General features: G+C 31.1%; 6 protein-coding genes across 7 annotated transcripts; 2 read left to right on the top strand and 4 right to left on the bottom strand.

Annotated features, from left to right (window-relative positions):
* Nucleotides 1-7,244: 7,244 nt before the first annotated feature.
* Nucleotides 7,245-9,070, bottom strand: LOC102669768 (3-ketoacyl-CoA synthase 19). The gene has a single exon (XM_041013486.1). It carries the CDS (start codon nucleotides 8,989-8,991, stop codon nucleotides 7,534-7,536), a length of 1,458 nt encoding a protein of 485 aa, XP_040869420.1. The 5' UTR covers nucleotides 8,992-9,070; the 3' UTR covers nucleotides 7,245-7,533.
* Nucleotides 9,071-22,515: 13,445 nt separating this feature from the next.
* LOC100802068 (probable pectate lyase 4) lies at nucleotides 22,516-25,073 on the top strand. The gene is made up of 5 exons (XM_003556496.5): nucleotides 22,516-22,674; nucleotides 22,877-23,228; nucleotides 23,624-23,834; nucleotides 23,943-24,011; nucleotides 24,564-25,073. The coding sequence occupies exons 1-5, from the start codon at nucleotides 22,539-22,541 to the stop codon at nucleotides 24,798-24,800; spliced, it is 1,005 nt and encodes a 334-aa protein (XP_003556544.1). The 5' UTR covers nucleotides 22,516-22,538; the 3' UTR covers nucleotides 24,801-25,073.
* A 2,029-nt stretch (nucleotides 25,074-27,102) lies between these two features.
* LOC100801539 (60S ribosomal protein L35) lies at nucleotides 27,103-29,286 on the bottom strand. Its single transcript, XM_003556495.4, has 4 exons — nucleotides 29,044-29,286; nucleotides 28,815-28,950; nucleotides 28,572-28,728; nucleotides 27,103-27,359 (listed from the first exon to the last, which is right to left on the bottom strand). The coding sequence occupies exons 1-4, from the start codon at nucleotides 29,045-29,047 to the stop codon at nucleotides 27,285-27,287; spliced, it is 372 nt and encodes a 123-aa protein (XP_003556543.1). The 5' UTR covers nucleotides 29,048-29,286; the 3' UTR covers nucleotides 27,103-27,284.
* Nucleotides 29,287-34,587: 5,301 nt separating this feature from the next.
* Nucleotides 34,588-39,531, top strand: LOC100800623 (caffeoylshikimate esterase). 2 transcript variants are annotated; one of them, XM_006606490.4, is made up of 9 exons: nucleotides 34,588-34,694; nucleotides 34,781-34,810; nucleotides 35,348-35,377; nucleotides 35,498-35,624; nucleotides 35,745-35,891; nucleotides 35,996-36,126; nucleotides 38,261-38,398; nucleotides 38,787-38,885; nucleotides 38,981-39,531. In XM_006606490.4, exons 1-9 carry the CDS (start codon nucleotides 34,692-34,694, stop codon nucleotides 39,257-39,259), a joined length of 984 nt encoding a protein of 327 aa, XP_006606553.1. In that variant the 5' UTR covers nucleotides 34,588-34,691; the 3' UTR covers nucleotides 39,260-39,531. The 2 variants fall into 2 exon arrangements, with proteins under 2 accessions (XP_006606553.1, XP_006606554.1); XM_006606491.4 differs by lacking the exons at nucleotides 34,588-34,694; nucleotides 34,781-34,810 and adding an exon at nucleotides 34,845-35,234.
* A 634-nt stretch (nucleotides 39,532-40,165) lies between these two features.
* On the bottom strand, nucleotides 40,166-45,873 carry LOC100800457 (spliceosome-associated protein 130 A). Its single transcript, XM_003556493.4, has 4 exons — nucleotides 42,486-45,873; nucleotides 41,632-42,123; nucleotides 41,230-41,385; nucleotides 40,166-40,662 (listed from the first exon to the last, which is right to left on the bottom strand). The coding sequence occupies exons 1-3, from the start codon at nucleotides 45,498-45,500 to the stop codon at nucleotides 41,248-41,250; spliced, it is 3,645 nt and encodes a 1,214-aa protein (XP_003556541.1). The 5' UTR covers nucleotides 45,501-45,873; the 3' UTR covers nucleotides 40,166-40,662; nucleotides 41,230-41,247.
* A 2,119-nt stretch (nucleotides 45,874-47,992) lies between these two features.
* Nucleotides 47,993-51,137, bottom strand: LOC100799929 (P-loop guanosine triphosphatase YjiA). Its single transcript, XM_003556492.5, has 10 exons — nucleotides 50,799-51,137; nucleotides 50,631-50,696; nucleotides 50,343-50,523; nucleotides 50,035-50,231; nucleotides 49,730-49,780; nucleotides 49,539-49,630; nucleotides 48,922-49,049; nucleotides 48,694-48,785; nucleotides 48,443-48,547; nucleotides 47,993-48,275 (listed from the first exon to the last, which is right to left on the bottom strand). The coding sequence occupies exons 1-10, from the start codon at nucleotides 51,084-51,086 to the stop codon at nucleotides 48,138-48,140; spliced, it is 1,338 nt and encodes a 445-aa protein (XP_003556540.1). The 5' UTR covers nucleotides 51,087-51,137; the 3' UTR covers nucleotides 47,993-48,137.
* Nucleotides 51,138-54,524: the final 3,387 nt, after the last annotated feature.

Raw genomic sequence — 54,524 nt, 5'->3', positions numbered from 1 at the left:
CCTACGCTGAATGTAAATCGAGTTTGCATTTCTCTTTTCCCTTATCTCATTTATGTTATTGCAATCAATTTTGTCTTACATGTTTAAAAAATATTATTAAATTGATTGCTACTTTTTTTTCTACATTCTGAGCCTATCATTTAGAAGGGGGTTAAAAGTTTCTTAGTGAGAATTGTAAGACTTAATTCACCCCCTTGTCTTAAGTTATTGAGGTCATTTGATCAACAAAATGATCATAGCAAAAAGTAATTTTTATCCTTTGGAATAGTTCTGGAACACATATTTATATTATAGAATGGATATTACATATGTTAAAAATTAACTTCCAAACCAACCATTCCAGAATAATTTTGGAGTACTTATTTCTATTTCAGAATAAGTATTCCAAAAGGTAAAAATTATCTTACATAATAGTTTTGTATCATCCTATTCTAGAAAATGATCATTCCAAAAAGTAATTTTTACTTGTCAGAATAGCTTTTCTAAAATAGCTTTGGAATAATTATTTCTATTCCAGAAGATAAAATTTACCTTCTAAAATGACCATTCTAAAATAGTTTTGAAACACTTATTTCTATTTTGAAAAGTAGAAATTACCTTTCAAAATAATTATTCTGAAATAATTTTGTATCATCCTATTCTACAATGGTTATTTGGGAAGGTAATTTTTACCTTCCCAAAAAGCTATCCAGAAAGATAAAAATTACATTTCAAAATGACCATTAAGGAATGGAAGTTCCTTGTTAAAGGATAATTTTTGTCCACACACATAAAATGGGACACCCAATATATAAGTTGGGAGGTGCAAGTAAGCCTTGAGTGAGTTGGGTACTTGAGTCTTTGAGTTATGTTAAAAAATGAGAAGTAATTTTTTCATCCTCATTTTTAATTTAAACTTAAATATATTTTTAATCTATATAAAATTGATTAACTTATAATTTTGATCTCTTAATTTTTTAAATTTATAATATTTATTTTCCTGATTTTTAATGGTAACATCTGATCCTCTTAATTTTACAAATTGACAATTTAGTTCATCTATTAGATTATTAACTAATGATTATGATTAGTAGAATTATTAAGTTAACTATAAATCAAAATTTTTAAAATAATTAATGTTTTAGTTTATTTATATAAGTAAATTTAGTAAAAAAAATTAGTTAAACATTTAATAGGCATGAGATTTTCAATGTGAAAAATAATCATTTTCATCCATATCAACATATACCCACCCTGCGCTTATATATAAAAATTTATACTTTAATTATGCTTTTTATAAGTGCATACGTAATTTTCTTTCTTATATAGCTCATGGTGTATACATGTTTTAGGAAAATTTATTGTTGGACTTGATCCAACATATTCATTGGCTTTGGTGGTCTGGTTTCTTGGTCGAATATGCCAGGAACACTTGAGAATCTGGAAGTGTCTGTACCATAACACATGTCTTGCACTAAGAATTGTCTCATCAAATAAGGATAAAGACAATAAGACAATGGCCAACATTTTCACATATGCACAAACATTGCATCCTAGATTCCCACGCTAGTCCTTTCATCATCGACTTAAGTACTGCAATGTCTTATTTAAATATTCGCACTCCTTATTTACTATTGGAAATTAAGTGTGTGATTAATTGTTTTCTACACATTCCTAGTCAGTTGAAGGAAAAAGTATAGAAGGTTTATTTGAATTTACAGCCCTAAGATTCAAAAGTATGTTTGAGAATAAAATTACTTTTGAGGTATGTTTGATTACTTCTAAAAAATATGTCCAAAGTAAATTTGCTTAAAAATTCAGTTTTAAAGAAATAAGATTTATAATACTTTTACCGTCCAAACATGCACATATGGTGAATTAACTTAAACATCCGTTTGAGTTGCATCAACATATCCAAACACGCTATATATATAGCTAACTCGCATCAAAGAATTTAATCATGACCAGTGAGCATGCACCATTGGCATTAGAGTCTAACCACAACGATTAGTTAATCTATTCAAAACGAATTAAAGTGGGCAACAATAGATCGGAGCCCCCACAAATTCTACACGAGATCGATCACTGTCCACCCCACATAGTCCTTGCGAACCAACTCAATGACCAAATTACCCATAGCTGTTTTTCTTTTAATTACGTACGCAAAGTAATACATGAAGCAGTGTAGCACCTTATCCATTGCAAGTCATGACACATGTGAAGTTCTGATCAGATTCAAACTTTATATGCTCAAATGGTCGTTCTAAGGAATCCATGTCAATATTACAATGATCTAGAGAAAGGTCCTTTAATCAAGAGGAAAGAGAAAGATGTACAGGGCAATAAATGTGCCAGAGGAGTCATGCAATCTTCTTGACTGGTTGTTTGGTTTGGTTTGTTTTACCCTGCTGAGCCACACAAAATATTAATTCAATACTTTCTTTCTAGCTAGTGGGTAATAATAATAAGGACGGCACGAATTAATGCTTCTACCATCTTCTGGTAAGGCAGTAAATGAGGGAGTTCGAATGCACTCTGCACTCTGCACTCTGCACATCGTGCTAGTATATAGAATGAGCCATTATTTGCATTTGCATGCAAAGTCTCCTTGTTTCGTGTTTCAAACAGTGCCAAAACTAAAATACAAAAGCTATCTGATGATTGATTGTTCTCAATTCAATAATTGGGTATGGAGCAGAATGAAATAAGTCAATAACAATTTAAAAATGTCTAAACAATAATGCATATATGGACTGCTGATTTTGTTTGCATTCTTAACAGTAGTATTACACGTACTTACTTAATTAATTGACGCTTCTTATCTCTTTTTTTCTTGTTATATTACAATACTAATTTTATACTACTATCCATCATTTATATTTGCACCGGTGGTGTGATCAATGAATCAATCTATATCTATATAAAATTATATAAAAGAATAGTCTAACAAAATTACATTTTTATCCTCTTTGATTGACTGACATGTGTCATTTTTTTGGTTTTTTTGTCTTTTCAGGTTATTAAAAAGAAGAAGAAAAGTGCGCAGTGCGCATAGGATGTGGAGAGAGTGAGGGTGTTGTGTGGAAATGTATCAGTGCATGTGTAAGGTCAGAATCACAGCTTTTGTTGCTGAATGCGCGTTTAACGTTTTCACGCACCAAACCTGTTCCTTCACTCACTGATCACTACCTTTCATTATGCCCACCATCTGTCCTCAATGTTTAACATTATATAGTGTTTTTTTTATAAAGTGAGAAAATTATTTTTATTGGTTTTTAGTCTTTTTTTTAAGTAATTATCAGTTATTAGTCATAAGAGTCAAATTTGTGTACGCTTGATTTAATTTATTTTACAAAATAGTAATTACTTTCTTTTAATAATTTCTTAAAAGAATTTTAAAAATAAACAATAGTTAATAAAAATTTCGTTGAATCTTTTTTGTTATATACGCGAATTTTTACTAAAGGCAAATTTTAATTTCGTTGAATCTTTTTTTAGTTAGTTCATATTAATTTATTTGAGTTTATAAAATTAGATTTACGTAATAGTACGTATGTAATTTTGCATAATTAAAAAAATTCTGATATCAACAATCAACAATCAACAACGATTATAATAAAATAGAGTATAAAAAATGTGCCCGCTAAAAATTAGCTATTATGGCAATGAATTCTAAATTCTATCATTCAGCAACTTTTGTAGATTGTAGGGTCATTAATTGATGGTTGCAGTGACAGAGTTGTTATTTTTTCATCATTTTCAGCATCAGAATCCCTTCTTACAAGCTCTGCAATGTGCAGCATACACACACCATGAGTGTTCCTGATCCAAGGATCAACTGATTCTGTCACTAACAATGCATGACCACAAGAGATTGATAGTATTTAAGAAGTTTCTTTCGAATCAAATTTCTCCTTTCATTCTTCCTTCCTGCTAGCTCTCACTAACTAACAGGAACGTTCCACGTACGTAATCACCACGCAATATATCCAACTTTATACTTAATTATTACTGTTACAAATGTTTTTATACACTAAATAATCATGTAAATAACAATTCCTTGGTATTATCCAAATCGTGTGATAAAGAAACTCGTGGACAAGACTGTATTGTCATACTCAATTATCTTCAAACTGCTGTACTATATATGGGGACAATTAGAGAATGGATGGTGCGATGATGTTGTAAGACAAGACTTTCGGAGCTTGAACTAATTTTTCTAATGTAATAAATCAGTTGTTATTGTTTCACATGTTAATTAAACTGTACGTATCATAAATTTTACACTGCACGTAGGAATTTCTTTTCGGCCGAAGAAGAAAATTTTCAAAAATATAAATAGATTGAGTTCATGAGTAGTGAGAAGGTGCACAACACAATTAATTAATTTATCAAAAGAAAAAAGGAACACTACACAACACAAGTTTGCGGCAAGTTTTGTTAAAGGGAAAAATCTTAGGTCCGGCTCTAATCGTGTTTAAAGATTTTTAAGATCCTATTATAGAAATAGAAATAGAAGAATTAATTACTGACATGTTTACCTTTTATGCTTTTTTTTATCTTTTCATCTTTTTTTATAATCAAGTGTTAGGCAAGTTTCGTTAAGGGGAAAAATCTTGGGTTGGGCTGTAATCTTGTTTAAAGATTTTTAAGATCCTATCATAGATATAGAAATAGAAGAATTAATTATTGACACATTTACCTTTTATGCTTTTTTTTTTATCTTTTCATCTTTTTTCATAATCAAGTGCTAGACAAGTTTTGTTAAGAGGAAAAATCTTGGGTCGAGCTGTAATCGTGCTTAAAGATTTTTAAGATCCTATCATAGAAATAGAAATAGAAATAGAAGAATTAATTATTGACACATTTACCTTTTATGCTTCTTTTTGTCTTTTCATCTTTTTTCATAATCAAGTGCCAGGTAAGTTTCATTAACGAGAAAAACCTTGGGTCGGGCAGTAATCGTGCTTAAAGATTTTTAAGATCCTATCATAGAAATAGAAATAGAAATAGAAGAATTAATTATTGACACGTTTACCTTTTATGCTTTTTTTGTCTTTTCATCTTTTTTCATAATCAAGTGCTAGGCAAGTTTCGTTAAGAGGAAAAACCTTGGGTCAGGCTGTAATCGTGCTTAAAGATTTTTAAGATCCTATCATAGAAATAGAAATAAAAGAATTAATTATTGACACATTTACCTTTTATGCTTTTTTTTTTTATCTTTTCATCTTTTTTCATAATCAAGTGCTAGGCAAGTTTCGTTAAGGGGAAAAACCTTGGGTCGGGTTATAATCGTGCTTAAAGATTTTTAAGATCTTATAATAGAAATAGAAATAGAAGAATTAATTATTGACATGTTTACCTTTTATGCTTTTTTTTTATATCTTTTCATCTTTTTTCATAATCAAGTGCTAGGCAAGTTTCGTTAAGGGGAAAAACCTTGGGTCGGGCTGTAATCGTGCTTAAAGATTTTTAAAGTCCTATCATAGAAATAGAAAAAGAAGAATTAATTACTGACGCATTTACCTTTTATCGTTTTTTTATCTTTTCATCTTCTTTCATAATCAACTGATACTGCTTCATTGACTTGTGCAGCGGAGTCCTCTGTCTATCGGCCTTGTTTTCTTCTTTCATTAAGCGTAGGGAAATATAATTTGTTTTTATTAGTAGCGCTTATATTTTCTTCTATCATTAATTCAAAAGTTTGATTTATGTAAAAAAAAATATCATTAATTAATCATTTTTTTCAATATAACTTATAAATTAATTATTATAAAAAATAAATTTATCATATATGATCATTTTATAATTAAATAACAATATAATTTGTGCACATATTATTCATTTATTAAATTATAGTTGAAAAGAGTAAAATTATCAAATTTTATAAGTCAATTATAATCATTTTAAAAGAGTATATAAATGTATAAAAAAGTATAATTTGTTAAAATGTTTTAATATCTCAGGATGACCTACTTATCCAAATCAGAAATCAAATATAATAATAACTACATCAGTCTTAGAAGTATTAAAATTTTTATACGAAAGATAATTCAAAATTTGATTTCTGTAAAATATTTGGTATCATTAATAAATTGTAAATTTTTTTCAAATATAACTTATAAAATAATTATAAAAATTAATAAATTTATCATATATGATAATTTTATGATTGAATAACAATATAATTTGTACACATGTTATTCATCTATTAAATTATAATTGTAAAGGGTAAAATTATCAAAATTTATAAATCATTTTTATTCATTTTTTGAATAAATGAATTATTCATCTAATTAAATGACTTTAATTATCCTATATTATTGACACGTTACTTAAACATGGCTAAAATGAAAATTTTGAAAACTTAGAAAAATAAAACTACAGGAGATATACATGGGACATGACATACCAACCGTAATAGCCATGTGTAATGTAAAGGAAGTAGAAATAAAATTTTTCCTTTATTTTAGTAATGAAAAGGATCAAATTCTTTTTATTCATTAAAAAGTAGTTTAGAAAAAATAACACAAATAATTTTGTATATTTTTTCTTACAATTTTTATACTTTTTTACATAATCTAAATCTTTAATCTAAGTATAATTTCAGTGCTAAAACAAAAACAAAAACAAAAAAAATTAGCACAGAGCGATCCATGCACAAATGACTGACTAGTTTTCTATAATGATGGGTAACATGTTAGGCGTTTAAAAAACTGTTCAAAAATCATTTTCCTTACTCTTTTTCGCTAAACGTGACAGAAAATTAGCTCATTAATTTCTTATTTAATCATTTTGTTTGTTTCCTTAAAGTAAGGGTAAAGATATACTCAAACCATGGTTTTAAGTTCCAAACAAGAAAATACACACCCTAACCCTAACCCTAAGAGTAGTACTACTTACTAACTCAGTTAATTCACGTTTCTTAAAAAAAAATTAGTCAACTATATTAAATTTATTAATTATTTATATTATTATTTTAAAATTATTTTTCATTAATATTTGAAGAAACAATAATTAAGTAAGAATGTATAAAAAATAATAATTAATATAACCATAAATTAAAAGATAATCTTATAAGAAAAAAATCTTCATTCTTATTATCATTATATCAGGGGCCGACGGAATAGTTAACAGCACCAACAAAAAAAATTAAACAAAGAAACTCATTGGAAAAATGCATTTTGAAGAAGCGACAGCCATGCAGAAATTTAGGTTCTACAAGCAAGTCAGCAACCCCAGTTGAGAACAAAATCAAACCCACATTAATGACATGAAACTTTATTTCACCAATAGCACAATAGTACATGATTTTGAAGAAGCTTTGTCAACAAATCAACTCTACACTTGTTTTTCCTCCTCTAACCAGATAAAAAGAACTGTGTTTAAACATGAACGTGAACAAATATTTAAAAAGCTGCAGGAAATTAGCATGATGACATCCACATCTTCCTAATTTAAATAACCTGTATAGTCTAGAGTTTATATTCTTTCCTTTTTTTTTTTTTTTTTAAGGAACCCCCCCCCCCCCCCCCCCCCCTCTCTGTACCCCTCCTAAAGGACCATCCTGCTAAAATCCAACCTCACAAAGCTAAGATATTCATCATTGATCCAATCATACTTTTCCTTGAAAGGGTTGTTTAGTGTGTCTGGAGGGTAAGTTTCTATGCAGTCCTTCCACACATTAGTATCAGACAAGTCCCTCATGACCTCCCAAACACAGTTGTTGCACTTGAACCCAGCTCCAAGACTAATCATGAGGATCCTATCCCCCTTCTTGAGCCTCTTCTTGGCCTCCATGTACCCTAAAACATACCAAAGTCCACCAGCAGAAGTGTTACCCCAACGGTGAAGTGCCATCCTTGCAGGCTCAAGGTCATATTCATTGAGCCTTAAACCCTTACCAACCCCATCAATAACTGCCCTCCCACCAGGGTGCACACAAAAGTGCTCTATCCCAGCTTTGAAATTCAAACCCCCTCCCAACACATTCAACTTTGTCTTCTTCTTATTACCCTTTCCAAGAACCATCCCAGTGACAAAGGGTAGCAGCTCCCTCTTCTTCATCCCACTATACCATATAGATGCAAAAAAGAACCTCACCATTTCCCACAGTGGCAGAATATTTGGCGCCATCGCTTGAAGATTCACCGTCAAGGCTTGAGCAGCACTCTTCACAAGACTCTTGGTGAGGAGAAAACCTGAATACCCTAACTCATCCTCCATCTGTATGCAGCAGTTGTAAGCCTCATCATCAGCACCATACTGAGTCCTCTCCATGTGCTTCAGTTTCAATATCGCACGGCTCTTGAGAGAAGCCTTGTTCGTAAACATCATGGAGCAGCCACCAGAGCGAAAGAGACAGTTAGAAAGCATCATTTTCTTGTCCCTTCCGCAGTACCAATGCGCACCGAGATCCTCAGTGCTCACAACAACCCCAACGGAGTTCTCGTAAGTCTTGAAAAGCTGTTGCACGACATCGATAGCAACAACGCTCGCACTGCACCCCATTCCGGCAAGGTTGAAGGCCTTGATGTTCTCCCTCATCTTGTACCTGTTTATGATGCGTGCTGTGAGAGAAGGTGCTGGGGAGAACAAGGACACGTTCACCACAAGGATGTCTACCTCCGAGGGACGAATTCCTGTCTTCTTGAAGAGGTTGTCCAGTGTATCGAACATGATCTCGTCTATCTCCTCGTACGTGTCCTTCAGAGTTGGACACTCTTCTCTCCCTTCCAGAACGGTTCTGGGGCAGTAAGTGTTCTCCCCAATACCAGAACTCACGATGGTTTTCAGGAGGAACCTTAACTCCTCCAACCTCAGCTTTCTATTTCGTAGCACGATTTTTGCTGCGGAGTTCGTGTCGAGTTTCGTGTCTTCTGGGGGCATAAAGCACTCGTAAGCCAACATGTAGCATGCTTGTCCTGATCTACGTTGAAGAATAATCAACTTGTAGAAGGTAAAGAAAGAGTACAATAAGAAGGGAAGGAGGCATAAGAACAAAAGATCCATCGATATAAGAAAGAAGGGTAATATGAGGAGAGAAGAATAGGGATATATGTTTGTAATTGTGGTTGCTTCAAGTGCAAATGCATCTATATATATATATATATATACACACACACCAAGGGCCACGTGTTTGTGTGTAATATGCTAGTTGTACGTCACTCACAATTTTACAAGTTGCGTGAGGAGGGTGTGGGTGTGCCCTACAGACAACTCTTAACCAGTCGATATTGACTGTGAATAGTGAGTGCTCTCTCTCTCATTCTTAAAAATGAAAGATTGGTTTATTACTTTGGGCAAATAAATATTAGTGTGAGTTGTTGTGGCGATCTCTGGTCTTTTCTATTTACTTTTCATTCATCAATTGACACTGAGAAGTTTCCAACCCTTTTTCGTCCAGTTATTATTTATGCTGCATAAACAGGATTCTCGTTGGAGTAGGTCAAAGTTATTAATTCCTTGTGGACCAACCAGCTTAGCCACTCAAGCTAGCCAGCTAAAACTCAATTTGCCAACTTCATCGATCATCTTTGCAGCCAGTTTAGTTTAGATTCAGAACTCAACTAACATCGGCCATTGGAGTTGAGAAACTTTAATGACTCGCAAGTTTCGGTTATGGTCTCTAGATTAACTAGCCTGCATATGCATAGCATAGGTTAATTAAGTTCCACTAGCTAGATATATATGGTGGTACCCTGGTACATTTGCATATATTCAATATTTTCAATCTAAAGCAGTCGCTTAATTAATTACATTCAATGTTTAATTTGCTAACTCTAATGCTTCGCCAATTGATCTCATCGTAAACTTTAATTTTAAGATCATATATGTATATATATGAATCACGGTCACGTTTCTGTAGTTATTTTATTTAAGTCAAGTGCTAAACACATGTATTGAATAAAAAATTTAAAGTATAAATATTTTTATTAAAAGACGAATAAATTATATTTTTTATAATTATTTTATGTTTTCTTATGATTTATATAATTTTTTTTTAATTTTTTAACCGATAATCTAAATGCGTTAACGAGACCCTTTATTTAAATATTTAATTTTAAAGGATTTGTGAATAATAAGTATATATCATATTCATTTGACATGTGCATAACATCTAAAATATCAAAAAGAATTGAAAACAAAAATATCATCTACCTAATACCTTTATGCCTTTTAACGCAGGCTAGCATCCGCTCCTCCTACACGACGCTCCTTATTAGTCCTTTCATCCTTTTTTTTCTTTTTCCCTTCTAAGTTCCATGCATTTAATAAATAGAAAGAAATTAAAGACGAATGTAAAAATAATTTTAGAGTTAAATTTTGATGCATTGTTACTCTAAGCTGTCTTATCGTATAATAGTATTGTTTTGACACATCGTTTAATAAATTTATTATTTAGAAGTAATGCTTTTTCCACATCTTGTGCCCAATTGGATTTCATGAATAATGATATCATTTTGCCTATAAAAAAAATGGAAGTAATTTTTTTTTCTTATTGAGTTATGTGAATTTTTTTTTTAGATTGTGACATTGAGCATCTAATTTTTTTTAATCCTTTTAAAAGCTATACTTGGTTTTAATGTTAATTAATTTCAAATTGAAATCTGGTTTAAATTATAGACTTGAATCTTGACACACTATATGATTTTTTAAAAAAATAAACTGAATTTTAAGATCATCGTAGTATAAATGTATTTTAATTTGAATTTTATTTTAAATTTAAATTTTGACACATCAAATTGACAAAAACCAATTTTCATTATTTCTTATCTAATAAAATAAAATATTTATTTTAACAATGAAAATAGTTACTACTTTTATATTTATTTTATTTATATTATTTATCTAAAGGTACTTGTAGCTTACTAATGTAAATTAAATTCATACTTTTAGCATCGTAAATATGTTTAATATATTGCGTACGTAATATTTTTCTTTAAAAACAGAAAACAACTTTAAGTAATTCAAAGATAAAACTTGAAAACATATATGCTTATAGGATGATAACCCAAACAACTAGCAAAGAGTACTATTGTTGTAACAGTAAAAATAATCAAAATGAAATAGATCACATATATACATATGCCAATTTGGATGGGTGCTCTCAAAGAAATTGCCTAATGTATTAACGCGAAAGAAGAAAAGGATACTCCGTATAAAACTGTCTACTTTTATCACTCAAAATTCCAATTCACAATCATGTCCCATTCTATCCTATTATGTCGGCGATCCTGTGACATTGTCAGCATAATTTTTTCACATCTTCACTGAATTATATATATATATATATATATATATATATATATATATATATATATATATATATATATATATTTATTGATTTTTAACATAAATATCCTTAGTTTTTTTTCATATAAATACATTAACAAACTACAACTTAAAATATAAAATGATATAACTTCCTATCGCATGCTAAAAAAAATAAATATACATTAACAAATGTTTATAAGATTTGCTGACATATACATTTTTTTAATTAAGGTGGTGTAGATTAACAAATCTCATATATATATATATATATATATATATATATATATATATATATATATATATATATATATATATATATATATAATTAAAAATATTCAATTAAAAGCAATACTTAGTTAGCATATATTATAAGAATATTCCGTATATTATAACAATACTTGCATTGATATTTATGTAATTAATTATCATTATCACCATTCATAAAAACAAATTTACTTCTCAAATATAATTCAACCTCTTTGTAATTAATCAACATGTGCTGAATTTCATTATGAACCAGTCAACAACTACTGATTGATATGATATTTGCTTAGGAAGAAAACATAACTAATTAGTTAAATAAAAGCAATTTTTTTGTTTCATGATGCAAATATTAATCCTTTCATTTGAGCCTTACATTAAATTCTCGGGGGAAAAAAAGACTCCATCGAGAGAAGTGGAGATGACCCTAAATCTGACAAAAAGTCCTTCTCAGTATTTGTATACAACTTTATAAACGAAGGTTGGATCTTATTTTTTTTATGTCAAATATAAGAAAAAAATCAATTAATTTTATTTTATTTTATATTATCAAGTCTGAAATATTTTCATTTAATTGAAGTTTTAGTTCTAATGATTTTATTTTATTTTTGATAAAAAAAATTCTAATTCTAATAAAAGGTAAGCTGAGAACAAAGATCAATTGAAATTGATACAATTAAATCAATTATTTTTTCTTATATTTTAGATCCAAGAGAGTATTGATTAATCAAAGAAAAACTAACTAAATCAACTTAATTGATTTGATTGAGATTTTTGGCTTGATCAAGAGTGTTTCAAGCCAATAAGACCCAACCTATTAATAAGCAGCCCTAATTCTATAAAAGAGTGTTTCAAGCCTTCCTAGCTAGTACCTAATAATCTCCTTTGAGTGCTCAATGTTTAACTGATAACCTCCGATGCTCTGCTTTGGAAGTTTTCTTAATCATTTTAGGTTTTGCCTTTTTTTCATTTATTTCCTAAACTTTTTTTTAAAAATCTTACTAAAATTAGAACAAATTTAATCAAACGAATTACTTCTTAATATCATCATCATACTACCGCCATGTTCTAAATTCTTTTTGTGTGTGTAAAGAATCATTGATTTAATTAATCTTAATTGAGCCTGACTCGGAAATTGTCCTCAAGGAGAGGTAAGAGCTGATATTAATATCTGTGTTTAAAAGTTTTCAACCATATTAATTACAATTAAAACTCGTTTACTCAGCCTACTCTTGTTTTAAATAGTTTTATTTATTCTTATTCTTAGTCTTCTTCTTCTTATTATTATTATTACATTTGAGTATTTATTTTTTAAATACGAATAAATCTCGTAATATAATTTTTTTTATAACAAGTTGTTTCATTATCATTTAAAATTTACTTTATGTTTACTAAAACTTAAATTATTAAATACTTAATTTTTCATGTTAATATATGTGTGTGTGTGTATATATATATATATATATATATATATATATATATATGTTATTTAAATCTCAACTTTCTAAAATTAATTACTTAAATTTTTTAATTAATTTATTTTTCATCTCAAATTTCAGTTATTTATAAACTCGAGTTATTTTAAAAAAAAATCTTAAATTATCCCCTTAATTTAAACTACTTATATTTTTTTACAATTTTTTTAAAATTATATGTATATATATTGTAATTTTAAATATTTATCTTTTTAAGGATATACTTAAATGAAAAAACATGTTTAATAGACAAAAACTTATTAATTAGGATGAAAATATCCTTATAAAAAATGAAAGAAGCATAATCTTTAATTCTTGAAAATATTTTGCATATTAGATAAATTTTAATATATTTAATATTACATCAAACAAAATGTAGACTCAAATATTAAATAAGACTAAGTGATACTTTATCTATTAAAAATATATTGCTTATAAAAAATTAAAATAATGTGTTATGAATAGTCTCCTTCGATAGGTTAGTCATCCTGTAAAGCTCGGCGATTTAAATTATCATCATCCATGACCATGACGTAAAACCGTACATCATCAAATCAAAGATGCGTGATGCAAGAATATATACAGGAAAAAAATATGTTTTCGTCTCTGTATCTCGTAAAATCAATTCTTGATTTTAGTCATTGTTCTTTCTCTATATAACCACTTTTTTTTTTGGTGTAGGCCTCTATATAACCTTTATAATACTAATTAAGATTTACTCTTATTATTTTCTCTTAATAAAGGTCATCTAACTTCTTTTTTTTTTTTTTTTAAGATGTCGTCTAACTTATTATTAGGAATGTCTGGATTTAGTTCCAAAAAAAAACATCTAAATCAATATAAAAATTATGTGGTTAAATTTGGTTTCATTAAAATTTATCATCAAATTTCAACCAAATCAAATTATTTTTTTTAAAAAATTTAGTTTGGATCAAATTTTGAAATTTTTACTAATATATTATTTCATTCAAAATTATATTTTTTTATCTTTTAAATAAAATTATATTAAAAAATTACTAATAATAATATACAAAATTTGTTAATGAGCTAAACATTTTGTAAAAGAATATGTTAAATTTTCGTTCATTTTAAATAAAAAATTATTGAAAATTTGTTTTTTTAAAAAAGTAATATATACATTATATAATTTTTATATACATAATATCATAAAATATATAAAACTTAAATAATATATATATATATATATATATATATATATTTGATTTGATTTTAAAAATGTAAATTCAATCAAATCAAATCGATTAATTTGAGTATAAAATTATCTAAACAAATAAAAAATTATTAGTTTGGTTTGGTTTTTGATCTTTTAAAACGGATTTTTATTTTTATTTTGAATAAATTTGGATTTGAGCACCAATATTTATTATAACCCGTATACGTAACCACTTAAATACAGCCAAACTTGGAATTAAGCATAATTAAGGTGTTTTTGTCATAAAAAAAAATATTTTATTATTTCCATAACTATAGTTGAATAAAAATAAAACCAAAACGTATCCTTTGCACTAAGATAAAAATATTATATTTTGTTTAAGAATAATTAAGTTTTTTTACTCTTAACTTCTTCTTTTTTACGAATTTTATTTTTTATTGTATTAAAAAAATATAAATTTTATCTTTTCTAATATGACACGTTGACATAAAGATAAAAGTTTGAGATAAAATTTGTTGAAAAACTAAAAAGTTGATAAACCTAAAAAAAATATTATAAGCAATTTCAAAATTTTCATCTCTATCAAATCACTTATCATATCTAACATTTTTTCTCTATTAAATCTCATATATATCAATTGGACTTTAACCAAATGAAAACTTATACAATAAATGAAGTACATAGTGATTTCTAAATCCATAATTAATGTTCAAGAAAAATATGGAACTATTAATTCAACCCATAAAGTCAAATTCACTAGTAAATAGATTCCCAATCCTAAAATAGTCTAATAAGTTTTATTGAATAAATTTAAAACAGAAACCATTTAGTATGAACACAACGTAGCTTCAAAACTATATAGAAAATTAATACTGGTGGCAACTGGAGTGTTAGTGTAATCTATCCATAAGACAGAAAGTTTAGGAAGTTCAACTAACGCAAATTCGCAATGAATGGTGACAGAAAATGTAAATAGTGATGATGGTGATGCATCAATACCCAGTTTATGAGGGAAAATAATAATAAAAAAAAATCATATAATACAGCCCTAAAACATTTCTTGTCACTAGTTTGCTCAATTATAATGTACAAAAAATGTTAAATGCACATACATATAATTTCAACGAATTAGCTGCATGTTGCTATCCCCTTTTCTTTGATTCCATCCGTTTCTCAATCAGTAGTTAGACGGCGGAGTACTCTTCTCATTTCCCTGTAGATTTTAGTACATACGACTTCTATTGGCTAATTCAAAATCTCAACAGAATAAATACTCATTTACCATCTTTTATTTCTCTTTATTTATCTTTTTTTTATCACATCATACTTCCTATTAATCATATGATCATTCATTTATACGAGTCTTTCTCTATTTTGATGTAAACTAGCATTTGGTGTTTACGAAGCAATATTCACTTCAAAACCAGTAATGTTGTACACTACTTTTGCTGTCCCATTGTAATCACGGTTGCGAAACATACAAAATATATTTTGCGTGAAAAGTATGAAATACAATACATGTATTTCATTGGCTAACAATTACATAAAAATAAATAAATAAATATATTTGAGGGGAAATCGTGGAATAATCGTTGGTTTAAGTTTTCATACTTTGATATACTATTGAGCAATTTCCTTATCATTGATAGATGAGTTTATTAAACATGTTATCAGAGTTTGATTCATGATTATATGTATTAAAAAAATTATTGAGAAACGCAAAACCTATTTTGATAATTTTTATGTCTTAAAAGATGTTAATGTTCGACTATCGATTGAAAATATCTTGGTTTGAAAAAAAAGCAAATTCCATGTTGCTTATAATTTTTTTTCTGAGCTTGATTTGTATTTAATTGGATTATATATATAATGTTACTAGATAGCAACAAAATTTAATGACAACAAAAAGTTACTCCTTATTACAAATTTCACTGCTAGTTATTTTATAGCATGAATTTCTAAAAATTAGAAACAGATTTATGTTTAATTGGATCACGTACGTATATATATGCAAGATATTTTGTTAAAATTTATAAAATGGTTTTCTAGATTATACACGCCCAGGACCCAGCGAGAGAGAGTATATATCAGTATTAATTAATGTCATGATATATCTGTGACAAAAGTCAACTTCACATCCATAGTATGGTTTTCAATTGAAATGGATAACATTAATTGTTTGTATTGCACTTTGCACAGGCATAATTTCAACGAATTAGCTGCATGTTGCTATCTCTTTGTCAGTAGATTTATCCATGCAATATTTTTTTCTTCTTCTGAATTCCATGCAATATTTCTATCACTTCATGTTAACTAGAACTTGTTGCTTAATTATCTCTCTTAAAAAAAAGAACTTGTTGCTTATCTTATTCAAAGTCTTAATTTGTCTTTAATTTGATCGCACATGCACGTTATTTTGTTAAAACTTCATTACTTAAAATTAACGAATCAGCAATGAAATTTAATGGCATTTTTTGTATTGCTACTTATTTTATTATTAATTTTTAAAAAACAGAGACAGATTTAACTTTAAATATTTGATGACATATGCACAGAATAATATTTATAAAATGATTTGTTAGAATACATGCAGAGAGAGGGAGTATCGATCGATCTGTCTTAATAAAATGTAACGATATATCTCTAGATTATCAAATAAATACTTGTGGAACAAAATTGACTTCACGTGCATATCAAAGCTTTAGATATATTGAGACTGACAATACTGCTTGTAGTCATGACTGTTGGCCATTAGCAATGAATTTTTAAGTTTTAACTGTTGTTTGTTGTGTTCCTTCCAGCATCTTAAAAAATCGAATTCGACTTTGATTTGTAACAATGCTAACAAAGTTCATCAATTTTCAGTCTAGGCAGTGGTAGTAAATCATTTGACATTATAATGAGTTTTTAAGTTTTATCATGTTTAGCCTTTCCTTTCATTCACTGTATTAATTTCAAGCTCATTTAATTAATTTACTATTTGGGAGAAGTCTCTCCTCTTAGACAGTTTTATATACATCTATATATATCTGAATCACGATGTCAATTTCTGTATTATATATCAGTCAATTCATTACCCATAATCTGGGGGCTGCAATTTAATTAGTTATGAACTGTGATATTTAAAATTCAGGTGGACAAGAGCCACATGAAAACTGGGACACGTAAAGACATGGATTCAAAGGACATATCTGCATGGATATATTTCCCAACTGTCAATTTATTATTGAGAGAAAAGAAAAAAAGAAACAAACAGCGCCGTACGCGTACACACATGCATCTACACACAGATATATAGTTTTCTCTGTTATGCCAACCGATTAATTAGCTAGCTAGGTATATATATAAATATATTATTGCAAGATTTTGGTTCTTGATTTTTATTTAAAAAAATATCCAAGAAATTATTGTAAGCCTAGATTGCTTTGTTTATAATTTAATCATTATTTTGTTATGACGTATATGCTGCTTCCATCTTCATTTTTTTTATTAAATGAATATATACGTACACACACAGTACGAGAGCGTCCTTAATAATTAATATGATATTTTTTATTTTTTTCAATAAAAATTCTACTTATATATGACGGTTGAAACGAACATATAATATAAATAATCACCCATTACCAAACCTGAAAAAATGATTTTGCCGTAAATGAACGCAATGACGATAAAATCAACCGCCAACGTCCAAAAAGCTTCTAATTACTAGAAGTTGTTATATATTATTAGTCGTTTAATTCTGATCCAGCTTATCTATTTAGTATTTACTCTCTTCTTTATTTAAGCCTGTACTATCTTCATTAAATTTTTTTAGTCAACTAACTAATGTCTAAAGGCTTGCCGAACAAAATATAGAGGATTAACCTAAACCCATTATTATTGAAATGTTATAAGATAGCTCCACCTAATGATTTAGATATTAGGATTTTGTTAATCAATGTGAATATTGATTATGGAAGTAAAACAAGAAAGTATTTATTGTACAACATAGTTCTATACCTTTTAATAATTTTTTTTACTTCTTTAATTAATATCTTAAAGATATTCGTATAACATTTGTCAAGATATAATAACAAGAATTAATAATACATGCACTTGCAGTGGCATGTATCTACTAATTGATGTCAAACTTGAGGAATGAATAAATGCTGCAAGAGTCTTGAAGGATAAGTCAGATTCATACGCGGAATTTGAAGGGATAAGCACGAAAAGTTATAGTGCACTCCCAGTCTTTTCGAAGCTGGTATATCTGAGGGTCATCGTGTGGATAAAGTGGGTTGAGATATAAGAAATTTGTTCTTCCATATGTAATTGAGGGAAATACGTTTCATCTTTAGTATCTTACTTTATACGTGACAAGGTATATGGCAAGATTACAAAGGAGTAAGCATTTAAAGAGTTCATGGATTGATGTATTTAAGTATGAAGAGACTGTAAGGTTTCGGTATTGACAGTCAACACAACATTTGTATTATGACACTACTTATGTTACTCTTTAATATATTCTCTTTTGCTTATTAGAAGAAGAAGAAAAAACTTGCAGCGGCATGAAGATATTTAACAATGACAGATCTAATTAGAAATATAACTTTATAATAATTAATTGATTAATAAGTATAATTTCTCTACAATGACATTATATTAAAACTCTAATAACAATAATATACATCGTTTTGTCACAAAAAGAAAAGACAAATAATATACATCGACATGATAATCTTATAAAATATTTATCATAAACCACTTATCTTAATATTTCTAGCTCATTTTGTCACGCGCACGCAAATTGCACTTGAAAGATAATGTACGAGGATTGCATTTTGAATCACTCATAGATTCTAATATATATCACTTCATCAGATCTAGAAATAACATCACCTTCCTTTTTTTGGCTCCATCACCACTAGCTAGCTCCTCAGCTTCATTGTCGAACCCGCACTCAAGAGCAATCAGAAAAATATCAAATTCAAAAAGCGAGGGAAAAGGAAGGCTGCTGAGGTTTCAATTTCAGAATTGGCAAGGGAGGTGGGAAAGAGTACATTCTCGATTTTGTGCACAAATGAAAAATTATTGGACTCGACACTAATAATAAAAAATGGTTTTTTGAAAATCATTAATTAGCATCTGACACGCTGGTAATTTTTTTAAAAAGAAAGAGTAACATCGATTGTGACTCATACTATTAGTTTATAGGAAATAGTTGTGATTCATATTATTATAATAAATGTCATTGAAGAATATTTTGTTTTAATTTGTATTAGTCTATTTTATAATATTATGTTAATATTATTAAATGAATCAATTTTACTGCTTTCAAACATTTGATAATATTGTATTAATTGTATTGAATGTTTGGATAAATCATTATATAAAATAGTAGTTCTAAGAAAAAAAATCAAATTATAATAAGTAACTCTTAGTCCGAATTGACCCAAATTGTTCATGAATGTGTTGGATTATGTTGGGTTTAAAAAATGTAAAAATCAAACAAAAGCGATCAAATTTAATTGATTGAATTGAATCTTAAATTTGGTCAAAACCGACTCGTGAATACCTCTAGTATTTTTAAAAATATCTAATGTGTGTGTTTACAAAACTACAAATTAATAAAAATGTTAAAAAAAATTACATATTTAAAATGTACTTACATATATATTATTTTTATCATTACTTACAAATAATATAAATATACAAGTTCTCTTCTTTGTTTTAAGATATTTTTCTAGTACAATAATTTTATTGGCGTATTGAATTTAAGTTGTTAGGTCAACCAAATTAGGTAGAGTGGGTCTTTCTGCTAAGTACTAATTTGTTTTTATTTTAATCAATTTGATTGTTATTTTCAATTATCTAACTAAATATTACTAAAACTTGTCAAATATGACTACTAGGAATGATAATGGGTAAGGTTTAAATAGAATTATATAGTATTTGTTTTCATACTTGCATCTAAAAAATTATCCATACCCAATCTCATATCCGTATGGGTGGCAACTTTATTCTCATATCTCTATTCCTTGGATAACTATATGCTCATACCAAACTCATACCTATGACTTGCACTTTACTTATATATATAATTAATAAATTAATAAAAAACACTAATAAGAAAAATTACTACAAGTAGATTGAAAGTTTATTCTTAAATAATCTAAACATAATATTGAAAGTATTCACATATAGTATTATATTTGGTCCTATATATATAAGAAATAATTATCTAATTCATCAACACCAATATAAGTGGTTAGATTGGTCAATTTGTCATAAATTTTAATTTTATTCCAAGACTACCCTGATATTAAATGATTTAAGAGGTGATTATTTTCAAACAATTTTTTAATGAGTGCATATAATTATTTTCAAACATAATTTTATCCACATATAATATTATTTTGTTGATAGCTCAAACACTGCATCCACCTTCGTGTAGAAATGAGTGCATACAATCAACAGATCTCATAATTAATTTGGGATAAAAAGGAAATTTAACAATAAAATAATTTTATGTTTCTTATAATTAGAATCAAGAAAATATTTTTATTTCTTATATATAAGACCGAATGTGGTAATAAAAACAAACAAACATAATATTAATTTGTACAAACATAAATCATAAATAAATAACATCAAAAAGCTAAGTCATTCAATAATTTGAAGCACTAAACTATAAAAAATATGAGCTCACAATGGGAAGACAATCTTAAAAAAACATGTGAATAAATTCATAAATTTTTAAATTCATAAATTCATACATAAAAGTAAATAATAATTAAATATTCTTAAATAGAATGTAAAACAAATTTATACATAATTATTTGTTAGGTTGTTACAATTAATCATAAAATTATGAAAATATAATTATTTTTTATAGAAAAGTATATGTATAATGTAAATTATTTACTTAAGTAACATATTTTAATTATATTACCGATAATTATTCTTTCCACTTATAGATATTTTTATGAATACCCATAAAGTTTGAATCTATTTTATCATCTTAATGACCACTAATGTTAAGGCATAAATCTATTGATTAAATTGTCAAATTTAATGATTTTAATGGTTGTGTGTTAATCTAAGGATGACATGCATTTAATATAAAAAGGAAAAAAAAACTTCCGGTGTTTTTGTTTTAGAGAAAATATTCTATGCACGAATAGTCCAAAAAGAAAAAATTATACCTACATTTAATTTTTAAAAAAAACCCTAAATAAAATAAGTTTATGTGCTTAAATTTGAAATCTTTTAAACATGGACAATCATATTTTTTTAAAAAATTCAAAACATTTTTTTATATATGAAGTCAAACACGACTTTTCTTTTCAATTTTTTTTAAAAATAATTGTGAGGGCACAAAGTTATCACAAATTGCTTCACTAAGAAAAAAAAACATAAGTTTCCATTTTGTGGCAGCTAAGAAACAATTTTTGATAGCTTTTAACCCTCACAATTTAAAAAAAAAAACTTAAATGAAAATTGGTGTTTTAAAATACTACTTTCTTATGGGATTTGAGTTATCTCCACAAGTTTTGTTTCTTTAGGCCGATGAGACAAATCCTTAATATAGGATTAAGTCACACTTAAAGTTTTTCGTTTCTTCTCGAGAGTTTATTTTATGGAGATTAAAATAGGTTCTTTTTTACAAACTTAATATATGTAGTCAACTCATTGAGTGCACTACTTCTTTATATGAAAGTGTATTTTAAAATATGACTTACTTATCATCTTATTTTTTTAAGGTTTAAATATATTTTTAATCTTTTAAATATGTAATTTTTTTAGTTCCTCAAATTAAAAGTTATTTTTTTAGTTTCTTAAAATTGATCAATATATTTTTTATTCCATTAAAGTGTCATTCACAAAATTTGTGATATTTTATAGTTTAATATTCAATACGATTTTTGACAATTTTTACCTGTTAGAAAATATCTAAATACAATGGATAGAGAGAGAAATAGGGTTTGGAATTTGGGCTTTTTTTTATTCTTAACTAAAAAGTAAAAGAAGAACTATACCACGATGGGGAGGGAGAGAGAGTTAAATTGTTTTTGTATTTTGACATATTTTAACTATTTTTAGTCACTAGAAATTATATTTAAAGATTAAACTATAAAATATGATAGATTTCATTAACAATACTATGACGGAAGGACTAAAAAAGATATTGATCAGGATTAAAAATATGTTTAAAGTATTTTTTAAAATAAACTCATTCTAATAATTAATTTAGAAAATTGCACCATTTTGGTGAAAAACCCAACTTTATTCATGCCTGTGGACAGTAAAATTACGTGGCATAAAATGCTATATTAAATTCATTTTTGTGAGGGCTATATTAAATTCGTAGAAACAATTTCTTATGTAAAATGGCGGGGATGCAGAAGCTGCCATACGGCGACGTTGATTCCAGTTTGAGGGCCTTGGCCGGTCGCGCCGAGGGTTTCGGCCGCCTCGCCATTGGTGGCCTCCACGGTCCTCTCTATTTCGTCACCACTCTTTCAGGTCACCTTATGCTCTTTTCTTTTCTGCGTTTTATTTAATTGTATGCATGACAATCCTAATTAGTACTTACGACCTTAATCAATTGCATCTATATATGTTATCTTCCTTTAATCAATCAATTGAATAGAAGATTAATAATGACAATGGTGTAATGTGAACAATATGTTGAATTATAGTTTGTGAATTGTGATCACTCATTCAGATGATGGCCCTGGGTCCCTTCGCGAAGGTTGTCGTAGAAAGGAACCGTTGTGGATTGTGTTTGAGGTTTCGGGTACGATTCATCTTTCATCGTACCTCAGTGTGTCCTCATATAAGACAATAGATGGCCGAGGGCAGAGGGTCAAATTGACTGGGAAGGGTTTGAGGCTCAAAGAATGTGAACACATAATCATATGCAACCTTGAGTTTGAGGGTGGCAGGGGTCATGATGTAGACGGCATTCAAATCAAACCAAATTCTAGGCATATATGGATTGATCGATGCACCCTTCGTGATTACGATGATGGCCTCATAGACATTACAAGACAAAGCACCGATATCACTGTATCTAGGTGGGCTTATTTTCTCCATTTTCAATTGTATTACAATAGTGGTTTGTCACATATTCGACTCCTATTAAGTGAGTAAGGGTAACGTATGCAATCTCAGTTGTTGATGACAAAATTAATGCTTGATTTGTTATACTATCAATAATTGATTTTTTCATCAATGACTTACAGTGTGTTTGGATCCCCATCCACACAACTCTAATGCCATTAGTTGCTTTTAGTGTGTTTTGACGTGATAATTTAGTGAAATGTGGATCACTGGTGTATTTTCAAACACGCATTGAGATTTCTTACTTTATCCTTTCAAGAGAGCTGCTCAGTTTATTTTAGAGGATCTGAATCTGTTGGTCAAATGTGCATTATTGTAATGGGTTACTTAGTTGGCTTTGTGGCACCAGGTGTTGCTTTGGGCAGCATGACAAGACCATGCTCATTGGAGCTGACCCGACTCACATTGGTGATAGATGCATCCGGGTGACCATTCACCATTGTTTCTTTGATGGAACACGGCAAAGACAGCCTCGTGTGAGATTTGGAAAAGTTCATCTGTACAACAATTACACCAGAAACTGGGGGATATATGCTGTTTGTGCCAGTGTGGAATCCCAGGTGAGTGTGCTGCTATCATCCTTAGATCTTTTTTTAAAATTTTCTTTGCATGCTAACTGATGTGCAAGATTTAGGAGACTAATTGATTTCTTGAAAATCATTTTACAGATATACTCTCAGTGTAATGTATATGAAGCAGGAACTAAGAAAAAGACTTTTGAATTTTATACTGAGAAGGTAAAATAATTCTCTTCATTTTATTGTAATTGGTTAGGTTCATCAGCTCATGGCCTATCATGTTCTCAAATTTACTCTGAGAACAATGCTAAAATGCAATTCCTTAGGTGTTTTCAGTGTTCTTCAATTCAGATTAGAGTTTCATCTTTATAAGTCATGCAATAAAGGCTGACATTTAAAGTCAGCATAATATATGAGGTGAAGCTCTAATTTGGTTTTTAACTGAACTCAATGGCATGGTGTGTTTCATACAATGAACCTCACCTAGTGAGATAAGATTATTGTTGTTATAACATAACTCAGTTTTTGAGTCATGAATATGTTTCTTAGTTATGGTTCCCGATATGTAATATGTAAATAATTGGGCTTGCTTCTTGAAATATTCAATTTGATTATATATATTTGTTTTGGCAAATACACAGTTGTGTGATAAGGCTGTGCCTCAAATAATGCCAATAAACATTTAGTTTTTACTCTTCAGTTCAGCCATATTGGGCAGCACTGTATCCCCCCCAATGGCTACTAATGGTTGTGATGAAAATGTTTCCTTAGGCGGTAGATAAAGAGGAGCAGAAGTCTGGCTTCATAATATCAGAAGGAGACATGTTTCTGAATGGTGCTGAGCCAAGCTTGCTTACAGAAAACAGAGAAGAGTCCATGTTTCATCCTAGCGAATATTACCCAACATGGACTATGGAAGCAGCTGGACATTCTCTCAGAGAGGTCCTCCTGTTATGTACAGGTTGGCAATCCATTTGTAGGCCAGTAGATAATATGGTCCTTCAATAAGGTTCATTGCATTGCAGGACTACACCTTCTGGTTTATGTGGGAACCATTGACATTACATCAAGCACATTTAAGATTGAAGGTTCACTTTGTCCGTTATTTTAATTCGAGTAGTACTAGCATATTTATTGTATTCTGTAAACATAGTCAATTTTGTGGTTCTGACACTTTTCCATTTTGGTATTTATATCTGTCCCCAATCATAATTTCCATTGTCAGATTATTCAAGTTTGAAATATTTAGCTAATTTTTGAGGTCTGGCAAGCCTCTTTTAATAATTTTATTTTAGCAGTATTTAGAGGTGGTGATCGAGCAAGAGAATTATATATACCTCGTATAAATTTACATTGTTAAATTCCTTGGCTTTGATTGTTTACGCAAGTCTGTGAAGTATGAAAATAAGGTCACTTTATCTATGTTGATGATTTGAAAAGGATACATTAAGAGCGTTTTTGTCTAGTTGAAAGCACAAAATTAGTTAGAAATTAAAACTTTATAAGCTAATTAATTGATTGTAAAACTAGCTATTGAACTAGCAATAATAAGTGTAAATAAATTATGATGCTAGGACTTGAAATTTGGGGGGTGTATTCAAATAAGTTACCATCTTTAAAAATTAAGAAATGAATATTTTAATTTTATTCTCATTTTAAAATATTTTTATAAAATGAAATGAGATAATGTAAATTTTTATTAATTTAATATTATAAAGAAATAATATTTAATGAGTAAGTATTAAACGTTTTTAAACACTAGAATAGTAGAGAATAAATTGAAAATAAGATATTAAGAATAAAAAAGTTAAAAATTTATAAGTTCACATTATATGAAAAGCGATAGAATATATTTTTAGTTGTTCATTTAGAATAAGTTATTTTCGACCTTCAAAATTTAAAATTGACTTTTTTAGTCCTGTTATTTAAAAACAAACTTGTTTCATTCTATTTGCCTATGCCCCTTTACTTTAACGTCGTCAAAATGAAATTTGAAAGAAAAGTATATACATGTGATAAAGTGTTTAATAATAAAAATATAAAATCTTTAAAGATGATTGAGTAAAAGTTTAATGGTCATACGTTAACAAACTAAAACACATTTACATTATCATTTAATCACATATTGTTAATATGATTTTTAATGTAATTATCAATTTATCATAAAATTTAATAACCTTACCACATATTAATTTTAATTGAATGGCGATGTAAAAAAAATTTACTATAAGTGTATAACCCTTTTTTTTAAGTAAATGAACTAAAACACATTTCTTATATTGCTGGACTAAAAATATCTATTTTAAATTTGAAAGACTAAAAACAAACTTATCCCAAATTTGAGGGAGTATTGGCGCCCACCATCCCTATGCAGCACCATTCGAAACAATATTTTACCTTTTATATGAAACTGAAATTACCCCCTGTAACATGTTACTACTGCAGCTCCATCTCCTTTCTTTGTCGTTGACCTATTCTTTGAGTTGTTTGATCCCCTGGTTCTTTTGTGGGTTTCGTCTTGAAACTGATCCACTACATACAACAGAAACAGATGTCCACCATCTAATTGTACATACAATTGAAAATTCTGAAACCATCTAAAAAAATATTGGGTGATTTGGGTTGCTGTGCGCGATGGCAGTGATGGTGGGTGGGTCACGCGAGGCTCAAAGTCAAGGCAGTGCGCACGAGGAAGGAGGTGACAAAATTGTCGAAGTGATGGATTTACTGTGCAGTGGTGTTTAGGGAAGAGATGGTGGTGCGAAGTGATCGTTTTGTATTAAAAAATACAGCCATCAAAAATGCCAAAAAGTAAATTAAAATTTGTGAAAAAAAATTACACACTCTAACAGGATAAAATTTTTTAATGTGTTCCAAACAAACAACCATATGATGTATAGTATAATAAGTTTATTAACATTCAAAATAATTTAAATAATAATTTATAATTAAGTGACAAATTTAAAACTATTTCACACCATCAGACATTAAACTCTTGAAATTTTGCAAGGACAAAGAATGGGAAAAAAAAATGGAAGAATGGAAAAAAACTTTATTATGTTACAAGAAAGAAAAACATATTTTAACCTATAATATATTATTTTTCTACTTCCTACTTGGAACACTATTTGTTTTTCAATTAACCGAATAGAGATGATTATTGAAAATAACCCATATGAAGATGCTTGGTAGAGCGGAATTTAGGTACTATCGTGAAACGTAAAAAATGTGTGGAGACATTATACCTAAATGTATGCAGATGGAAATGCTGATAAAAACAAATGACAAAAATGCAACGGATTCATCAATATTAAACGGAAACTAACGATACCCATAAATCCTGGTAGCTTCAAGAAACCCCAGGTCTAAAGAAGACATGAAGTTTAACACAGCCAATAAGCAATAAACATGAAACTACAAAACGAGATATATCAAAACTTGTCGAGTATAAAGGAGGTAAATGTCCAATTAACCGATAAGATTGCTCTAAAGTTACACCTTGATAGCATATTTCCTTAGTGGGAAATATAACTCTTTCTTCTTCTCCCTCTCTGTCTTCAATGATGCCTGAATAACAAGAAATGCAAAAGCTTATGAGCAACAAATATAGAAGCAAGACAATTACAAAAGAATAAGGCACATCCTACAACCGTAACATATAAATTACTATTTATAAAAATTAACAATAAAGAGCAGAACAACTAGTTGTATTTTCCTGTTTAAAATAGTGCATGAGGAAATTTAGGATTTGTTTGTTTCCATAAAAATTCAAAAGACTTTGTACAAATCCTAATCAAGGTTATTTTTCTTAATTTAAAATTAATAGTACAAAGAAACATTTATATCCATCTGAAAATAATAATTCCCAACCATGATATTTATTCCATATAGATTAGGTAACGTGAATGGAGAACTGCTGCTACCCTTTACACACTTTATAATACATTTTGAACTCAGGTCTTCAGCACCCACATAACAGCTCCTTCAAAGATTGCGGGTATAGCAGTTAATGAAACTCAAAATTTCAAGCATTTGTGGTCGGAATGAAGAAATTGTTATGGATTATATTATATTAAAAAATTAATTCAAATTGAATATTTTTTTGTGAACTTAAGAAAATGAGAAGCTCAGCTAGAATCAAGCTGTTGGTTGATCCAAGTACTTGGAATCCTATTGATAAACGGAAGACAAGTTTCTTCTACGGATCCCATCAAATTTCATTAATAAGAACCTTATGAAGATCGTACTGAATTTAATAAAGAAAGACAAGATTAACTAAGGTTGTTCAAACAGGACCAGGTAAACTAAATGGTATTCCTGGAACAAAGTTAGGGCTATGACTGAAATTAGTACTTAGAAGCTGCCAATGTATATCCAAATTATTAAAATAATATAAAACTATTTTTGTTGATAAAAGAATAATAATTCAAAACTATTTGCTTCAAATGAGGGGAAGGATGCAAAACCAACCCCCAATATTAGATGGAAGGTACTTTTGGCCTCTCACCTTCACTCTAACCAAACAGTGCAGAAGGGCACTGGGGAATATTAAATTGGAATTTGAACAAGAAACAAGTATTTCGTAAAACGCACAGAAACAAGCACACAAATTGATCCGAGTAGAATGGATAGATAACTTAAATAAATAACCGATAAAAGTTTCTCTGGAGCAGCATATTAAAGATGACACACATTCAAGGCATATTACACAAAACTAAATCAGATAATCACTCAAATAAAGAAGAATAACAGTAGCGACAATAATGATAACAACAATACCTGGTGCTTAGTAAGCCTCCTGCGAATAGCCCTGGTCTTCTTAGGGCGGAGATCGAGAGGCAAGTACTTCTTATTCTTGTAGGCATCCCTCAACGCAGCCTTCTGCTTCTGAGAAATCACCGTCAAAACCTGGGCAATGTTCAACCTCACCACCTTTCTGCAAACCCCAATTTCAAAATAAGTAATTAACACAAACACCTCATAGGCAAAACAAACAAAAATTTATTTAGATTAGGTTATTACATCTTGGAAAGCTTGTTAGGGGCACCACCGGTGACCTTAGCAACACGAAGCAAGGCAAGCTCCGCCTTCAGGTCCTTCAGTTGATTCAGCAGATCAGCCTTCGTCTTCTGCCTCAGCTCGTAAACCTTGATCCTCGCTGCACAACAAAAACAATGCCTTTTATCATTTACACCAATTCATCACAACAACAATGAACGAACGAACACAGAACAACGGTTTCAGAAATTACCCATTGCTAGCAATTCCACGAGCTTTTGCTACGGCTGCGCCTCTTAGCTTCTCTGTAAACCCTAGAGTTAAATAAGGGACGAACCTCAGTTTTAGGTTTTTTTATTTATATAGAGTTCTGTTTCGATTCGGCCCGGTTTGAATAACACCTATGTTTTTTTTTTTCTTGGGTTGGATTTAGGATCTCACCTTTGGGTTGAAAAGGCTCACTTCGTTAAATTGGGCTCCAACGTCAAATTGCAAAGGGGATTCCTTTTTGTGTCCTCTCTTTTTATTTATACATCTTATTTCGTTTTTTTATTTATAAATTTTCCAATGAAAAAATAGGTTATGTAGTAATAATGTAAAAGAGATTTACAATATCATCCAATCATAAACTATTATATATGATTTTTTTCTTACTTTTACAATGATTTCTTTCATTGTGACATCAACGGTTATTTTTCTATTACAACTCAAATATGGAATTCAAATGCATCAAATAAGAAATCATATTCTAAATCATCAAACTATAATAAAATACATGATCAACTAACATTTAACAAATTTTTTTTTAAAAAGTACAAAAAACGGTTCAATTCTTTTATTTTTATTTTTTGAATGGAGAGATGCATAAATCAAGATCTTAATATACAAGGGGCCCCTACCATCATTCAAAAATTCCAAGTTTACCCTCACCTAAAATACACAACGGATATGATTCTATTGTATAAGAGAGCTATGTATGACATGTACAACAGAAGTGTGATTTTGTTGCACAGTGTATAGTGGAATCATACTTCTGTTGCAATTTTTTTTACAGAAAATAAAAAAATTACATAATGGAATTGTGATTTCATTTTTTTGTTTGTTTTTCTAATGGTTACACAAAATAGGTTTCACAAAAAGAAAAAACTCATGTATAAATAAAATTTCATATAAATGTCTACTGCGTATTGAAATACACATTCATAAAATTAATTAAATACATATTAAATGTTTAAAATTATTTTAATCCTTATAAACGTCAAGTACATATTGAGATCCTTTAGTTGATTGAAATTTTATTAAGTTGAAACTTAAACGTGTTTCATGTAATACTTTTGCCATGAACAGGTTTTGGGTGTGTAATATTTTTTCCATTGTGGTACAACAAAAGACAAGGGACAATCATCCCTTAAAAAAATGTACATTATCATACAAAAGTCTAAGTTAACGAATAAATCAATATTAACTTACAAAAGTAAATGTTATCTTTATTTAATATTGTATACATGCAGAAAGTGATTTCCATTGACAAATTCAATTGCAATAAGACAAGATACAGCTGACATGGGTCTCCTAAGTGGAAAGAAGGTCCAACTTCAAGCCTAGATAAGTGGACCAAGACTCGTCACCCTGGCCTAACAAAGATGTAACTGTCCTATAACAATAATTTTCATCCAGTATGACATCTTTAGCGTTCATAATGTACTGTTGCAACTTACCGGGACAATGATCCAACATTGAAGGTTTGCGTCTAGCAGATTTCACAGACTTTGATGCACCATTGTTTAACTTTCTCTGGAGGGGACACATTGAAGTGATATTTGAAAATGCAAGTTGACAGACTTTACTCTTTAAGGTAATTTTATCGTAAACGTCTAATTGTGAAAATCTCTTTAGCAATGCATCAACCTCATGTGTTAGGATTAAGTTCACCCAAGAGTCACCTGTGTCTTTTGAACTACAAATGGATAACATCTTTCAATGTACATGACTAGACATCAAGGAAATAGAACCATATATACTAATCAATTGTTTAAGTTCACAAGTACATGGTAAACCGTGATTAACTTTAAGTGTGCAGTCACAAGGAAAACAGTCAATACCTATGGTGTCAATCCGTTGTAATTCATGGAAAAGGATGTCTTGTGCTTCTCTTGATACAAAGCCACGTAACTTGTTATATAGCAAGGAATTAAACATGTGCTCTACCACATTTGTGTTTTTATGAAATGAACCCTTAGTGTGTATTTGAATGAGCGTTGACAAAATTGATTTTGAATGAAATTTTAATTTTGGTTAAAATTTATTTTGAAGTGGTGTAGTTTATGTTTGGATGTTTTATACAAAAATAAAGTTAAGAGTAAAATTCAGTACAACATTTTAGATCCAACTCGAAAGCTACTCAAAATTGCTTCACCCATAATCAATTATGAATTCTTCATCATCATAAAATCAAACATGTGAAAATGTATCCAAATTCAATTATGAACTCATAATCAATTCCCTAACACCAAACCAAACATGCATTTAATCACCATATGTTGCAAGACATGCATATTATTCATTGCATCTCAACAACTACACAAATCTCCCATGCTATCATGATGTGACCTCTTCGATCTCGCATGTGTGCCTTCAACCCTATTATGTAACAAAATAAAATGTAAAAAAAAAAATTTAACAAAATGAAACGTTAAAAAAAATCAATGTCAAATAATTTATATACCTATTTGTTGTTGTGTTTTCAAGATGAATCACTCGATTAGCCCATGCTTGTGCAAACGTCTCCTTAAAAGACGTCAACCATGTATTTTGGACACAATCAACAAATACGTTATAACGTGCGACCGATTTGTAAAGTTTTTCAAGCGTTCATTATACGGTTCTTCATCCAAAGACTACAACAATAGTTTCTAGGCATCCATGATATTTTTCCACTCTTCAACCTTATCCACGATGATTTTTCATTTTGCATAGACATTCTTTGTAACGTGGAACACACATAACAAGTTGGTTGAAGAATGAAACACAGTCTCCAATGCATTTATGAAAGTAAGATCCTGTCACCGACAATAACCAGAGGTAAAACGTTATCTTTCACCAACAATCCTTCCAGTTTGCTTAAAGCTCATTCGAAATTATATGTTCTCTCATAACTTAAATAAGCTAAGGCAACAACAAAAGTCATGCTTGTTGGAGCGATACCAACAATTTTCAACAACAGAAGACAATATTTGTTTGTCTTGTAAGTTGTATCACAAATCAATACTATTGGAAATGAATTTAGTAGTTTGATGGAATTTGAATTTGTCCACAATATATCTTTGATGACATCTTCATTGTCTAGTTGTGCAAGCCAATAAACATATTTGTCGTGTTCTATAAACTTCATCAGATGTTGTATTTTTGTTCTTGGTATCATTTGTTTGCGATGATAATTTTGACGTTCATTGGGTTTTGATGGTGCCAACATTTGTTTGGTCTTAATCTTTGATTTTTAACAAAATTTGACCTAGCTTTATCATGTTTTTAGTCAATTGGTTAACCATAGTTTTTTTTTCTTTAGGGCTTAAATGACTAATATATGAATGATAATCCTTTTAATTTAAAAGGATACCTACAATTTATGGTTCTAGTGGACTTGTATCCTAATTTGTCTTTGTATTGTTTGTACTTTTCCCCCCCTTTTTGCAACCCAATATAACATATGTTTCTTTACTTACTTTTGACTTTTGAATCACACTCACAAACTCGTGTTCTTTTCCAGACATTGAGCCTAATTTAACAAATCATTGCACTCCTTACAAACCCAAAACAATCAAAAAAATTATTCAATAACAAAAACAAGGCTTTCATATCTCATCAGCCATGAAATGGTTGGAAAAATCATGAATGCATGAATGAGCGAAGAGAAGGGAGGAAAAAATGAATGAATGAAGAAAGAGACATAGGAAAGGATAAAAGAAATAAAGAAAGAAAAATAGAAAAGAGTAACAAGATAGGAAAGGATGAGGTGAAATGCTCAAAGAGCATTTTGGTTATTAACCCAACGCTTTAATCAACTGAGATAATAGACTAATTATGCTATAAAATAATTAATGTCGTTATATATAACACTAAAATTTTTAATATATATTTAATGCACATGTAAATTTACATAATAAATTTTGTGATAATTAATTTTGATGTAATAATTAATTTGTAATAAAAATTTATATATGTAAAAAAAATACATCATTAGATCAAAATTAATTATAATAAGATGAAAATTAATTGCGAATCCATAAGCTTATTCTTATTGATTATAAATCCATATCAACTTTAGAAAAGAACGATATTGGAATTGTCAATCTTATACTGGGTGTACAGCAATTTAACTAGTGTGCAAAGGAACTGGCTAACCTGTTTCTAAACATACACATCCTTTTCTCCTTCTTTTTTCATGTGAATAGTTAAGGCTTAAGGCTACAAATGCTTGAGGCCGGGAAAAGTAAACTAGTTAAGTAAAACACGAAGCAGGCTTTAGTTAACCAAATGTGATGATCTCTTTCCCTTGTTTTTATGGGTTTCAGTTCCTTGGATTTTGTTGGACGTGACACATGTTGAGTTATATAAATCTTTTTAGAAATTTTCTTAATTTTTTAATTATTAGATGACAATATGCAAGTAAGAAGTACATGGCAACATTTAATACGGGTTGTTTAGTACGTAGTATTTATTTTAGAAGAAATAACTTTTAAAAAATTAATAACTATAGAGAATTATTTCTCTGAAATAAGTTTAAATAAAAAAGACGCAAATGTTTTTCAATTAGCATTTTTTTTAATGTGATAGTGTGATTTATGGATAGAAGCAAGAGAACGAACTCGACGTCTTCGAGAAACACGAAGGGGAATCATATCATATATTTTAAATTTTGTGATTTATGTATGCAACTAAATGGCTGTCTTCTAAATCTGATTCAAATGTTTTTATTAGCTGTGACGGGAAACTGGATCATATTTTGCACTGTGGTGTTTGTGATTGGAGGGTAACTAAAATATAAAGTACTACTACAAGAAGCTGGGATACCGTCATGCTACTGTCCTCAACATGTTGCTTCTTCTGGACTTACTCTCGGTTATGGGAGATGGGGCAACTTTGCGTGTCTTTTGGGAATCCCTTTGCATTTCCATTTTTCAAATCATAAAAATGAGAAATAATACTTTGTAACTTCTCTATTAAATGACCATTTGAAAACTTAATCACAATATTATTTTTTTAAAATATATCTTTTAATCATATCATAAGTGTAAATTATTTATTCGGAGTTTAGCTCACTAATCACATATTGTGAAAAAATTAAAGTGATAAACTCTTTAATCGGTAGTGTCTCAAAGTCCCCTCTTTAATTGATAGTTACAAAGGAGTCAAAAGAAACGCCCCCGCGAAGAAAAGTTGAATAAACTAAGGGCAAGTTGCTTGTGAATGTGAATACACAAAAACGTGAGCGATTCAAGTCAAGGATCAACGTACAGTATATAAATATAATCTATGCAACCTTCTTTGCCTGTTCTATTGATCCATTCAACCACTTTTATTTGGGTTTATTTTTCTTTGTTTACCAAATCTTCTATGAATTAAAAAATTGAACCAATTCTTCCAACCCGATAATCAACGAAATAATGGTACATAATAATTATGTTAAATAACTATTAGTTATCAATACGTCAACAATCTTAGAAGAAGCATTTGTGAGTGGACCAAGCCTCGAGGGAGAAACGTTGTTTCATAGTATATAAATGAAGAGAAGCTAATGTCATTCCTATCCCCACTCTTAAAGTGTTTTCATTTTCTAATTTCTCTCTCTCCCACTTCACCAATCAAACCTCTTTTTTTCTCAACAAAAATACACCCTTCTTCATGGTCTCTCTTTTTCTCTGTATCTGTTTATAATTATCATTTTCACATCCTAATTCGTAATTAATTTTCCTTTGCTTTTCCGTGTGCAGGCGAGTGAAGCTGAGATCGAATACGAAGAGGTAACAATTAACATCAATATCTTATCTTATTCAATCAAATGCAAAGGAAAAGAAAAGAAAATAACCAAAATCTTGGTATATAATTATCATTAGTTATGTATTAACTAAGAATTAGTAATTAATATCAAAATAGGCGAACAATGTTATTAGAAGCATTTGTGAGTGGACAAAGCCTCTAGAGGTAGAAACGTTGTTTGATTGAATAAAACACGCCTTTCTCTGTATCTGGCTAGTCAATAAATTAAACGAGGAAGCTAAATGTCATTCTTATCCCCACACTTACGTGTTTTCATTTCCTAATTTTCATGCACTAAAATCTCTCTCCCACTTCACTCTTCAAACAACTCTGTTTTTCTCTCTTCTCACAAGAAAAATACCCCCGTCCGAAACAAACTTTGGAGTTCAACCTTAATAATTCTTCATGGTCTCTCTCTCTCTCCCTCTCTCTCTCTCTCTCTCTCTCTCTCTCTCTAAGTATCATGCATCTTAATTCGTTATTAATTTTGTTTTGGGTTTCCTTTGTGCTATGGTGTGCAGGCGAGTGAAGCTGAGATCAAATATGATGAGGTAACAATTAACATCAATATCTTATCTTAATTCAATGAAGAGAAAAGAAAAAACTAATAGAATCTTAACTTGGTTATATATATATATATATATAATCATATTTTCTTTACAATTTTGAAGGAATACGTTTGGAATTCTCGAGGCTTGAAGCTTTTTGCATGCCGATGGCTTCCAGCGAATGGAAGTCCAAAAGCGTTAATCTTCCTCTGCCATGGCTACGCCATGGAATGCAGCATCACCATGAAAAGTAATTAATTTATTGGCCTCTCAATTCCTTCATTTTCAATCAGAATTAATTAAACTGCATATAGTCATATAGATTTTTCATAGTGATGATAATTGATATGAATATGAAATATTGAAACAGGCACAGCAACAAGGCTCGCAAAAGCGGGTTATGCAGTGTATGGGATTGATTACGAAGGGCATGGAAAATCAGAAGGGGTTCCAGGCCTTGTTATGAATTTTGATTTTGTAATCGACGATTGCTCCGAACATTTCACCACAATTTGTGGTCAGCATTTTCTTTCTCTATTTTTTGTTGCCTGCAACTAAGGACACATTTTCCAACCCCATTACGTGGCCTATTTGTTTATCGGTGAATGTTTTGATTTGCAGAGAAAGCAGAGAACAAGAAAAAGATGAGGTACTTGATGGGGGAATCCATGGGAGGAGCTGTGGCTCTACTTTTGCACAGGAAAAAGCCACAATACTGGGATGGGGCAATTTTGGTTGCACCCATGTGCAAGGTTCCATTCCTTTCTCCAATTATTTTTGTTCTCATTCTATCAAATTTAACACACGTGCTTCATACGTTACACACTCTTCTTTTTATTGCTATATATTTATTTATTTCTTGAATTTATTTTTTTTATACAAAATCAATCACTTCTAATTTTTTTTATTGATATAAAAAAGTTAATATAATTATTCAATCACAAGTATATAATAATTTTATTGAGTTTTGACAGGTAACAGGTTAATAGTATAATTTTTTTTACGTAGTTATTAAAATCTTATTTTAATTAGAAAATAAAAATATTGCATCGTCACTCTTTTTTATTTCTCCTTTTGGGTGTTGTTTATTGGTCATTGGTGCGCGCATTCCGTGATGTTCAGTGCCAGCATATTTGGGCCCAATCAAATTAAGTAGATATTTTTTTTTTATTTTTGGAGAAAATTAAGTAGATATTGACATATAGTTTTTTTTCTTTTCCCTTTTATTTATCTCTTTGATTTTAAAGAATATATATTTTTATTTATCTCTGAGAATATGAAAGACAATATAAAGAAATTTGCAATAACTGGTGTATCATAAGTCAGATTTGTTTTTGATAGAATACATATATTCTTTCTTCTTGGGCACATGCACATCTTCAATATCCATGTCTTTACCTACTCCCCCACCAAAAAAAAAAAATCCATGTCTTTGAACATGTTATCTAAAATGTCTATTTCCATCCTGTGATTATCTGTTAACATAATAATATAATATTATTAACAATCTGAAGTGTCTGTTGTAAACTGCATATATTATACAAGCATAATATCTTTTTAAAAGAAAAAATATCACAATTTATATTTTATAAATGGTCGGTTTGATGGACTGTTGTTGATACTCTTATCTAATGGCATATTAGTTGACAATACCGTATCCAACGTGTGATATACGTATATATCTGCAACTGCATTTACTGCTTCAAGATTGGCTTAACTTCAGCACATCTTCAAGTTTATTTTACAACACAATGTTTTTTGAAATAATCAAGAGATATTCTATATTAATTGTTTGCGAGTCAATCACGTAAGATATACAGAAAGATAAAAAAAAAATTATAGGCATCACAATTCCTTTGTGCACAAAATTGTTTGCGAGACGATCACGTAAGCGTTACAAAAAAGAAAATTACCGTGGGTCACGATTTATGAAGTGTTTATTTTGTGTATTACTCTATCTAGATGAGGTGCATCAAAATCCTTTTTTATTGAATTGTGTGCATCAATATTTTATCATCAATCATTATTTTTTCTCTATAATATAGAATCGGAAAATATATCTCAAGAAATACATATAGTTTTTTGTTTTAACTATTGATAAATGGATAATTTAAATTTCGTTATATGATTATTTGACAATATAATTCAAATAAAAATACTAAAAATAGAAAATGTTCTTAAACCTTAATCTTACGTCATGCTTAAATATGAAGTAGAGCTATTTTTATATACTATATTTTAGTTGATTCGTTAAAGCAAAATAATTCAGTGCATAAAAAAAAAAAAATCAGTGGATCCGTTTGACCGATACTACTATTTGACATCGAAGGCGTCTGACCATTTAGATCCGTTGAATTTTCTAAGCTAAACCGTTATAATAGTCGTCCCGTCCCCACCTATTGCGTCACATGTAGAATACATAGCCTGACTTATATAAACAATTTAATTATAATCAATTAATTCAAACAATAATTTTAAATAACAAATAAAAATTATTTTGAATGAAATATAATTACAAATAGACTTTAATATGTTTTTAATTCCTGAAAATTTTCTGAATATTGCATTTGATTTCTAATAATTTTTTCTTGATTTTTTGGTACATGTATGTTTTTAGGTAAAACCCAATCAAGAATACTTATGCGTCCTCTAAACTGATTTGTTATTACCTTTTGTCGATGCTGAATTGATTTATTTGGGTGCATACAACTGCCACGGTGAATTTTTTCCCCCTCTTCTACCTAAATTTAATGAAAAATAATTATTTTTTAATAGTATAATTTTTTTTATTCTGTCAAACAATTAAAATAATATTTTGATTGATTTTCAAGACCGTTACTATAAAGTAATTTATTTGTAATTGAAGTATATGTAAATGTTATGCAGATTTCAGAAGAAATGAGACCCAACACAGTGGTGGTTAGTGTATTGAGTGCACTCAGCAAAGTTGTTCCCTCGTGGAGAATAGTTCCCATCCCAGATATCATTGATGTCGCCTTTAAAGTGCCTGAAGTCAGAGAAGAGGTGTTTGAGCATACTTTATTCCACAGAACTAATAATGGCTAATTAAAATGAACTTCTGGATCACTTTGAAATACACGTGGAGACAGATATATAGTTACACTTTATTTGTTCAAGTTTATGGATACTTGTTTACTTAAATAGGTGAAACTCAATTAATTAGTTGAAGACGATGAATAAGTTATTTAAAATTTTTAATTACTACACATTAAAAAAAAACAAAGACAAATGTCATTTTGTTTAACTACTAACTATTTGAAACAATTGATCATTCATGTGTCTATATAATTAGTAGCACATACTAGACACTAAAGTAACTAATTAACTAAAAAGTACGATCCATAGATTACAATTTGTGGTAGAAGATAAATCTATTATTCTTGTATTGCAGATTAGAGCCAACCAATATTGCTACAAAGGAAACCCTCGTTTGAGAACAGCCTACGAACTTATGAGGGTCAGTACAGAAATTGAGCAAAGTCTGCATGAGGTTTGTCAAATTAATTTTCTAATACTCCCCTCTCTTCAGTGTCATGAATTTAATGCAAAACTGATGATGAACCGAACCATGTCCATTTTGGTTAGGTATCACTACCTTTTCTAGTTTTACATGGTGAGGAAGATCAAGTGACTGATAAAGCAGTTAGCAAACAACTATATGATGTGGCGGCAAGCTCAGATAAGACACTAAAGTTTTATCCAAAGATGTGGCACGGTCTATTGTATGGAGAGCCACCAGAAAATTTGCAGATTGTATTCTCGGATATTATTGGTTGGATAGAGCAGAAAACTCACCATGGAAATTCAAGATTGGAGAGAGAGCTAAAAGAAGAACACGAACATTTGGTCAAGTCTGATCTCTAGCCACTTGCTTTTCTCCACCAAAGAAATTTGTCTTCCTTGGAGGTTTTTGGAAAAACAAGTGGAAGAATAAATAGGCCTAGTCAGTGTGCACGACATGACGACATGGACTGGTAAGGTTGTTATATAACCTCGTCTCGTGTATGTCCCGAAACCCAATTTCGTTTACTCTCCAAGTTCTGAACAAATAACTTAAAAGTATTTTTTTTCTTCTATGCCCATTAAAGCCCGTGTACAGTTGAAGTCAATTTATAAAGGAACACCTGCTTTGGTTATATTATTGGCTCAATTTCTTATTTGACTTGTTAATAATACCTAATATGTGTAATTGGTGAATTGTTGTATGATTCAAGACTACCACATTTATATTCCTAGTCAATTTCTCCAACACAACCAAGTTTTTTTATTTTATAGTAAAAAAAACTCGACTGTGTTTTACGTAAGGATTGACCATGATCATAATAGAAGCCACACAATAATTTTCCCAGATAACACATGACCGTACATAAGGTACATTCTCTGCTTGAGTCGTCACTTGGAGAACTCGCCTTTCCGTTTTTCTGTCTGCGCCAAACAGGGCAGGGTTGAATACCAAATTATTCAATTAAGGTCAAGCAGGTATTATAAGGGATCGCATGAATTTTTCGTAACCCTTATCAGCAAGAAATCATTCCAAGACGTGCACCTTTCAGTTACTTTTGCAGATCTTAAACAAAATGGAAATTAAAAAATGATAGTGTTAACTGTAGGAATTAGCTAATCAGAAAAGGAAAAGTCTGCTTCTAGACTCATTTCAACAGTAGTCGCAATCAATAACAAACCGTGGAAAAAGCAGGTACCACAAATTCAGTACCAAAACCCGAATCATCTATCGGTTAACATTACATTTGCACAACAATAAAATAAATATTTAGCCTCAAACAACTCTTTCATGCATAATGTTGATGTATTTTGATAGGGTATACTACATGTGTTAAATTTTGAAAAACTGCTCTACGATAACTCAGTAGAACTAGAACCTAACCTAGGTTTCGTTAAAATGGTAGTTAAACGGTGATATTCTAGACTATAAATTTCAAATCAAGTTAAATCAAACATTTCATTGAGTACAAGACAGGATGCTGAGTGGGAGAGTCGTAGAAGAGAGATGGAGCATGTTATCACATCTACAACGCGTGATAACAGTTAATTGCTACTATTAGTAATTACAACGTAAATTACCAACTGAGGCTTATGGGTTTCACTTCAATAGAGTACAAAGTCACCGTCCGGTCCTTCACCCCGTTTCAATAGGACAAGAAATCACCGTTCCCGTATGAATGAGATACACAAGCTTGCTTCACTTTGTTAGTAGTGACCTAACTGTGGGCAAATGACCTACCAGAAAAGCACATTTCCACTATGACCTGCACACAAAACCAAAACACAGTATAAAACATTCATCAAATCAAAATTCCCAATAACAGTAAAGCAACTACAAATTTATTCAAGATTAACTAACTATCACTGTCATCATCTCGGGACCTACATAGCAACAGATGGCAGTAGTTTAAGTGGAACAGTGATGATCTATTTAAATCTTAAGCAGAGCAGCATTTGCTGCTACATAGATTTTAATCTAAAGAACATCTTCCCCTTTTATCAACTAAATACTACTAACTACTAAGTGAAGGTTTCTCTTTCTCCTTATCTACCCTATAATTCCAGATCCACTCTTAAAGGGGAGAAAAGGGTAAACCACCCATTTGATTTATACCATGTTTTGCAACTGCATTGAAAATATCAGACCATACAAATATTGGACAAGCAAAGGATTTTCCCCTTCCCCATATTTATGCATATTATCTGTTGGTATGTAATATTTGTTATCGAAGTTCTTTTAGACATAGAATTACATCTCAAGTATTGCTTATAATAATCCTTCTATAATGAAAACAGTAGAATAAAAAATAAACAGAAATAGGGAATCATACCTCTCAGGCTACCATTTCTTAAATAATCTTATTTCGCACTTCCTCAAGTTTCTTCAGTATCTCTCCAGGGGTTCTGTCCAATTCATCGGCAATTTTTCTCTGCAAATCCATTGGCAATGTTGGGTATTGCTCGCATAGATCCCCATCAATAACATCCTACACAATAATGCAGAACTCTCAGAAAATGATCAAAATTTAAAGCTATGGCTAAAAAACACAATAAATAAAAAGAACAATCTAATATGTCAAGGTTATTTTATCACAGACAGAAGATAAAAGGCGCTTGTCAGAAAACAGCAACGAAAATATAACAGGGAAGATGCTCTTATCATATAGATAGCAAATAATGCTTTCCAATAACTGAATAGAAAGAACAAACAACATAATATTGACTAGGTATACCTTAACAGGAAAATAGGCAGATCTATATGCCATGTGGTCTCTTCCACACAAAGGTGGGTGATCCTGCCTCATATGCATCTCCAAATGAGAAAAGAAATCAACATCATCTCGTGAAGTAAAGGCATGTAATGCCCCAACACTTCCCATAACTGTTCCAAATACAATGCACTCTCCACCACCTGGTATAAGAGAAGCCTTTTGCAAGCATGTGACGACATCACCAATGTGAAACTGTACAATTTCTTCCACCTTATTGGGAGCTCCATTCAGCTTTCCCTGCTCCCACTTGATCCTCCCACCAGTAGGATCTTCTTCTATCTCATCTGAAACATCCTGTGGCAACCGCACAAAATAGATATTTCCAAACTTGTCTGCACCTGCCATGGTGTCAAAATCTATGTGGTATGATGCAGTAAGCCACCTTGGAACACAATCATCAGCAAATATGTAAAGTTGGTTTTCATCACGCCTATACTTGCAATAATGGAAGGACTGGAGAGAAGGGAAAGAACACAGTTAGCTGAAGATTTTATTCAAAGAACACATGTAGAGCAGCAGCACATTGAATCAGAGAAAATAGTATGCTGAATATTTGCAAAATTAAACAAATATAAATTCACAACAGAAAAGCCTCAGTCAAGTCTTTCCAAAATAGAACAATTCCAATCCCCTGAATTTTGTAATAAAAACCAAATCAGTAAAATTAGAACATGAAAATTTGCAGGACACAGACATATTAAAGTGACGTGATATCAACCAAATGCTACCAGAAGTCATGACAAAAAGTCATTGCCAGAATGCTCAACTCAAATACCTGGATATTCAACAGGTATAGATATAAAATAGAAACATACCTCTTGGACATCACCAACATAAATCCGATCGCGATATGCATGAATGGAGACAATTGTGTTGGGGAATAGCTTATTCTCACATTTTCTTAACAATCTTCTTTTTCCCAAATCATACAACCTGAGCACAGGTCCTATCCCTGCAAGTAATCTTCCTTGAAATTGACATAGAGCAAGAGGAACACCTTCAACCTGAGTTTTGTGAAGAAGTTCAAGAGATCTTCCATCCTCTACGAACCTATAAATATGAATGAATCCAGCAGTTATGGTCCTTTTGGGCAAAAATTGCAGTCCCTTCGCAGTGCCAACAGCTAAAAGAGTTCCGTATTCCTTATCATGGAAATTTATGGTGCAAATGCTGAAAGCAGCTTCATTTTCCTGAAGCTCCAAAAGACAAGTAGTATTTCCTGTCCTTGGATCAAGAACTCTGATGCAGGAAGCCCATTTATCTGATTCAGCTTTTGGATAACCATAATGCTCATCTGAAAGTGGATCATCTTTATCTTCATCCTCACCACCATTCTCCATTTGGTCTGCACTTTCAGTGCCATTTTCCCCAGCTTGAGCAGACTCAAAACACTCTTTCCTTGCAGCTTCACGCTCTTCTGCAGTTAATGCTCCTTGATCACTCTCAATCATCACCAGAAGTTTCCGTTTGGGTTGCAGCACAAATTTCCTTGGTGTGTACCTTAATGGAATTACAGTTTCATTAAATGTCTCTCCTAATCTTTCAATGGTAAAAATCCTCAAGGCCTCACCAGCAACAGCAACTACACCTTCCACACATTGGTCAGATGAAAATGAGGCAGCATATTCAAGGGTTTCATATGACAGGGGCGTTAAAAGGAAATGTCCTTGGTGAATATAACCAAGCCAAGGTCGACTTGACAAGCAAAGCATAGCACGCTTGCCTCTCACAATAATGGGAAACAATTTTGGGGCTCTCAATCCCAAGAATCGGGAACGTGAATCAGAAAGCTGACCTGTAACCATATCCACCACAGTTCTAAACATGACACCATTCTGTAAGCCAGCATTCAAGAAAAGGCTAGCAGGATGATCGGCACCATCCTCACCCCCAACAGATGCTTGAACTTCGAGAAAAAGAAGAGATTCTGGAGCTGAAGAAACACTTTGTACACTTAGAGCCTGCATACAATCATCGGGATCAAGCGATAAGATGCGGATGGTCTTGTCATATGACCCAACTGCAAGAAACCGAGATCTTTGTCTGCCTTCAGGCACTGGAGCAATGTCCAAACAAGCAACATCCCCAGACATTTCATGCTTCTCCACCTCCATCAACTGACCAGTTACATCCACTTCAAAATATATAAGCTCCCCTCCACTCAGTGCAATAACCACTTGAAGTCTATTTGATCCAACTTTTGAAATAGTCCTCTTTCCAGGAGTTCTCCATTCATTAATACGGCCATCCTCCCTAATATGCCTAATACCATTTGGGTGAACCTGCATGAGAGAATCATCTCCTATCAAAGAAACAGCAAGGGAGGGTGTAGTGTCAAGAAACCCACTGTCACTGACTTCTTCAACAGTCTCACCAATGGAAAGCACAAGTGTAGCATTTGTGAATGACACAACAATGTATGCATCAAACTCATCAATAGCATTCTTCTTCACAGTCCAAACAGCGCTAGGTATACCAGGAAGCTTGGACACGGCCATCTCACTAACTGCTAAACCAGTTCTCAGGATCCTCAAAGAGGATCGAGGACCACGCCCACAGAGAGTATAAATCTGAGGAGTTTCCTCTTCAAAAAGATTACTGACCTTCATATCCATTATCGGCATCAAACTCTCAACCTGGTCAATCCTAACAAGGTTCTTCAGCCTCCTGGGCTGGAAAAACACAGGCTGAAAACCTTGCTCAGTTTCCATCAACGTGGCAGACGACGCCTCCACATCATCCTCATCCCCTATAGACTTAAACTGATACAGAGCATGGTTCCCAAACTCCGATGCCGCAAACAAGAACCCCGACTTCAGCACACACATCGAAGCTGTAACAGGAATGGTATCAAAATACTTAATCTTCAACTCCGAGACACGATCATTATTATGCTCCAAGGTGACCTTAAAAATATCCCCATACTCTGTCTGCAGGAGGAAGAAGAACATGTTCTTCAATTTATGCATAGCAGCTGACACAATAAGCACGCCGCGCTCGGCCGGCAAGTCGGTCCGCCGAGGAATCACAGCCCTGACCTCCGGATGTGCCTGATTCTTATAAATAACAAAATTCTCAGCACAAACAAGCACACCACTGGGGCCATCACCACCTCCAGGAACAGTAACAAGCAAATTGGCCCCATTATCAACCTGCTCGGACCACTTTCTGGAAACATGGTTAAGGCCAAGATCAAGCTCGTAAAAGGTCAAATGCTTCTGAGCCTCAGAAGCAGCCAGGCCAGTGGAATCCTGGTCAGCCTCAGAGTAATCCAATTCAATGGCAGCAAAAATAGGGTTCTCAAAGCCACAATCAACGCCACAAATTGAGTAAACTAAAGTGTGGGATTTATGAGCCTCTAAAGGGGAAGAAATGGTTAACCTAGCAGCAGTGTCCCTATTCAAAACATAAACGAGTTTCTGCTTCTCGCAGGCGCCAATCATAACGGCCCTACCTTTGGGATCGATGGCGAGGTACTGACCGGGGACAATTCGGCGGCAACCGGATTTGCCGAAGGTTTCTTGGTGGATTTTGTCGAAGACGTTCTTCTCCTTGTTGTATTCAAGGATGACGATGCGGCCGGAGTCGGAGCCGACGACGATGTAGTCCTTCTGGGCGCCCATGAGGCGGAACTGGGCGAGGGAGCGGATGGCGCCAAAGATTTCGACGGAGAGAATGGTTTGGATCCGACCATTGTCGTCGGGGCGGAGGAGATCGAGAACCTTACCGCGGGCCACCACGATTTCCTGGCTCTTGCCGCCGGAGAAGTTGCCGTTTATGGCGCAGATGATGCCGGTGGGGCGCTGCAGAGTAAGACTGTAGAGATACATGGCGGTGGTTGGGTATAGGTTGGGGTTTTGTTGTATCAATTGAACATTCACTGACAGAGGGTGAATGAAGACTGAAGAGAGACTCGTTATCAGTGTCAGTGAGCAGACCGGGAATAACAAAACCCTACCTGGGCTTTCCTTTCATTTGGCTCTCTTCACTGTTATTTTGGCTTAAATGAGACAAAGTACTTTTTTTTTAGTATTCTTAAAATTTTCTTATTTCTTTTTTTCTCTACTAAATTTTTATTTTGATTATCATTCAGTTTGTTTCCCTAATATTTTAGTATTTCTAAAATTTAAAATTTTATCGAGATTTTTCTATATTAGAACATTTTTTATTTTGTCTCGGTTGATTATGAAATATTAAAGTTTTTTCTTTACTTTCTGTTAATCACGCATTATTTAATAAAATTACTCTATTGTCAGATATTAAAATAAAAAATTGATAGATACAAATAAAATATTAAAAACTAAACTGAAAAACACATACATTATACAGAATAAATAAGTTTTATCACTTTATTATATTTTATTGTTTAAACTAAATTATTTGTTATTGTTATTTGTATGAAGTTAAATTAAAATATCCTAATTTAATCCATGTTAGGAAAGAATTTTCAGCTGTATCCTTAAAGACTAACAAACTGCATTCTCTCCAACCGGACAATCCTACACAACACAAATACCAATTAAGGGTGTTTGATTTGAATGATAGACATAAAAAACATAAAACAAAAGATAAAATTTTAAATTAAAATAGAGGGTAAAAGATATGAGTTTTATAAAAAAAATATTAAATTTCTCTCTAATATTATTTCTCTTGTCTCTATCACAAACACACCATAAAGCAAAAGTGCATTCCGTGAAAACCATTCAATCCATAATGAATTAGCAACACAATAAATAGCCAAATACATAACCATTTAGTCTATATCCTCACTGTCCATAGTAGAAGGAAACAAGAAAAGAACACTCAGCATTCATTCACATTTCACCATAATGTACAATGTCTGAAGTCTAAAACATTAAAACTGAAACAATGCATAAAATTTATTAAAAATTTAGAATGAAGTGACATAATTGACTTAGAGGTAACTTAAGTTAAAAGTCGCTTCTAACATTGATGGCACTCACAAAAATTTCTTCATGGATGCATCTATGTAGCACATCACAATTTGAAAATTTTCAGAATTAGGACACACTTCAAGATTCTTGCACGTATAATTGTTCACGTAAAATTGTTACTGATAGATTATTCCAGAGAACATGCATTTTTCACATTCTGATGAAACAGGTGCAATCTGTTTTGCAATTACAATATATATCACTGTAGGTTAGCTCAGAATATATTTCCTCAACTCAATGTTTCAGATATGCCAGGAAAATTATTTACCTTTTCAGTTTTTCGGTGATTGGGAATGGCGATTTGGGGACTGCGATAGAGACCAGAGTTAGGGCACACCAAGTTGAAAATGAAAAATGAATCAAGTTCAGTGAGTTGAGGGTTAGGCATTAAGGTTTTTTTTTTTTTTTTTTTCCGTTAAATTGATCTCTTATATAAATAAAATTTTAATTATATTTATCTTATTACTTTAGTTTTTATATAAAAAAAAATTGATGACAATTTTATATTTTTTAGGAGCTAATTTAATTAATAACTTAATATTATATTAAACTGAAATTACACTTAGTTTAATTTTCATTTTTTGGTGTTTAGTATATTATATCTTAATTCAGTAAAAAAAGAGAACCTACCATATCTTAAACAAATGATTATCCATTAATGAGTATGAACTAGCTATTGTATTTCACATTACTTAAACCAAACATACAGGACTGATGTTCTTGAGTCATATGTTGCCGTTACTGAAGGGCATGGGAGAGAACTATGGTGCGAATGGCTATGCTGCATTTTTTTGTTAAAAAAAAGGCTATGCTGCATTTGAGTTTATGAACAGAGTAGGATCTAGGACAAAAGAGAAAAGTGACAAAGTTCTTCTTCTTGGATGTGTATCTTAGTCAGATCTTAGAACTTAGAAGTACCTAAAAGTACAGAATTATTAAAAATAAAATAAAAATCAATGCTGAATGTGTCACCACACTCCAAAGTTGCAGTAATTGGTGGAACTGATATGCTAGGGGATAAGTTGTACTTGAGACCCTTCTGAAGGAGGACCAGCGTACCACAGATGAACTCGACACCATAAATTTCACTGTAGTGTTAGTTTGCTTGTGAATGATTGATTGGTGTACGAAATTTTGCATGGTGTTTAAAAGTAGAAGACTAGATAATTAGAAGGGAACTTTTATAGTCATGACATCGAAAAGTATAGGGTCCTTTGATTTGTACATGTTCGATGTTCGATGTTCTCGGTTGAATTTTCTTAACATAGTTCAAGCTCTTAAAACAACACTTGACTGTTTGAAAAAACCAAGAAAAATCGTTAAAACTAATGCAATCACATTTGAAGCCACATCAAAGACTGAAGGTATTCTAGAAATGGAACATTTTTCACTATAATATTGGATCCGTCAGTAGTACAGAGTTCTACATGGTATATAGGCACACTCTATCTTCAACGTGTATCATTTGGCCGAAAGAGAGATAATTAAAGCACTGCAGTGAACTTCTTAGTATCATAGTAAACAGGCCTTGAATCCCTTTTCCAATTCCTTAGCATCCAATTTTTTCCCTATGAATACAATTTTGTTTATCCTTGGTTCATCTGGCCCCCACAACCTTTCAGGTGAACCTTGAAACATGTCATGAACTCCCTGTTACATAAAAAACTATGTTTAATTCCGCGAAACTGAACATAAACAATGGTAGTCAGAGTTGATGTGGGCTAATAACAACAACAAATTGCCGAGACATGAAATTTTTTTAGGGAATTCTTTAAAGATCCGTGTGGCAACCCCATGGTAAAGGAATATAGACTTACCTGAAAGACAAATCTTTCATTCATTCCTTGAACAGACAGAAGTCCCTTCATCCTATAAATGTCTTCGCTATGATCCAGCAACAAGGTACCAAGCCACATGTTAGCCTGAAAAATGTAACCTTTTAGTATGCAAATGCCAATATTGAAATTTTACATGTACATAAACATCTGGAATAAAAGCCATTCCCGAAGCATCCAAATGGTAAAGAGAAATTGATAAACTTAGCATTAAGCATACGCCAATGTCTAACCTTCTCAAGGTCTAAGCTTCCTTCACAAACTATGCTGACAGATGAAACACCAGGATCGTGACTATGATCATGAGAGTGGTGATCATGGTGTTCTGTACACAAAACAAAATGATTTTTATTGCCAACGACAGAATGAATTGAGAAGCAACCAGTGCATTGTGACTAGTGCTACAAACAAAATCAAAATGGCATTTAAAAAGCTATGACTCAAGGCAAAATAATAGGTACCATGCTTGTGGTCATGGGAATGAGCATGGTCATGGTGGTGATGATCATGGTCATGGTGCTCATGCTCGTGGTCATGGCTGTGGTCATGATCTTCTTTTGCACCTTCATCATTAATGGCATTCTCAATCCTTGTAGAAGATCAAGAAAGCCCATAATTTATATATGAAGATTTGGAAAGATAATGATAATTGAAGCAGAAAATTTGAAATATCCATATAAGGTTATTGAAGCAGAAAATTTGAAATATCCATGTAAGGTTATTGGATTACAAAGCACTGAAGCAAGAAATTTGACAAGGGTAAAGGAAAGTGAGTACTACTACTAAGAACATTGTCACCATAGAGGACAATAATTAATACCAACAGTTCTCAAAGATATATTTCTATGGCCTATGAATAGTAGACAGATAAAAATAATTTCAGTATAAACAGTCAACTACAAAAATGAGGATAATTTCATTATAAAAGACCAAGACATATTAGGGCAGTTTATATATGAAAGGGGTATATGATCAACAAGAAACTCCTTGCACAGAGAAGAGGAAAGCCCAAAGTTAGATTGCCTTTTTCTTAAAGAATTCAAATTCAGGAAATAGGAAACAAAAACAAAAATACTACCTCTCCAAATCAAAGCCCCCAATGCCAAGAACATAATCCAAGTTAACTTTTCCATACTCTGTCCGCTTTAAGTTGGCCAAGCTGTTTATTTTCTGAATTAAAAACACAGCCACGTTCATATGGAGCTCAAAATAATGAAATAAAATTAAAATAATAACTCTTAGATAGAATAGGAAGACAAAGACACCAACCCTTATCCGCTGGACCAAAGAAGCAATGTCTGATTCACCTACTAGGTCAGTCTGGTGCAAGATAGACAAAAGAATATTAGCCTACTGTTTTAGGTATAAAGGAAGTATTCATTTCATAAACTGGAATGTAGAATTTTATGAATAAGTCAACATTGAATGCATGGAAAGACAAGGCTGACCATACTACAATAAAAATAATCTATCCATCAGTTGGCTGGCTAGTTACCAAGCCTTAAATAATCCAAATGTTTCATTTACGCAGCAGAACTAAAGTCATTCTACCACAAGATCAAATCAGTGAATACCTTATTTACAATTATACGATCTGCATACGCAATCTGTTCCACAGCCTCATTGACCACACCTTTTGGCTTAACCTCATCAAGATGAAAACCAGCATGCTTTGCGTCAACCAGAGTAACAACACCATCCAATTTGACTTCATTAAAAATGTTTTCCTCTGCATAAAAGGTCTGGATTATTGGTGCTGGATTTGCCAAACCTGTCAAAGTACAAACATGGGAACAAGTCAGTCATACTAAGCACGACCATAACAACTAACAAGGAGGTCTACCAAATCTTATATTAAACAAGAATAAACTCTGCCAGTTACCTGTAGTCTCTATAACAATATGGTCAAATTTTCCTTTCTTCTTAGCGACTAATTCGGAAATCATTCGAACAAGATCACCCCTCACAGTACAGCAAAGACAGCCATTGTTCAACATCATAATATCTTCAGCACCAGCAGCTTTCGCCGCGACCAAAGAACCATCTATGTCAATTTCACCAAACTACAAAAAATGCAGACAGTAAACACTAAGCAACACATTGACCGAAACAATGACATTCAAATTCACATAGCCACGTAATTGCGCGAATTCCAAAACATATATAATACCTCGTTCTCAATAACCGCAATTCGTTTTCCATGCTCCGCGGTGAGAATATGGTTCAGCAGTGTCGTCTGGTCAGATAATCAATTGAAGGCAACATGAAAACCATTTCGGAGTTCAGACACTGCGAATTATCTTTGAATGAGAAAAAAAGGGGAAATAGAAATGGATACCTTGCCGGAGCCGAGAAAGCCGGTGATGATGGTTGCCGGAATACGATTGTCGGGAGGGATGAGGGTGGAAACGTCGGAATCCTCGGATTGAGGCGGCGCAGTGGTGGTGGCGGGGACGGAGAAGCGGCGAGAGGGTCTAAGAGGGAATGTTAACGATTGGGAATGGGAGTGAGTGGTTGTTCTGCGTAGAAGAGGGAGGAGAGTGGTTTGGAGTGAGAGAGTGAAGGGTTTGCGATTGCGATAAGCGAGGCCGAAGAAGCTGCATGCTACCTCCGCTGTGAACGTCATGGTAGTGAAGATAGTAGGAAGGAAGGGTTTATCGATGAAGTCCAAGAACAAAACTACACCTCACAGGGTTTGGATTTATATTTTTATCGGATTCTATTGGGCCTGTCCAACGGGCTTAAATGTCCGAAACCAGAATCCATTCTATTTCTACCCTTTTACTCTTCACACATCACAGCTGTTATTTTGCTTCACTATGATATTTATTGATACCAAATAGTCCTTACAAGAAATAGTGATTAATATTTGTTAGAAACCGTGAGTATACCATAGTAATTGTTTTTCTTCCAACAGAGTTTATTTCATCCCCAAAGCTAAGATTTGAATCCACCCTTGAATTATTTGGTTAAAAAAACACACATCCTTATTTCTTGTGTTAACCATGGTTGCTACTTCCAAGTTATTTTCAACATTGTAAATTTCAAAAGTATCCTTTTTTTATTTCTCACCTCTCCTTCATCTCTATCCCACACCTTCCTCATCTGATTGAGACTATGTATCTATAATTCGAAAATTGATTCTCCAAATTCTCACGCTACAGAGATTTTATCACCATACTTTTCTAAAGTTCTGATTTCTCTCTAAATTTTAACAATAACATATCTTCATTTCATGCATTTGCTATCTCTTTCACAGTTTTATTCTTTTTTCTTAATCTTTTCAATTGTTAGGATTTCTCTCCAATCGGTTCAATTCAGCTTCTTTATTTTTCTGCAAATTCTTCGTGACTGATAAATTTAATCAGGCTTTTGGGCGTTGCATACATTGCTTGCACATTAGGTTTGTTTTCAAATTTTGTTCTATTGAAATAAGTTACTTACTTTTTTAAGACCTTTTTTGTATAAGCTTAACCTCTCAGAGAGAAATTAAGCTTTAAAAAAGTTAATTAGACGAATCACACTCACAATATTATTTAAAAATTTACTAATGGTGACATTTTCTCTCTCTCTCTCTCGTGTATATATATATATATATATTAAAATTCTTTATTTTAAATCTTGTATGAGACGGGGAATATTACTAGTTATGTATAGTATTATTTAACTATAAAATATTTCAATCAATTCCTTTTAATTTGTTCATATTGGTTTTTAGTTTTTAACTTTGATTTTCTATTGCATTTCTAGGGAGGCCTTGGAAAACGCTAGTGATTCTTCACATTTTTCGTACGTGTTTTATATTTATTATTTCTATTTTTCATGTAATTGACTTGCATATGATGTGGTTGCAAACCTATGTCCTACTTGGCAAGAGATTATTCTAATTCTAACTTTGACGTTTATTTTCTTTGGTCACATGTTTGGAAACACACTTTGCAACATAGAATTAATAATCATAACTTTCATATCACAAATGTAACTCCTCCATTCTTAACTAGTTTTCAAACACACTACAACTAGTAACGTTTACTTTTATATGAAAAATTATATTTCCAATCCATTAGTGAAAATTCAAAAAATTAATAATCATAGCTTTCATATCACAAACTTGAAACCAACTTCTAAACATATGATTTAGGACTAATAAATAATAATAATAATTAAGGACTAAATTCTAATTAGGTTAAATAGAAGAATTTTTTAGATATAACTAATAGAAAGTCGTGATTATAAAAGGGAGTTAATACTCATTTTATTCACAAATATTTTTTCGAATATCTAGTCATCACATATTTAGTGGGACAAAAAAAATAATAAAGTAAGGAAGTGAAATCTTATTTCTATTATCTTTTAAAAAATCAAAATACATGAGAGAAACACATTATTTCAAAATTGTGTTGATTTTCTTGTTAATCTAATATTCCTTAGAATTTTTACAACATACACTACTACCGGTTTACTCGGATGTAAAAAACTATATACACGATCCATTTCCAAACACACTAAGATCTGTTAGTAATATTTTTTTGTTAGTATTTTTCATGTTATACAAATTTTGGTGTTTATTTTCATATCGATTGTAAGTTAATTAATTATTTTATTTATTTATTTTAAAGATTTGCACGTTAATTTGTTCTGGGAGAATAACCAGACAACCACCAGTCATATACTATATACTTTATATTTAAAGGAGATTGTATTTCCCGTGTCGTGTTACATGTATTGTTGTCTTTGCTATTGGCATCTTTTGGACAGGTTGCAGGTGCACAGCCTCAGGTAGTATTTGATTACTTTCATTTTAGATATATATGAGATAAAAAAATTAAAAATTAATATGAGTCTCACACTTTTAGATTTTACTATAATTTAAATATTTTTAATCTCATTTTTTTTTTTTACTTTTATATCTCTTCCATTCTTTTAAACCAAGATACCCTTATTCCCTTGTGAATTATGAGAATGCAGATTGTGGTATGGTCATGAATCTGATTTATCAATGAATGCTGAGTAAGTAGATGCTTTTTTGTAGGTAGGGATGGTGTTAATAATCATTTCAGTACAATAATATATATCCTGACATATATATGCAGAGTACTGTGTGTGGGTTGGCTTTTTTTATGGTAGGGTAGGTACTAACTTAAATGCAATTTAAAGTGTCAACCGTCCAACCATTGGAAAAGAAAAGAGCAAACCAGTACAGGTCTCCACAACACTACCTTTATGTATAAAAAAAAGAGAATATATGAATAATTGAATATACATATCCAAAAAATGAAATTAAAGGCAAAAGAATCAACCTGGTAATGTGATAATTTCCCAACGTGTGGTGGAGCTTTGGACTCATCTTCGTTAACACATCTTTTTACATTAAAGGACCTTTATCTTTATCAGAACGAAAGAATCTTTCCTTTTTTTTATTTCAATATTTTAACTTATAGTTGTCCCGCATGATAAAATGTGAAACTCGTTGTTATGTTAATGAGAGGAATCTAATTAGCTTATTGGCTTATTGCTATCAAGATTCTTAAGACCATTAATATTTATACATTTCATTAACATCTGAATACTTTCAATCTAGTAAAATAAGATAAGTAACAAAACTTTTGATTTAAATTTGCAAAACAATATTCTAAAAAGCCTCAATTTCAAAAAAATGATTAAATTAAAAATACCTTTTCACCTTTTTTTCACAGAAATTCAAACACTGTAACAGTTACTAATCTAATTAATGCAAACGTGACTCCTAAAAAAATGCAAATGTGAGCTATAATATGAATGTGGCCAAATTTACGACCATATTCATCTCTTTTTTTTTTTTTCTAAACATATATTCATCCTTTTTGTTGGGATGAATAAAAAGATAGCATTACTTTTTCTTTTAAAAAAAAGCGTTACTATTAATAATTAATGTCACTCTCTTACTCAACATAAATGAATGGATAAAATGTAATTTTAGTTTCTTTTATTTTTCTATATGTAATTTTAGTATTTTATTTCTTAATTAAGATATTTTATTTTTAATTTTTAAAAAATTTATAATTTTAATCATTATGATCAATTT

Source organism: Glycine max, chromosome 20 (genome assembly GCF_000004515.6).
Source record: "Glycine max cultivar Williams 82 chromosome 20, Glycine_max_v4.0, whole genome shotgun sequence".
Classification (NCBI taxonomy): domain Eukaryota; kingdom Viridiplantae; phylum Streptophyta; class Magnoliopsida; order Fabales; family Fabaceae; genus Glycine; species Glycine max.
This window is presented reverse-complemented; position numbering and strand designations above follow the sequence as displayed.

Excerpts from the sequence above, each read along its gene's own strand:
- LOC102669768 (XM_041013486.1), bottom strand. The coding sequence starts at position 8,991 with ATGGATCTTTTGTTCTTATGCCTCCTTCCCTTCTTATTGTACTCTTTC.
- LOC100802068 (XM_003556496.5), top strand. The coding sequence starts at position 22,539 with ATGGCGGGGATGCAGAAGCTGCCATACGGCGACGTTGATTCCAGTTTG. Across the intron at positions 23,229-23,623 it reads ACCGATATCACTGTATCTAG|GTGTTGCTTTGGGCAGCATG; the intron begins GTGGGCTTATTT and ends TTGTGGCACCAG. Across the intron at positions 24,012-24,563 it reads TTGAATTTTATACTGAGAAG|GCGGTAGATAAAGAGGAGCA; the intron begins GTAAAATAATTC and ends ATGTTTCCTTAG.
- LOC100801539 (XM_003556495.4), bottom strand. Across the intron at positions 28,729-28,814 it reads CCTAACAAGCTTTCCAAGAT|AAAGGTGGTGAGGTTGAACA; the intron begins GTAATAACCTAA and ends TGGGGTTTGCAG. Across the intron at positions 27,360-28,571 it reads GGAGGCTTACTAAGCACCAG|GCATCATTGAAGACAGAGAG; the intron begins GTATTGTTGTTA and ends CTTGTTATTCAG.
- LOC100800623 (XM_006606490.4), top strand. Across the intron at positions 34,811-35,347 it reads CTGAGATCGAATACGAAGAG|GCGAGTGAAGCTGAGATCAA; the intron begins GTAACAATTAAC and ends TATGGTGTGCAG. Across the intron at positions 35,625-35,744 it reads ATGCAGCATCACCATGAAAA|GCACAGCAACAAGGCTCGCA; the intron begins GTAATTAATTTA and ends ATATTGAAACAG.
- LOC100800457 (XM_003556493.4), bottom strand. The coding sequence starts at position 45,500 with ATGTATCTCTACAGTCTTACTCTGCAGCGCCCCACCGGCATCATCTGC. Across the intron at positions 42,124-42,485 it reads ATGTTGGTGATGTCCAAGAG|TCCTTCCATTATTGCAAGTA; the intron begins GTATGTTTCTAT and ends CCTTCTCTCCAG. Across the intron at positions 41,386-41,631 it reads CTGCCTATTTTCCTGTTAAG|GATGTTATTGATGGGGATCT; the intron begins GTATACCTAGTC and ends ATTATTGTGTAG.
- LOC100799929 (XM_003556492.5), bottom strand. The coding sequence starts at position 51,086 with ATGACGTTCACAGCGGAGGTAGCATGCAGCTTCTTCGGCCTCGCTTAT. Across the intron at positions 50,524-50,630 it reads TTGCGGTTATTGAGAACGAG|TTTGGTGAAATTGACATAGA; the intron begins GTATTATATATG and ends CATTTTTTGTAG. Across the intron at positions 50,232-50,342 it reads TATTGTTATAGAGACTACAG|GTTTGGCAAATCCAGCACCA; the intron begins GTAACTGGCAGA and ends GTACTTTGACAG.